General features: G+C 48.0%; 1 pseudogene; it reads left to right on the forward strand.

Moving 5' to 3' along the window:
- Window positions 1-44802: 44802 nt before the first annotated feature.
- Window positions 44803-45803, forward strand: LOC144773756 (xaa-Pro dipeptidase pseudogene; annotated as a pseudogene).
- Window positions 45804-72089: the final 26286 nt, after the last annotated feature.

Consider the following 72089-nt stretch of genomic DNA (forward strand, 5'->3'; position numbering starts at 1 on the left):
CAGGAGGTGAGACACCCGGCCCCGAAGGAGAACCAGGGCGGAGCGCTCACTCTCAGAAGGGGTACACAAACGGAAAGAAAAAGGGTCGCTTCAGTTTGCCACTGAGATAGGGAATAAAGGCGCGGGCTCGCAAGATGCCCGCAAAATGCGTGGGATAAGGTAGGGGGAGCGGCCAGTTCTGCCCGAGAGCTTCGTAAGACAAAATGCCGACACCCGGCAAGTACCTCGCCAAGAGGAACACGATGATGGCTGGGAAAAGAGGCTACCGGCCACAGAATGCAGGCAGAGAACGTGGAACACCAAGAGGGAGCTGCGAGACGCTGCTGCTACCGCGTTCGGGAATTAGGAAGTAGAACGGGGCGTGGTACTGGAACAGTAAGCCAAGCAACGGCTACGTTCCGACGCGCCTCTTTACGCGTGCTAGGGAGCATCTGAAAATTACTATCATCACTAGAGGTTAGGGATAGGGACAAAATAACGGGACGGGGATTCCGGCACAAAACACACATGTCAAGATCTTCTTCAGCCTCACCTATTCCTAACAGTTGGCTGCCCTGTTGTATCAGAGCCTCATGGACGGAAAAGGCTCCAAGAATCTTGAATCCACAACTGGACCCAGCCTGAGTGAGTACTGACACTCCAATTGGTGCCCCTCTGAGCCTGAACCCATGGATGTAGTGCTAAAGGTGCCCCGATAGACAAAACCAAAATCTTGGGACTTTTAATGTTTTCAACCAAAAAGGAGACTGGGACTTATCTGCTCGCCAATCCATCCAAGGTGCATTAGTGGTTTGCCTGACTTTGCAGTAGCTCTAATCTACGTTCTTCTCCACAGCAGCAAATCCTGTTCCACGGGTCCTTGAAGAAGGGGTATCTGAATTTGTCTGCTACAGCCTGCAGCTTTGTCCCACTGGACAATTTAGACTTTAAAAAAATACACTAAGACTGAACGTAGAAATCTTCACCACAACTTCATCCAGCAGCTCCCCAACAATGATGCCTCCTCCTTGGGCACCGCCCACTGCCTTGCCCCACTGAACTTTACCATCTCAAAAAAAATAATCTGGAAAATTCTCCTAAATCTGAAGCTAAGTCCGGAGGTATGTGGAGACTGGACCCAATCTACTTTCTCTATCCTAACTGTGCTCCATAGATGTCAGCCTTATCTTTCAACTTTGCCCCGGTCTCATTCAACTAGATGTTCATGGTTGACACTTTGAATTTTAGCCACTATTTTTTCACTTTTATCTTTAAAAATTCATAACTCTGGTTCTACTGATTAGATTTTTCTCATTTATGTGGCAAATAATGTATTTAAATTTACTTTATTTTTCTAAATTGTGATGAGATTTTTCTTGTGCCGTGTTTTCACTTACTTACTGTTTAGGTGCTACATAAATGCATTACACATTGTCTCTAAATTAAGACTGACTGCTTGTGTGCAAAGTTGCCAGAGAATTGATCACATGTGAATTTAATGACTTTTTGTGGTTCACCCTGAAAAGGACTGTGGCTGTTACTTGAGAAGGGGTCATTCAATAACCCAATTTCTTACAGAAGCATACAAAATAGCAGTTGAGGATGGCCACCTATTGCCACTGGCTTTCCAAGCCCTTATGCTACAATTCTACAAACATTTGGAAAGTCAATATCTCCAGCGTAGAGGTCGAATAGAGACACTCCGGCAAACAGGGCTGAGGATGTTGCCATCTTCCTAGTGGAATGGGCAGTCACTTTAGATGTAAGTGGGCGCCCGCTCTTTCATGGCAGTAAAGAATAGTAGAAGAAACCCAACATGCAATTGAAGCTCTAGTCAAAGTCTGACCCTTCCTAGGGGAGGAGAAGGCGATGAGGAGTTGGGGAGATTTACCAAAAGGTCTTGTCCGTTAAAGGTAAAACTTCAAACATCGTTTGATGTCCATGGAATGGAGAGCTCTCTCCTCTGGTGTTGACGGAGCAGGAAAAAATGAAGGCAGGACTGCAGGATCATTCAGGTGGAAGGTGTTAGGTACCTTGGGGATGAATGAAGGATTAGTGTGAAGCACCACCCTGTCCTGTTGGAATTGCAGGTAAGGTTCCATTGCTGTGAAAGCCTTCCAAGAGAGGTATTTCAAATTGCACCTGTGAATTGGTTCAAATGGTGATTTCATGAGATGAGACAACACAATGTTCTATTGCCAGAGCACTGGAGGAGGTTAAACTGGCGGGTAGGCTCTGAAAAGACGTTTAATAAATTCCTTCACGAGTCTGCAGGACCATAGGGATGACTGATTTGAATATCTCCTATACCTGGAAATTGCAGCCAAACGAATTAACTGAAGAATGAGAAAGGCCAGTTTTGGCTAGAGATCAGAGATATGGCAAAACATCCTCCAGAGGAGAAGAGAGTGGATGGCAGGAGTGTTGTGCACACCAGGAGCAGAGTTTTTTCCATTTGGCTGAGTAACACCTGACAGTGGAGGGAGCACAGGCCTTGTTGAGTATGGAACAGCACTCCCCTGAGATAGTTAAGTCACCAAATTCTGTGTGGTGAGGAGCCAGCCTGACAAGTGAAGTGAGTGAATCTGTGGATGAACCAGTTGGCCTTGGTTCATGCAAAGTAGACGCTTCGAAGGATGAAGACGTATTGGAGAAGCCTCTGATAGGCAAAACAGCTCTGTGAACCATTATTGCCTTGCCCATGATGGAGCAATGAGAATGATGCGGTTAGGCTCCTGTTTCATCTTCTGTAGAACTTTTGCTATTAGTGGGAATGGAGGAAAAGTGTAAGCAAATGCCCCTTCCCAGGAAAAATGGAAGGCATTCCCCAGAGAACCTGGCTGAGGAAATCTGCTGTCGTAGAATTCAAATTTTTTTGTTGAATAAGGTGGAGAACAGATCCAGGGTTGGCGATCCCCAACATTGAATATTTTTTCCCAGATGAACGGCATCTATCTGCCATTCGTGACACTGCTTGGTATGTCTGCTGAGTGAATCGGCCCACTCGTTTAGCACCCCTGTAACGTGCTGAAACTTGTAAAGAAATATTCTGGTGAATCAGCCAATTCCCAATTCGCTGCGTCAGACTTGAGAGAGCCAGAGATCTCGTCCCTCCTTGTTTCTGCAGATAGAACATGGTGGTTGTGTTGTCAGTGCTGACGAGAATGGACAACCTCTTTATCCCTGGTAGGAATGCACGGAGCCTTAGAAAAACTGCCTTCAGCTCCAACAGGTTGATGTGGCATAAAAACTCCTGGTCCAACCACCTCCCTTGGACCTGAAGTTCCTGGAGGTGAGCTCCCCATCCCTCCATGGAAGCGTTCGTTATCATTATCATCAAAGGCTTCGGTGGAAGGAAGGCTAGGCCTTGTGACAGATTGCTTCTTTATGTCTACCAAGACATTGCCCTGATCATCTGAGGCATGACTGACATGGTGTCATTGAAGAAACCTCGAGCTTGGATCAATTGGGCGTTGAGCTGCTCCTGAAGAGGTCTAATCCGTAATCAACAATGAGGAATCAACGGGATTCAAGGTGACATCATCCCCAACATTGATTTGTAAACCCTCAAAGAAACTAACCTTCTTGAGGAAAGGGACTGAACCATCCTTAGAACATGAGAAATGCTTTCATCTGTGGGAAAAGCCATTGAGTGGTTGGTATCTAACATCACTCCCAGAAACACCACAGATTTGGAGGGAAGGAGTGAAGTATTTTCTCTGTTGAGATTGAGACCCAGAAAGTGAAAAAGGCGAAGAAAGGTGTTCGTGGACTCCTTTGCACCTTGAAATGTTGGGACCTTCACCAACCAGTCGTCCAGGTAGGGAAACACTTGGTGACCGGAACGCCGAAGATAGGCTGCTAAACATTTGGTGAAAACCCTGGGCGCAGACTTTAGCCCAAAAGGTAGCACCTTAAACTTGTAGTAGCACCCTGCCACCTGAAACCTGAGAAAACAACAGTGCTTTGGATGAATGGGAATATGAACATATGCATCTAGAAGATCCATGGAGGTCATGTAATCTCCTGCATCCAAGAGAAGGAGAATCTCCTGGAGCGACAACATCCTGAATGGCTGACTTTTGATAAACTTGTTGAACAACCTGAGGTCCATAACCTGCCTCCATTTTCCAGTCTTTTTCTTTATCAGAAAAAAGTGAGAGTAGAAGCCCAGGTTGCGCTGACTGCATGGCACTACCTCGATTGCCTTTATGTCAAGAAGTATCTTTATCTCCCTTTCAAGAAGCACCAGATGGCGGTGAGCAGGCATTCTTGGGGGGAAATCCAGAGGTTGTTGAAGAAATTCCAGGGTGTGACCACGATTGAAAATGTCTAATACCATTTGTCGGATGAAATGGAGATCCATTGAACAAAGAATTTGGAGCAGTTTTGAGCCAAATGTAGTGGGACTGGGGTGACGGGTGCCTGATGAATCTCATTGCCTTCTGATTGCTTCATGGGATTTCCTTCGAGTTGCTGGATGTCTTCGTGCTGGAGCCCTTGTGTAAGTCGATGCAGGCATCTGCCGAAAGGACTGAGCAGAATATTGAGGTCAGAAACCTTGTTGGTTGTAGGGCTGAAAATGCTACTGGAGCTGGGGCCAAGATGTAAATTGGACCCTTCTCCTTCCTCGAAACGGAGGAGAACCTCTTCTGTTGCAGATTGGCAAAAGATTTGATAGCCTGAATTGCCTCATCCACATGTTTACCAAACAGCTTCTCTCCGTTGAATGGCATGTCAAGCACCTTAGCTTGGACTTCTGGGTAAAATGTTGTCGCTTCCAGCCAACCTTGTCTATGCAACACTGTATGTCTGCCATCTGTCTAAAGGCAGTAGAAGAAATGTCAATCACCACATCAATGGCTTCCAATGAGGCTCTCTCTCCCTCGGAAAGTATATCTTTTGCTTCCTTGTTCTTGTCATCAGGCAGAAATTCTAGAACAGGAGCAATGTCCGACCACATCTGCGTATTGTACCTCCCAAGAATGGCCATGGCATTAGAAGCTCTGATGGCTGTATCTGCCAGCGTGGAAAATCTCTTACCGATATTGTCCAACCAACGCCCTACTTGTCTGGCAGGATGGTACATGGTGAAGCAGGGCTCTTAGATCGTCTTTGAGCAGCCGGCAATATTACAGAATCAGGCTTCGGATGGCCAGTGAGACATGCAGGAGGGTCCTCCGGTGCCTAGTATTTTTTGTCTAATTTAGGAATGATTGCTGGCACAGAAGCTGGATTTTTCATTGACTTATGCCTTCTTGCCACAAGTAGTCGACAATAGAGATTGCCCCAACAGAAAGCTGCATAGGGGCCTTAAAATCGTACAAGAAGCCTTCCACTTGCATGACTGGCATGGGGAGGTCAAAGCGGTCAACGCCCTCTCGAGAAGGTCATGGAAGCGGCCGATATCTGCTGGAGGAGAATCAGCCACTGCAGCGTGGAAGAAGGTGGTGTGTGTGCCACGTAATCCATTCATGCATCATGGACAACAGAATCCTCTTGTATCGCCCCTTATTCCAATTGTTGGTCACCACTGTCTGATGCTCGAGCAGGAATCTGCAGTGGAGGTAAGGACTTTTGTTTTGGTGGAGCAGCTGAAGTTTCTTGATCTGGAATAATGACAGGCTCCTCTTGTCGAGAAACTGGCTTCTGTGCTACATTAGCCTCAGGGAAACATTTATAGTAGTCACTGAGCATCATACGTAAGTCCGTGACCAGTGACATTGAAACGTGAATGGAGGATTACTGTGACGGTCCTCCTCTTCCTGCTCGTAATAGGGGTAATGTTCTTGAAAGGGTTCCAAGCGCTGCATACCTAAGCGTCTGTCCGAAAATAAATTTTCATCTTCCAAGTATGCAGAAGGGTCATCTGGTTGGTCTTCCTTCCTCTAATTCTTGTCACTTTTCCCCTCAGTTGAGAGGGGCTGTAAGCGGGGCGATAAGGACCTTCATCCTCCGACTCCTGAAAATCCAGGAGGCAAGAAGGAGCCAGAGCTGACATTTTGGGAAAGTCCTGCAACAATGAAGGGATTGTTTTGGGGACTGGATTGTCCATTTTCTTCATCAACAGGATCATCGACAGGGTCGTTAACAGTATCGTCGATGGGATTGTCACCAGAGATTGTGCCGATGGTGTGGAAGTACCCGTCGACGAATCAGAGACGCTCATTGACGCCGCAGCACCCAACCGAACTGTTGATGGTGAAGCTCTCAACAACGTAAAACTCTTTACAGAAGCAGTTGCCGAAATCACCACTTCAGTCTTCGTCGACGCGACAGCCGTCATCGTCTTGACCGTCGACATCGACGATGTGGCTCAAGAAACCGGTGACAGTCATAGGCGGATAATGCCTCGTCGACAAGCCCGTTGACCAGCGGATTTTCTGTGAGGGAGTATGTGGCGCAGAAAGAGGAGCAGAACCAGATCTTTTTTGGGCATGAGACGTGCTAGTTTGCTCCTCTTTGCCCCCTTTTTCTACAGAAGAATACTTGACTCTTTTGGATCTCTCTGGACAGAAGAAGGATCCTTTTCCTTCCTTTTCTTCGAGGAGGTATGAGACCTCTCCTCCCTCTTGGAGGCAGAATCCCTCACATATTTTCTCTTTTGGAGCCAAATGAAAAGTCTTCACTCACGATCTTTGAGGATTTTTGAGGAAAAAGTCTGGCAGTGCTTACAAATATTTAGGTTTGTGATCTGGATAAAGGCAGTATAAGCACTCTTCATGAGTATCTTCAGGGAAAAGCCTGGACTTACCTCAAGTCTTGCAGGGCCTAAACAGCCCTTTTTTAGATTCTGACATTCTGCAGCAAATACAGAAATAAAAGGGTAAACTCACTGTCTAGCAGAACCTCAGTTGAAGAGAAGGTTGAGGAAAAGCAACTGCTAGCTCAAAGTTGAAAAGTTCAAGGTAGAAACAATGTGACTGAGCAAAGCTCAGGGAGACTCCCTAACACAAGACGTGCAGTAAGAAATCTGAGGTATATTGGCCCTGCAAGGGATGCATACTCAAGGGTCTGTGATGTGATTGACTGGAGTTTGGATGTTCTTTAATGAGACTAACTGGTTACTAAATGCTATCGATTTTCAAGGGCGTTTGTCCTTTTAGCTTCTTTATTACTGCTGTTTTACTGTTATAGTGGGACCCCCACCATGACGATGAGGAAGATTCAAGCTGTGAATCTATTAAAGATACAATACTGGAGAAGTCATCCGTAATGTCTAACCTAGGGGCCACAGTGTAGGGTGCCATGTACTAATAAGCAATGAAATTTTAAAAGATGTTTAATATGCCCTGGTCAGGAAAAAACTATCAATTTCATTTTGCCCCATTATAGTATTTTATCTATATTTCCTAACATGGGGATACAGCAATAAAGTATAACTATTAAAAGAAGTGGGCTAAAATAATATTTCAAGGACTTAAAAGATTAGTCATGATAAATCCAAGGACTTGCCCCTGTGGAATTTATTGAACTTATACAGGAAAAAAGTTATAGAACTTTATTTTCTATGAGCCAAAATCCAGCCTCCTAGCAGCCTTTCCTGATTAGCCAGCCTTGACAGGCTTAGCCAAATTGCTCTCCTGAGGTGATAAATGACCTGCAGAGGGACAAAGGATATCTGGTGGGGGAGAGCTGCAGCTGCAGAGAACAGGCAAGGAAGGGGGCAGGGTATGGATGCAAGTCAGGCCTACCCCTTCTTCATACAATTGCTGGTACTTGCTTTGGCCTCATGTGTATGGCCAAAACATTCTTACGATTCCTCTCGCTACATGTCGGGACTACTGTGCTTCTGGCCCTGGTAATGTCCATATTTGATTATGCCAGTGCGCTGCGGGCAGGCCTTCCTCAATTCTACTGCAGAAATGACAGAAGTTCCAGAATGCAGTGGCCCGTCTGGTACTCCATCTTCCCAGATCCGTGTCGATGATGACACATCTGATAAATCTACACTGGTTACCTGTCAGGAAAAGGTGTTTGATACCTTGACATTTATGCACAGATCTCTCCATCAATCTGGGCTAGAGTACTTGTCCAATCGGGTTATTTTTTATTCTGCCTTTAGAACTCTACAGTCATCTTGCCAAGGTCCCTAGGGTTAGGAAAACAAAAACAGGAGGTATATCCTTTTCCCGTTTGGGCCCCCAAGCTTGGAATAGCTTACTGGGGAAGGTATGGTTAGTTTCGAGTGAAAGAGTTTTTTTAAAATAGCTGAAAACTTGGCTTTTTACTCTTTGATTGTTCCCTCTTTCTCCTGCTCTTGCTTGTTCATTAGCACTGGGACATTCCTGTACAAGTACTGCAATTCATGCATTCATTCAATCCCTAAGGACTTTGTCTTGATGAAAAAAAGGAGTGAACTTCCTGAAAGCAATAGGTTTATAGAGCTCCACCTCCATCACCCTTCGCAAGAAGAACCCAGCTGACCACCTTCAGCTGGACGTTAAAGGATTTGGCCATGTGCATTGTGGGAACTGTAGTTCCAACTTCCAAGGAGCAACTCAGAGACTCTGGGACCTTGGATTTCGTTTGTGGACACTTTGAATCTCCAAAAGGAACTTCAGAAAGCACCTCCTGAAGTTTGGAGAACTTTTAAGAACTTTTGTGGTACAAGCTCCATAAGTGGACCGACTCATCGACACAAGTCAAACAGCCGACGTCGAATAGCGACTTGACCTAGATTTCTGATTTGTTCTGCGGAAAGCTCCAGCGCTCAAGACTTTTAGGATTTCATCGGGGTCTCGCACAAATCCAAGCCGCTATCGTCGAGCCGAATTCCAGCCTGACTAAGTGCCCTCTTCGACTATAGAAAAAGCTCCAGAAAAACAACTAACTGTGAAGGTATAAACTTGACCGGGCCTTATCGATCAGTGTATCCGACCCATGCTCCATCACGATCAATCTTAAACTTTGACCTTGTCCCAGTCGGGCACGACCATATGTCTCAAGTTAGCGCTTTTAATTTTTAGGCACAATAAAGCATGTATTCTTTAAAAATACATATCTCTGCTTCCATACATTGGATTTTGTTGTCATTTTAATCATAAAAACATTTCATATTTTTATAAATTGGTTGTGGATTTCTATTGCATTATGTGTCCTACTTATTTAATGTATTGGTGTTTTTAAATGCTTTACACACCTGTCTCCTAAGTTAAACCTGCCTGCTCGTTGCCAGCTACCAAGATTTGAGCAAGGGAATAAATTATTGAGACCTTGTCTGGGCCTTATATTGTGTTGGTGGCCTTATTTCTAGTGGTAGGGTCATACTTATCCCTGCTAATAATCTATTTTCCAACAGCCATGTAGAATTTGCTGAGACCTTCTTAGAAGTGGCGCTTTGGAAGCTAAAAATTATGCTATTTTATTAAATAAAGGCAAAAAGCAAAGGATCAACTTTGCACAAGAACACCTGCCACCCTTTTAAGATGGCCACCGTGCTTTCAATTCAAATTGCATTAATGTTATCGTTCTTTCTTGTAGCAGGGCCAAGGAGGTGGCAAGCAGTGCCAAGACATTAGCAACACTTTCCTGCTAAGCATAAGCAGTGCAGCATTCATTACCACACAAGGAAAAAACTCCTGTTTTTTTGTATTGGGCCCTCCTTATGTCGTGAAAATCTAACCCCTTCTGGGACAGGGAAATGCAGGAGAAGCAGAGGAGTTTGCTCCACTGCTTTTCTCCAGTTCCAGTGGCATCCCAGAATAACCTTTTATAGGATGATGCCTCAGGGACAGGAGATCATGGCAGATGCCCTTGGAGAAGGGGTCATGGAATGAGCAAAATATTTAGTGGCTGATAATCTTACGACTGCCCAATTATGACTTGGGTGGTCGGCTTGCCCTGGAATCACCGCAATTGCCAGGGATCAGGAATCCCTGGGAGTGGAATGGTGGTCTTGAGGCCGCGAATTGTATGCCCCCTGTGTACCTGCACCCAAGTACCTGCACGACATGGACTGCAGCAGTCCATGCCGTGCAGATACTGACTCTGGTATTCTCATTGCACTGTCTATTTTATAGGTACTGCCTTGGGAACGTCAAAGAAGGGCCCGCAAGACACAAGTAAACTCGTAATCTGGCGGGCGGTTTTTCACACAGGTTTGGTGGGAGCAGGGCAGTCTCGCTCCAGCACCGCCAAAGTCGTAATCAGGCTCATAGCACCTTCCCTTTCCTATGAGCTCTTGACAGTTCACAACAGCAAAGTACATGGTGACAGAATCATGCACACAAAAAAGTGTCCCTCCTAAATCAGGAGAATTTCCTTGCTTGCATCTACATGCCAACACTCCTAATTTAGGCAAGAGACACTCCATATTTTATTTCTTTCCTGGGCTCTCCTGCTGTGGAGAGAATTTGGGAATTTAGGGATAGATTTACTAAAAACTCATGCAACCAAAGTAGCTGTGCTGCATTTCATGACAGGTAGAGGGCAGGACAGTGTCATATCTACTAAAATAGGGTGCTTTCATGCTCTCTACCTAGCACTGGTGCACAATCAGGCTGCCTAGAGCCATGCACATAACTTTGCATCATAGTGCAAAGATTTCCGCTTTATGTCTAGTACAGGTTTTGTACTGGAAGTGTCTCCTTCATGTAAAAAACTGAATTCCCAGACAAACTTGAAAATATTTTCCGCTTTGACTGTGTGCTGTACAGTGCAGCACACATGCAAAGTCATAAACGTTTGAAGAACTAAAAAAAATCCTTTTAATGCTTGTCTCGAAGAAGCATTATTTTGTATGCAAAGACTTGTCTATCATTGTTAGTAGATAGTGCTTGGTATCAAAAAAAATTGGGGGTTGCCTAGGAATGCCCATGTACCAGGCACAGAAAGCCCCCTTCATGCAAAGTAATGTAAGCCAGGTAGTTTTCTAGCAAGTAAATCCAAACTAAATATTTTGCTCCATTTTTTGCCATTTTTGTTATGGAAACCTGGCACAAAATGTCAGTAAAGCGGCCCTTAAAAATAGAGGGCAGACACCACATGTGCATTCTGGTAAAGGTTGATTAAAACAGCTACTCTTTACTGAGGTCTGTGGACGTAAGACTTTCTCCTGGAAATTCACATTTGGAGCTTGAAGCTCAGCTATGCAAATGCTGTGTATCCTGCCCTGACCATCCAAGAGCTCCATTCAGGGAAGTCCGAGAACCACTGAATGTTTAATTTTGACAGAAGCAAAGAGAGTTCGCAGTAGACTTACCAAAACCTCACACAAAGCAGCGCAGCAAAAAAAGTTGCTGTGCTGAGTTTCACGAGGGGAGAGAACAGGACAGCACATGCTAAGATATGGTGCTGTTCTGCTCTCTCCCTAGAGCTAAAACACATTCAGGATGCCTTGAACAATAGTGCAAAGGTGTCACAGGCATGTAGGAGACATATCTAGCATAGATTTTGAGCTGGAAGGGTACCACTCTAGTACAATGTACATCCCAACCTATATTTGTAAACTTTCCCCATTTGAATATATGCTGTACAGTGTTGTCCACATGCAAAGTTGGATATGTACAGAGAAATAAACGCATTTCTGCTTTTACAGAGTATTGCTCATAGGGTAAAGTACTCTCAGGCTCCACATGTCCTTCAATATACTACCTCCAGAGATATATGATCAAACAATCTTTCTCTGTTGACTGTTCCCAGAGTCAGGAGAGCAAGGGGGGGGTCCTTTAGTTACCTTGTCTCAAAACTCTGGAACACCCTTACCATTCATTAAAGATCAGACCAGAATTTACTCAGCTTCAGGAAACAGCTAAAAAAGTATCTCTTTACCAAAGCAGAGTAAACATTTTCCACATGCTCTGATTTTGTGCTGGCAGCATCGGGTAGCCCTTCATATAGGTAGCTGTGCGCTCCATAAATATTTTATACTAATTATAATAATAATAATTATAATAATAACATCTGTGCCTCAAAGAGGCATTATGTTTTGGTGCTAAACCTCTCTACTATTGTTATAACATAGGGATTTGCTTTAAAAGCCATAGGTGATTGCAAGGGAATGCCTAAGTACCATCCATGGAACACCTCCTTGAAGCAAAGTAATGCAAAGCAGTGCAAAACGCTGCTAGAAAGTACATTTTAAATTATAATTTTTTACTGGTCTGCATCTCTTTTCTGACACAAACCTGCTTCAAAATGTTAGTACATTTGCCTACTAATCTCTTCCCTGCTCATGTCACGGCACTGGCTTTTGGAGTGCGAGGGCAGCTACTCCTCTAAGGCAGAGGAGCATCGTCCCACTGCTCACAGAGCAGCAAAAAAAAAAGAAAAAGAAAATGATGATATCCTCTCTCTTTCTTTATTTACTTATTCTTTGGGAAGGGGCTGGGTTAGGGCGAGGGGTTGTGGTCACAGGGGGAGGAGTGGTTTGCGCACTCCAAGTGCGCATGACTGCTTGGCCGGCCATCTTAAACGGGCCAAACAGTCATGCACACTTTGCAGCTTCCCCACCAGGCTGTAATGCACAGCCTGGTGAGGAACATGAATAGGCTCCCTGTCCCCCGTCTGAGTTCCAAACCACGGTGCTCAGGCCAATCACAATGCTGCATTGCAGCATTGATATGAAATATGATATTTATAGAGCACACAGCTACTCAACAAGAGTGTCCCGATGCTTGAGAACCTCAGAGATAAAACTGTTTAGGAGTCACCGGTAAGATGATTCAAACAGAGGCCACCTGCACTTGGAAAGAATGACCTCCAGTTCGGGTGCGGGAAAATTTAGGGACAACCACCTGGTTCCGGAAGGATGACCTCAGAGTTCTGCAGGGTATCATAATGTTTAACTCTCCTTCTAAGATAGTGTGCACACCTGTTTTCTTGTAAATGCTTGAAGGCTAAAACCAGGGCTTTAAAACATATTCTTTTTCAGATGGGAAGCCAATGCAGACCCTTCAGGTGGGGTGATATCCGAGCTCTTGGTCCAAGTATGAGGACTGCCCTGGCGTCCGCGTTCTGAACCACCTGAAGTCTGTTCAGAAGGTACTTCGGAAGGCCAAGGTATAAGACATTGGCATTGTCCAGCCTAGAGATAATAAGGGCTTGGACCACAGTCTTCCTATGGGAAAAAGGCAGTAGGGGGAAAAATGTATTAAGCAGCTGCAGGAGGCCAAAACAGGATCCTGCGAATGACTGGATTTGGGCCTTAATGGACAGGCTAGCATCCAACTTAACACCCAGGTTCCTCACAGTGTTAACCGAGGCAGGGGAGGTGACATGTCTGATGGCCACCATTTTTCCACTCGTCCCAGGATGGAGAGCCGATGAAGATTATCTCCGATTTCTCTGGGTTGTATTTAAGTTGATTCTCTCCGAGCCATGTGAAAATCCTAGTCAGGCATTTGTTGATCTTTTCCCCTGCAAAGTCCTCGCCCTTTTCACATGAAAATCGAAGCTGCGTGTCTTCCGCATAGGATATTATTGTCGCGCCACAAGCTCCAGCAAAGGAGCAAGGGGGGACATGTAAATATTAAAAAGTGTCGGGCTCAAAATAGAACTCCGGGTGACAAACACCTTCAGAGGAGGGATGGGGTGGCGAAAGGCCTCTTGGTATCTATCCTCCAAAAAGGAGGTGAACCACTTAAGTACTGTGCCACCCAGGTCACACTCCTTAAATATGTGCAGTAGTCGGTCGTGTGGCATGGTATCAAAAGCCACGGAGAGATCCAGCAAGATCAACACTGCTTTCCCTCCTTTATGCAGCTTCTCCTTAATGGACTCAGAAATTTCAAGCAGTGCTGTCTCTGTGCTTAAATTAGATCTAAAGCTGGACTGGCTATGGTGGAAAAGATTGTGAGTCTCCACATAGTCTATGATAACTGAGTTCACATAGTTTTCTAGTACTTTGGAGAAGAATGGGAGGAGCGAGATCGGTCTATAGTAGGATGTCACAGAGGGATCTCCAAAGGGCTTTTTTAGTTGTGGTAAAATTTTAGCTTTTTTCCACCTGCCTGGCACTTGGCCAATCTTCAGCGAGGAGTTGAGGACCAAATTTCCAGCTGGTTTCATAACCTCGGCCACCGCTGATAATCTCCGAGGATGTTTCCATAGGAAGAGGGGGGGGAACTGTGTCCGAGATAAAACCCTCAATGGGAGTGCAAAGTGTTGGATATTTTGTGCTCCTTTCCTCCACCAGGAGGGTCTCTGCAACTATTGTGATTGGCTATGGAGGGCCAGGGTGCTTCCTGGTTTGGACTTCTCCAAGAGGAGCGGCAATGTGACAGAGAGATGGCGGCCATTTAAAAGGTAAGTGTTATTGTTAGACCTGGCATCATTGGCATGAGTCTCTCCTCCATTTTTTCTGTTTTGCCTCCTCTGTTTACGATGTTTTTGCTGGTAAATGCTTTGGGCACTGTGCCACTGCTGATCAGTGCCACAGTGCAAGTGCTCCCTATGTGAAATTGCTGTATTGATTGAATTCCATGTTTGTCTTATTTGGTTTACTGTCAGTCCCTAGTAGAGTGCACCAGGAGTGCCAGGGCTTGTAAATACAAATGCTGCTAGTGGGCTTGCAGCACGTGTTGTGCCACCCACAAGAGCGGCCTAGTAAAAGTATGTCTGAAGGTCTGCCATTGCGAGACCACGTGCAGTCTGGTACTGTCACGCAGACTGCGCAAGTACACCTACTTGCCAGTCCCTAAACCTTCCCTTAACTTCATGTTAGTCACCCCTATGGTAGGCCCAAGGGCCTGGTGCATTGTAAGCATAAGGTAGGACAAGCCTGACAAGGTTGGCATGTCCTAATAGTGAATTACAGCCATATTCGTTTTTCACTATTGTAAGGTTACCTGCTCTCCATCAGTTAGAATGGGCTGCCAGGATTATTAATGCTATAATCCTAGCAGGCTCGGGGAGCATGGTGCAATGTCGAGTTTGGTATCCCTGAACTCAGGGTTTAATAACGCATCCGTTTGGGTGGATGGTTTTTGGACTCTGTGTTTGAAAATAGCACTTTTAGAAAGTAGCTATTTTCTTGTCTAACTGTCTACCGGTCTCTGCTGGTTCTGGTGTGCGTGTGACAGGAGCTGGGTGGCTCCAGAGGTCTGAATGAGTCAGTGTGGGATGAGTGGGGCATTTGCTTTGAGAGTAGGGGAAGAGTAGCTCCTGATAGCCTGCCCTGCCCGATACAATGCTGGCTCTGCCCCCCTGCCAGGCGACTGATGACTCTGTGCCTGCCTGGGACTTTCCTGGTCCACCTCCTGCCGGGCAACTGATGGCCCCGCCCCTGCCAGTGACAATGCTGGCTCCGCTCCTGCTGGGCGGCTGAAGACTCTGCCCTGCACAGTGAATAGGCCAGGTGCTTCAGCCTGGCAACACCCACAACAAACCCAAGATGGGGGGAAATTCCCCTGCATGGACAAAGGGATCAAAGCCAAAAAGGGGTATAAGAGAAGGACCCCTGAACCAAGAATTTAGATCACTTCTGACAAGGAAACCTGAACCAAGGACAAGAAGCCTGCTGATCTAAGGACTGCCTACCCCTTCTGCCAGAGTGCTGTTTGTTGGGGGAATCCTGCATTGCTTCTTTATTTTTGCCAAGGAACCAGGAGAGAGGAACTGTGTGTGTACTCTCAATCTTTGCTAAGAAAATCTCCAAGGGCTGGAAGAGTGCCAGTCTCCTGTTGAAGTCACAGGGCTAAAGGACTTCATCTGCTTAAAGTGCTGTTTGCTGGAAATTGTGAATCCAGCACCTCTGAAAGAATCCAGCAATCTCGACGCCGACGGACGCCGCCGAATCCAGCTCGACATCGTGAGTAACGGCTCCAGTGTCCCGCTTCCTCGACGCCGGCCACCGGGCCCGATCGACGCCAGCAACAACGCCAGTGAATAGTGAGTTCGGCTCCAGCTCCAAGTGACCTCGTGTCTGCACCGCTGCTGATCGCATCGACTTCGAGCCCTCTCGACGCCGTGAGCGCTGCTCACTCTTGCAACATCGACATCGACGACGCCGTATCCTGCTTCATCTCGTGAGCGCTGCTCCTGCCTGACTTCGGTCGACGGCGCTGCAGATCACCCCGACTCCGAGGCCCGATCGACGCCGAAGACGCGACGCCGGACATCTCGACGCCGAAGACGCGACGCCGGACATCTCGACGCCGCTGACCATCGAGTGCTTCACTTTTCCAAGGTACTGTGTTGTGGGGGTCTGTGCGACTCCGGGCTCGACGTAGCGCTCCTCGCGGTCGACGCCGAACCTTTGGATTAACTTTGCCTCGACGTCGTGTGACTCCCGTGTGGGTTACATTGTTGCCAAGAACTGTGTTTTAAAGAAGAAGAGTTGCTTTTGATACTAAAGACTTTGTGCTAAGAAGAAACCGTGCTTGAACTATTATTTTTCCTTCCAAGAGTATTTATTAAGATTGTGGTATATTTTGTCGTTATTTGGTATTTGTGCTAAGCCTTATATAAAAATCCTTCTTTTTATAATACTACTGTGTCGTGTCCATTTGTAGTGTATTCACTTTATTACTGTATGTGGTCATAAATGCTTAACGCACTGCCTCTGAGATAAGCCTGTCTGCTTTGCCAAGCTACCAAGGGGGTGAGCAGGGGTTATCTAAGTGTGTGACCCCCTTGCCCTGACTAGAAAATGTGTGTCCCTATTTGTCAGAAGTGTATACCTCTGCCAACTAGAGACAGCCGCTTCTAACATTGGTGGGTCAGCGGTGAGGATTTGAACTTTGCATTTACGACCCATGTGCAGTGATTAGTGTGCGCTACATAGTGAAAGCAGACCATAGCGCAGCCACAATCTACTTGGTTGGATATTCTATTTTTGTTCTCCGCTTTCCTGGAACTTGATTTTTGAAACTGCCAGTTTTGACTATGAGTGATGCCGGAGTCACTGCCCCTGTTGTTGTGGAGGAGTTTGATAGGAGCAAGATAAAGGATTACAAGTCACAGCAGCTGAAATCCTTTTGCAAGCAGTTGAAAGTTCCTACAACAGGCCTCAAAATTAAGGAAGATTATCTTAAAGCATTGCAGGCCTGGTTAGAGGCCAGAGATTCCTCTGATCCGGTGGTGGTACCGACAGGGGAAGGGGAGGAGGAAGTGCCAGTGAATGGACCCCCATCCCCTCCTGGCAGCAGTGTTTCCTCCAAAGGTCTTTCTCCTGAAGAAAGAGAAGAAAGGGCGAAGGAGCGAGCATACAACATGGAAATGGCAAAACTTAAGATAGATGGGCAGTTGGAGATAGAGAATGCAAGAGGCAGGAGAGAAGCTGATATGGAGATCAAAAGGTTAGAGTTTGAAAGAGAGAAGTTAGCTTTTGAGCGTGATACCAGGATGGGGGAGTTGGAGCTCAAAGCTAAAGAGTTAGAATTGAATCCCTCTGGTGGCAGCATCCCATCTGTGCCTGCAGAAAGTAGGTTTTATTTTCCCAAAGATGTGATCAAAGATTTTCATAAGAATGAGGATATTGGTCAATGGTTTAAAGCATATGAGTTAGCATTGTTGGCCCACCGGGTCCCTGAGAAGGATTGGGGAGCGGGGTTGTGGGGTCGCTTTGTGAATGAGGGAAGAGATACCCTGTTAGACATGCCTGTTGAGGATAGGATGTCTTATACTCATATGAAAGATGCTTTAATGTTAAGGTATGGCCTAACCCCAGAAAAGTACAGACAAGCCTTTAGAGAATGTAAGAAGTTGCCTGGTACTACGTGGGTGGAATATGTGTCATATTTTTGCAGAGCCATGGATGGTTGGGTAAAGGGCAGCAAAGTGGAAAGTTATGATGCTCTTTATGATTTGTTTGCTTGGGAGCACTTGTCTAATAACTGTTTTCCAGAGCTGCGCCAGCACCTTATTGATAGCAAGATATCTAACCCTAGAAAACTTGCTGAGGAGGCGGACCGCTGGGTCAGTACCAGGGTCCACAAGGGTCCAGTGGGAGACTCAGCCAAAGGTGGGCAGGGTCCCCAGCAGAAGAGTGGGGGGGACAAGGGTAAACAGAGGGAATTCCAGAAAGGGCCCCAAAGTAATCCCCAAGGGAACCAAGGGAAGGGTTCCCAGCCTCCTCCAGAGAAGAAGTCAGAGGCCCCGACAGGTAAACCTGTTCATAGGGGACTGAAGGACTGGACTTTTTAACAGTACCAGCGGTGCCAGGGAACAACACCTATAACCTTCATGGGATACCTGTTTCGGCGCACAAACTACAGAGACACGGGACACTTCCTTCGGCGTCAAAGATTCAAGGTTTATTTACTGCAGGGAACACAGAAGTCACAACAAGTACAACACGTGCAACTTGGGGAGACTGCTTCAAATTGGTTCTGTGGAGCGCTCCTTTTATACAGAATTTACTCATAGGACAACATGGTACACAAAAGTTTACAACCTGGTTCCCATAATTATCCCCCAGAGGGGTCGCTTTGGTCACTTTGGTACACATAAGGTCCGGAACATAAGTGCGGAAACATTTGGCGGTTCCCAACTGTAAAAACCCATCTTCCCAACATTAGTGAATTCCGATCGGCAGTAAAACAGATCGAAATAGGGACAAAGACAGGTGCAGAGGAAGATGGAGACAGTGGGGAGATCGAAAAGGGTGTAAAAGGGGAGGTATCGGGAAACACGAGATACAGGCATCAAAGGGACGTGCCTAATGAGATGCACGGCTGAGACAATAAACCGGCACGGCCAAAGCGGGGCCATCTGCCTTACAGTATCATCCCCCTCATCGTAAAAGATACTTTCAAAGAACATGTGTCTTCCAAAAATATCTTGAGAGTCCCAAGGTAATGAAGCGGACAGTGTCCGTTCGCTGGCTACTTGAGGGCAAGAGACAAAATGGATGCCGTATCTAAGATGGAACCCGTGGGTACAGATGAAAAACCCACATATCAAACGAACGGTTTAAGTTAGCACAGCGAAACTGCGTATACTTACTAAACTCGTCATTTGCGGTTCTTAGATACCAGACTCGACCATATTCGTGCGAGTCGAAAACATCACTTACAATTGTCACGGAACCTCAGACGCTCCTTTTGCCCTCATGTAGGCAAGCACTAGTCGGAATCATATTCGATATTCATCAGACCCTCGAGATGTTGCTGTAGCATAGCTCTGTCCAACCGAGACCCTTTGGTAACAGGTGGCTGTCTCATACACGTTGTAGCACAGAGGCCACATAAGGCAGGACCGCACTGCACGCAAAGGCAACACGTGAACAGGAACGCTACAACGACTCCAATGATCATCAGAATCTTCCAACCCCAAGTCGACATCAGGCCCCAAAACCATCCAAGTAGCGTCCAATCCCCTACATCCACGTGTATGGATTCGGAGATCTTATGCAACTTTGAGATGGCTTGATAGACAGTCGGAGCGTTATCAGGAATGAAAATACAGCAGCTCGAATGGATCACCTTACATACCCCACCTCGATCTGCTAAGATCACGTCTAAAACCATACGGTTTTGTAACGTCATAAGTCTATCCGCCTGTAGTTCTGTGGTGATATTACCAAGGGCACTGGCAGTAATATTAGCTGTCGATTCTACCACTCGAGTCAACTGTCTTAGGTTCCTACTATTAACCATAGGTCCCCAAAATGGGAGGAAACCCTTGAAAAAGTCTCCTGCCTCTTGACCGGCAGTATCCTCTTCGCTAATTACGCCTCTCACAACTCTAGTTTTGTGATAATCTGCATCTACAGTAAACGTCGGAGGCAACAAGTTTGCGATAAAACATGAGCCCATGAAGTCAGAGGGCAACCATGCATACGCACGATCATGACAAATAAAGTATGTACCCTTGGCAGCCAGAAACACAGGGGACGAGACCATTGGCAAAATATAATTTTCAGTGCAAGCACTCTCTCCAAGTCGGGCTTTCGATCTACGGCCGCGACCTATTAAACAAAAATTACCAATGTGGGGTACGACCCATATCGGAGGCGAGCTTTTAAGCTGTTTTTCACCAGTAAACACACTATATTCGCCTCTACTTAGGACCCTATAGGCTTGTACCTCTTCCTCAGGGATAAGCGAGGGATCATAGATATCGCTATCTAAATCCTCTATTGCTATAGACAAAGGTTTTTGGTACGAGGTAGGACCAGAGTAGGGGGAACGTGGTTCTCGAATGGGGTGGAAACCCAGTGCGCTCTGAAACATTGTTTGAAATGCTCGAGCAGACCCTTGGGAGCTATACGGTAACACCAGATATGGAATTCCCTTATCCGTAGTATGCGGCATCAACCCACACACCCAACAATTAGTAGTGTTAACCACTAACTGATGCTGATGAAGGAGCTGAATATAGGAATTGTTGCGGAATTCTGCACGTCTAGCCTGCTCTTGTTCAGGTAAGATGTGAAAAGAATGAGGAGAATCAGTGGAGATGAGTTTAAGGTCAGGGGTAGGAGTAGGTATGATAGAAGGCAAGAAGTAAGACATCGTGTAATATACTCCACCCGCCAATAACGCAGAAACAGTCATAAACAGTACGAATATTTGGAACACAAAACATTTGGTACGACTGAGTTGCTGCAGCTTGAATCTTTGTGCTTGAGCTCTTTCCAAGTCCATCAGCTTTGAAAATGCCATTCCCTATGACCGTCCGCAACGTTTCTTGACGCACTTCGTTCTGTGTAGCAATAGTCAATTCCTAGGAGTTCCCGGGAACCGACGGTCTTTAACCTAGCGTCAAGACTACTAACCAGAAGGAAGTACGCGCGCGGCCCTACGGCCTTCATTTCACAAATATATATATATATGCGAAAACAATGTCTCTCAGCTGTGGAAACAAAAAGTGTAAGGAACGAAGCTCAATGAATATGTACAAAATAATTACAATAGTATGAGTGTTCAAACTGATCATGGAAAACGGGATAATGCACTTGTCAAGGGACAGAACGGGGTTTTTTATTAGTCTTTAGTGCTGGATCGCAAAAAATATCGGGTTTTCCCAGGACGTGTCTGTTCGTTAAACAAAAGATCCGTCGAAGGGACAACGCCCTGTTGATCAGCTGAATGTTCTGGTCTTGAGTCTTCTGATGACAAGTGTTCAACAATGCCTTTTTGCTGCACTGAGGATTCTCCGACAGGTTGTGCGTCGCTGAAAGGTACAAACGCTGACAATCCTTCGGTTTCAGTTGATGCAATGCCTTTCCTCACCCACGAGTCTGCTGGCAACGGGATGGGGACTTTCTTGGTATGGGTGGCATGCACCCAATTCTTCCGCCCCTCAAGACGAACTGCAGTTCTCGTGGCAAGGAGGACCTGATAGGGTCCAGTGAATCTGGGATCCAAATTGTTCTTGCGCGAAAAATTTCGCGTTACCACCCAATCTCCGGGCTGGAGCTGGTGGCCTGGACCCTCCGTCTGCGTCGGCAATGCTTCGTGAACCTGTTGGTGAATTAACCTCAGTTTAACAGTCAAGTCATGAAGATAATCGATTAACATTGGATACTCAAGATCACAAAAGGCACCCGGTCTAGGGACCCCCCAAACATTGGCAGGGCGACCGAACACTATTTCATAGGGACTGAGCCCTACTCGGGAGTGTACAGTTGCCCTTGTTGACAGTAATGCTAAGGGTAAAGCGTCAGGCCATGAAAGACCTGTCGTAGCCTGAATCTTTGCTAGTTTTAGTTTAAGGGTGCCATTGTACCCTTCAACCAAACCAGCTGACTGAGGATGATTGGCACTATGGAATTTCTGATTAATTCCAAGGCCCTTGCACACACTCTTCATCACACTCCCCACAAACTCACTTCCGTTGTCTGACCACACAATTCTAGGCATTCCATACCGAGGAAAGTATTCCTTCAGTAGGATTTTCGCAGTGGACAAAGCAGTATTGTCTTTGAGAGGATAGGCCTCAATCCATGGGGAGAATGCGCAAACAACAACTAAAACGTATTTCAAGTTATTGCATCGCTCCATATGGATGAAGTCCAATTGGATCACCTCAAAGGGACATGAAGGGGGAGCAAAACTACCAGGAGGAGTTGGGGTTCCCTTACCAGGATTGTACAACATACATACCATACAATTCTTAACCAAGCGTTCAGCACATTTCGTAATACCATCATTCTTCCACACAGGAAACAGCAATTTACAGATACCTTTCGCGCTAATATGTGCTAACCCATGTGCCATAGTCACAACAGCCAGCACATATGCATCAGGCAACATCCATCTTTTCTGTTCCGATAAGTCAATCCAACAACCATTCGCATCCAACTTTCCCTTACTTTCTTTCCACTTCGTCTTTTCAGTCTCGGTGGCCTCATTCTGAATTGCTTTCACACTCTCGATAGTGTTTTCACACATACTTGATTCTGCAGGCCACCTAACCGAACTCGTCACATACATTCGAGTGCTAAGGTTCCGGGCAGTCTCCTTAGCAGTCTCATCCGCAAACGCATTACCACGACCAACATCATCCGTCACCTTACGATGCGCACTACATTTAACAATCGCCACTTGCTTAGGCAACGTAAGTGCATCCAAAAGATCATTTACAAGCTGGCCATGCTGAATCTTCGTACCATGTGACGTAAGGAATCCTCTCTCTCTCCACAGTCGTCCAAAACTATGTGCCACACCAAACGCATATTGACTATCTGTAAACACATTCACCCGTTTATCTTTAGACAACACACACGCTCTCGTCAAAGCAATTAACTCAGCAGCCTGAGCCGAATTCTGACTTAACCTTGCGTTTTCCACAATCGTTCTCAATGTAACTACAGCATACGCAGTTGTCACATCACCGTTCGGCAACTTGAAACAAGAACCATCCACATATAAAGTACCATCGGGATCTGTCAATGGAGTATCTTTTAGGTCAATGCGACCCTTGGTTTCCTCTTCAGTTCTGAGATAGCAGTCATGTACTGCTTCACCACTTGATTCTGTGTCGATCGGCAGCAATGTTGCTGGATTCAACACATTACATCGTTTTATCCGTATGTGACTGGCCAGCAACGTCAACTCATATCCAGACAATCTTGCACTTGTCAGATGTTGAGTTTTTGTTCGGTTCAATAGAGTGTCGAATGCATGCGGAACCATTACCGTGAGCATATTATCCATGACTAGACCTGCGGACTGTCGAATGGACGCCGCAGCTGCCGCTGTTGCCCTTAAGCAACTTGGCAAAGCTCTTGCTACTGGGTCTAAAGTCGAAGAAAAGTAGGCACATGGGCGTTGCTTACCACCAAAAGGTTGTGTCAAAACACTCAACGCGCAACCATCCCTCTCGTGAACGTATAGTGTAAACGGCTTACTGTAGTCAGGAGTGCTCAACACAGGAGCCGAACACAACGCATCACGCAATTCAGAAAAACTTTTCTGACATTCTTCAGACCAAGGTACTGGGGATGAAACATCTTTGCACGTAAGGGCAATCAATGGTTTCGCCAACAATGAAAAATTTGGAATCCATTGTCTGCAGTAGGACGTAATACCTAAAAAGGCGCGAACATCTCTCTGGGTTTTTGGCACAGTCATTCGGGAAATCGCTGCAATTCTCTCTGGGGTCAACCTTCTCCCTTCTTTTGACAATAAGTGACCTAGATAGGTAACTTCTTGACAACAATACTGTAGCTTTGAAGGCGATACCTTGTGGTGTAAGTTATGTAGATAGTGCAATAATGATACTGTAGCCGTTTTGCAAATAGCTTCTGTATCAGCTGCCACTAAAAGATCGTCAACGTATTGAATCAAAGCTGCACCTTTAGGTAATACAAAGTCATCAAGTTGACCTTTAAGTGCTTGGCTGTAGATTGACGGACTCTCACAGTAGCCCTGTGGAGCGCGTTTTAGCCTAAAACTGCGACCTCCTAATGAAAATCCGAATAGATCTCTGCTTTCCTCTGCAATTGGGATGCTAAAGAAAGCATTCTTTAGATCGATCACTGTGAACCAGGAGGCAGTTGCCGGAATCATTGTTAGTAAAGCCGTAATGTCAGGGACCACGGGAAATTGTGGAACCACTATTTTATTTACCTCTCTCAAATCTATAACGAAACGATACACAGGAGGTTTAGTTGGGTCAGTTCGTTTCAGAATTGGCAATACAGGGCTATTACATACATTTCCACGAGTTTCTTCAACAACACCCTTTCCAATGAGATCATAAACAATTGCTAACAGCGCTCGTTCGCCCTCGAGAGAAATACGATATTGAGGTAAACGCGGTAATCGCGCATTTGGTTTCAATTGAATCACATAGGGTGGAATGTCTAACAGGCCCACGTCATTGGGACCTGTGGCCCATAAGGACGCAGGGAGGGAACTCAACTCCGGTGGGAATTTATCGACTGACAAATACATGGGAGAGATCACTCTCCGTCCCAATGTAAGCTTCACTCCTTCGGGGGAACAATACAATGTTGCATATAATCGTTTCAACAAATCCAGACCCAAAAGATTTTCACCACAACCTGTAGATAGAATCAGTGGAGCGGTTAGCTCACGGGGTCCAATCATAAGAGACAAAGGATTAGAGACTGGGTTACTAACAGGGGCGCCAGAGAATCCAACGGAAACGTTCGTTAAGCCAGACAAAGGTGCGCCAGGGAGTTTTGAATGCATGATGGAACTTTTTGTCGCACCAGTGTCTAACAGAAAAGGCTCAACTACACCCGATGTAGCCACTGCAACGTAAGGCCCACTCTGATCGACCGGAACTGACACTACTCCCTCTCTTTGTCGTTGGCTGTCCTAGTAATGGTCATTTACAACAGTTTCATACTCTGCATAATAATCATCAACATTATACTGTGCAGATCGAACTGACCTCGCATTTCGCTGATCAAAGTAATTATTTACATCCGATTGATTTTGATAACGATCACTCTGATTGTGGGATGAACCACGACCTCTACCACGAAGTGCCTGTTGAGGACCACCACCACGGTTTCCACGTGTCGACACACCATTCAGACGGTCCCGTAAGGCAAGACAATCATATTTTAGGTGTCCCTCTTTCCTACAATATGCGCACTGATTATACCCAAGTGAAGATCTGGAATCAAAGTTGTCAGAGCGCGGCTGTGTTCTATCGAGCTGTGCTCGTGGCCGATACTGCTGTTGTGCATCATTTTGGTTTGATCGTGGAGGGTATGCTTGCTGCAACAAAACCTTCGTTTTGAGCTCCTTCGTTTTCTTTTCTACACGATCACTTTCTTCCTTTTCCCTATTCTCATAATACTGAGCCGTTGCTAGTATTTGCGCAGGGGTTGAAACTGCCCATGCACTTTCTGAATTCTTTAGTTTGTTGCTTAGTTCAGGCAACAAATTCGACACGAATTTGTCAACGAATAACCGCTGGCCTCCCTCAGCGCCCATGTCCTGGCCGCTGTGGTCGACAAACGCTTCCTCAAACCTTGTAAAGAAATCCGAAACACTCTCGTCTTTCTTTTGCTTACAAGCTGATAACTTATCCCAGTTCACCTTCATCGCTGGCATGAGAGTTTTCATGAGCGTAATGATTTTCTGAGGCAAATCCAAGATCAACTGTTCAGGTTTGGCCCCACCGACTTGTAATGCATCAGCTGCTAGCAGTGCAGCCCAATCACCCCCTAATTCAGCTGCGTGATTGGCTTGACGAATTTTAGCCCAAACTGGTTGCGGTACAACGTTGCCAAACAACATGTCGATGTCGGCAAGGTTCATAATAGAAGCTTCTACCAGTTGTGATAACTCCTTATAATAACCAGCCGGATTTTTACGCGGATCGGGTAAGGATTGCTTCACTTGCAAAACTTCCGATCGTTTCCATGGAAGATGTATCCACACCCTTCGAAAATGCGGTAGCACCACAGGGTTTGCATTAGGATCACCAGGCACCCACAGTGGCGGGACTTCTCTCATAGGATACTGACCAGGAACCGCTTTCCAGTTTTCAGTGGTATCATCTAATGATACCCGAGAATGTGCTGTGGGTCTGAATGCTAATAAGCGTTCCACGGCACGTCGTACATCGTCTCCTATAATCATACCGTTTGAAAAGTGACTCTGAAGTTCAATTATGTCGGACGGTACATTATCTACATCATCATTATACCATTCTTCTCTCAAAAAGTTACACATCTCCTCAAATACGAATCTCTGCGTAGGCTCATTAAACTGAGAAAACGTATCAAAGACTACACGTGGAGTGTAATTAGCAGGATGTCTTATCCACCTATGTGCCATTGTTACTAACGTCTCTTTCTCCCTACCACTAGGGATCTGACTCCGTCTCTGAGGAGTTTCAGATAAATTAGACGAAAATAACGGACCAGAAAGAGGTGAATAAAGGGTAGCAACAGAGTTAGGAACACGCTTACGAACAGAAGGAGAAAGAAAAACAGGGGCAACAACACTGGAGGTGAAGGAAGGCATAGTAGGAACGGACAAGATAGTTGGAGTGGCAGAAACAACAGTCTGCGAAGGTACAGGTACAGGAGCAGTAGGAACGAGGACAGGTGGTGAGACAAACGTAGGGTTAACAGCGGGCTGACCCGCAGCCGCTGGAGCAACAAGAGGTACAACAGGAGGTACTACAGGAGCAACTACAGGAGCAGTAGCACCCTGTACATAAGGAGGTGGTGATTTCATCAAGTATGACAGCAAGGAATCCTCCTTCAAATCTTCTTCTTTCTTTTCTGATTTATTCGGTAAAACTGGGTAACATTTATCTATTTTCATGTGATGCAATCTAGTAGCGATTTCCATGTCTTTTTCTTCTTTGTCTTGTCTACATTCTTTTATAGCTTGCATTACAGGAACGAACTCTTGCTTTTGATCCTTTTTAAGTTGTTTGATTTCTTTCTGCTTGGCCTCTTTACGCCATATCCGAAAAGAATCAAACATAGCTGGCCTAGCTTTCTTTGAAAATAATTTAGCCTCAAGATTATCTAAAATCGAAAGTTCAAAAGTTCCATGTGGTGGCCATCTAAGATCACCGTCTTTCTTTGTATAGCGGACCCAGTATTCATTATATATTATAGGACCCACCCCATGTCGACTATAAAGATCATGTATCGGAGTTCCAACTGGAGGTATCGGACACGAGTCCTCCAACCGGGAATCCATTGCGCAACATTTGAAAATACGAAACAAATCACTATGGCTAGGCATCGTGCACACTAACCTAGTATCAAACTTCAAGGATTACCGAAGCAATAAAACCTCGTGTAAGTCAAAACCCTCGGTTTTTGGCAATTGCAACTGTCAAATAATACTAAAAACCAATACTAAGAACCACAAATGCAATGGAACCATGCAATACAACAAAGCCTTAAGGCTATTACAAAGCTCGGAGAGCTAACCACAAAGCCTGAGGAGGCTATTACAAAGCTCAGTGAGCTATTACCACAAAGCCTTAAAGGCTAACCACAAAGCTTTCAAAAGCTAGAACAACCACTAAGGACTGGGAGCGACCCACAAATACTTAACTCAAAACTTCAATGGCGTCACCAGGAAGGCCCGTCTGTCGTCTCGCTTGTACATAAGGTCTACGCCGGGCGTCGAAGACAGGTCGACAGTCAGGGCATCGGTCCGTCGCAGCCGTCAGGAGGCGGGAATCTTCGCAGGGAAAAACTTCGGGCCACTTATTTCGACAACAGGATCGATGAAGCGGGGTGCACCTTCCCTCGGAGATTTCACACGAAGTTCCTCACGATCATCAGGCTTTGGACCGGTACCGCTGAAGTCGCCCCACGTTGGGCGCCAACTGAAGGACTGGACTTTTTAACAGTACCAGCGGTGCCAGGGAACAACACCTATAACCTTCATGGGATACCTGTTTCGGCGCACAAACTACAGAGACACGGGACACTTCCTTCGGCGTCAAAGATTCAAGGTTTATTTACTGCAGGGAACACAGAAGTCACAACAAGTACAACACGTGCAACTTGGGGAGACTGCTTCAAATTGGTTCTGTGGAGCGCTCCTTTTATACAGAATTTACTCATAGGACAACATGGTACACAAAAGTTTACAACCTGGTTCCCATAATTATCCCCCAGAGGGGTCGCTTTGGTCACTTTGGTACACATAAGGTCCGGAACATAAGTGCGGAAACATTTGGCGGTTCCCAACTGTAAAAACCCATCTTCCCAACATTAGTGAATTCCGATCGGCAGTAAAACAGATCGAAATAGGGACAAAGACAGGTGCAGAGGAAGATGGAGACAGTGGGGAGATCGAAAAGGGTGTAAAAGGGGAGGTATCGGGAAACACGAGATACAGGCATCAAAGGGACGTGCCTAATGAGATGCACGGCTGAGACAATAAACCGGCACGGCCAAAGCGGGGCCATCTGCCTTACAGTATCATCCCCCTCATCGTAAAAGATACTTTCAAAGAACATGTGTCTTCCAAAAATATCTTGAGAGTCCCAAGGTAATGAAGCGGACAGTGTCCGTTCGCTGGCTACTTGAGGGCAAGAGACAAAATGGATGCCGTATCTAAGATGGAACCCGTGGGTACAGATGAAAAACCCACATATCAAACGAACGGTTTAAGTTAGCACAGCGAAACTGCGTATACTTACTAAACTCGTCATTTGCGGTTCTTAGATACCAGACTCGACCATATTCGTGCGAGTCGAAAACATCACTTACAATTGTCACGGAACCTCAGGACCACTGACCTGCTTCGCCTGTAAGCAGGTGGGACACCGTTTTTATGATCCCCAGTGTCCCTTGAAAAATTCTAGTGCACCACCACGTGCAGCTCCCCGTCAGTTGGCGAGTGTAGCCCTGGGAGGGGAGGAGATGGTTGCCCATGGTGGGGAGGGTCCCGCAGAGATGTCCCTGGTCTCTTTAGGAGACATGGAAATGGTCCCTCCACCCCCTCTGCCTAGTAACACTAAGAAATATAGGCAGTGGGTGACCATTAATGGCCATAGAGTGGAAGCTCTCAGAGACACCGGAGCGAGTGTGACAGCTGTCAAGTGTCACTTGGTGTCCAGAGAGCAGGTGGTTCCCCACGCATTCTACCCTGTGATAGCTGCTGACAACTCCCAGAGAGCTTGTGAGGTAGCTCAGGTTCCCTTTGAATGGGGGGGAGTTTCAGGTACTCTTCAGGTTGCTGTGAGGCCCGCCATGCCTGTTGATTGTCTCCTGGGCAATGATTTAGAAGACTCCCCTTGGGCTAAGGTGGAGAGGGAGACACATTTGAAAATGTTGGGTGTGCCAGAGTGGGTGTGTGCAACCACTCGATCGATGACAGCAAGTAAGGGTGTTGATGGGGTTCTGGAGCCTGAAAGTATGGCCCAGGACCCAGCTGTGAAGAGAAGAGGCAGGGGGCGCAGGAAACCGTCCCCCGTAGTTCCCGTGGTCCAGGAGGAGGCAGACCTTAAGAGGTATGCCCTGGAACCCACAGGGGAACAAATTGCTGAACTGGGAGACCTGCCCGAGCTGACCCATTGGCAGCAGGATGGTGGTCCCTCCAGGGAAGAATTTTGTGCAGAACAGAACAGTGCCCTTCTCTTGTGGGTATGAGGCAGCAGGCCTCAGCCCAGACAACAGGTGATCAGTCAGGATCACATTTGGTCTACTGGGAGAACGATCTCCTGTATAGCGAGCCTAAGGCTGCTGAGCCTGGGTCAGCCCGTGTGCTGGTGGTACCCCAGCACTTCAGAGCCTTCCTACTGGGTTTGGCTCATGACGTTCCGTTAGCTGGACATCTGGGGCAGGACAAGACCTATGACAGGCTTGTCACCCATTTTTATTGGCCTCAGATGAGAAGGGATACAGATATCCATTGCAAGACCTGTCAAACTTGCCAGGCAAGTGGGAAAAGCGGACGGAAGCAGAAGGCTCCCCTCCAACCTTTTCCCGTGGTCAGTACCCCCTTTGACCGGGTGGGGATTGACATTGTTGGGCCCCTGGACCCCAAGACAGCCCTGGGCAACAGGTTCATCCTGGTCTTGGTGGACCATGCCACACGGTACCCAGAAGCCATCCCTCTCAGAACAGTGACTGCCCCTGTGGTGGGACGGGCACTGATGGGTGTTTTCTCCCGCATGGGGTTCCCCAGAGAGGTGGTGTCAGACCGGGGCACCAACTTCATTTCCAACTATATGAAGTCTCTGTGGAAGGAGTGTGGGGTAACCTACAAATTCACCACTCCTTACCACCCTCAAGGTAATGGGTTGGTTGAGAGATTCAACCGTACCCTTAAAGGCATGATTATGGGTCTTGAAGAACCAATGAGGCGTAAATGGGACGTCCTCTTGCCATGCCTGCTGTTTGCTTACCGTGAGGTGCCACAGAAGTCTCTAGGGTTCAGCCCCTTTGAGCTTTTGTATGGACACCTGATAAGAGGACCTTTGAGTCTGGTCAAAGAAGGCTGGGAGCAATCTCCCAGGAATCCTCCCCAGGATGTATACAGTTACATGCTGGCCTTTAGGAACCAGACTAGGCGCTTCAGAGATCTTGCTCAGGCAAATCTGGAGGCCAGCCAGGAGGAGATGAAGCGGTGGTACGACCAGAAGGCCACTCTGGTAGAGCTTCAGCCTGGACAAAAAGTTTGGGTCATGTCCCCTGTGGAACCTTGTGCGCTCAAGGACAGATGGACTGGACCATTTAAGGTTGTGGAGAAAAAGAGCGATGTCACCTACATGGTGGACTTGGAATCTCCCAGGAACCCCTTGCGGGTCCTGCATGTTAACCGTTTAAAGCCCCACTTAGAAAGTTCCGAAGTGGGCATGCTCCTAGCTACAGATGCTGGAATGGAGGAGGAGAGTGAGCCTCTTCCTGACCTCCTGTCTGCAAAAGAGCAAGATGGGTCAGTGGATGGTGTTGTCCTCTCTGACACACTGACCCCTGAACAGCAGCAGGATTGCCGCCAACTGTTGGGACAATTCCCTGATCTGTTTTCCTTGATTCCTGGTGTCACTCAGTGGTGTGTCCATGATGTGGACACCGGGGACAGCACTCCTGTGAAGCACAAGGCTTACAGAGTGACTGACAAGGTCAGAGCATACATCAAGGAGGAGGTCTCCAAAATGTTTGCCTTAGGGGTGGTTGAGTCCTCTAGCAGTCCTTGGGCCAGCCCAGTGGTCTTGGTCCCAAAGGCTGCAGCGCCTGGTGCTTCACCGGAACTTCGGTTCTGTGTGGATTACCGAGGACTCAATTCAGTGACCAAGACTGATGCGCACCCCATCCCCAGAGCTGATGAGCTCATAGATCGGTTGGGGGCTGCCCGGTACCTTAGTACGTTTGATCTAACGTCTGGGTACTGGCAGATCGCTTTGACTGATGGGGCGAAAGAGAGGTCAGCATTCTCCACACCAGATGGGCACTACCAGTTCCGGGTTATGCCCTTTGGGATGAAGAATGCCCCTGCCACCTTCCAGAGGTTGGTCAACCAGGTCTTGGCTGGACTGGAGGATTTCAGTGCCGCCTACCTGGACGACATCGCAGTGTTCAGCGCCAGCTGGGAGGAGCACTTGCGCCACCTCCAGGAAGTGTTGTTGGCCCTGCGCAGAGCAGGCCTCACAATCAAAGCCAGTAAGTGCCAGATTGGGCAGGGTTCAGTGGTGTACTTGGGGCACCAAGTAGGGAGTGGCAAGGTGGCCCCCCTGCAACCCAAGATTGATACCATCCTGGCATGGGCACCGCCCAAAACCCAGACTCAGGTGAGAGCCTTCTTGGGTCTCACGGGTTATTACAGGAGGTTCGTCAAGGATTATGGTAACATTGTGCACCCCTTGACTTCGCTGACTTCCAGGAAGCAGCCACGACTTGTGATCTGGACTGACGCCTGTTAGACGGCCTTTGACACCCTGAAAACTGCAATGTGCACAGCACCTATACTCCAGGCACCCAACTTTTCTAAAGAATTTGTTGTCCAGACGGACGCTTCAGAGCATGGCGTGGGGGCTGTTCTAGCTCAGGTGAATGAAGAGGGCCGAGACTTACCTGTAGCCTTCATCAGCAGGAGGTTACTTCCCAGGGAACAGAGGTGGAGTGCGATAGAGAGAGAAGCATTTGCTGTGGTCTGGGCGCTGAAGAAGCTAAGACCCTACCTGTTTGGGACTCACTTCCGGGTTCAGACAGACCACAGGCCCCTCAGATGGTTGATGCAGATGAGGGGTGAGAATCCAAAGCTGTTGAGGTGGTCCATTTCCCTACAGGGGATGGACTTCACGGTGGAACACCGCCCTGGCACAGATCACGCCAATGCTGATGGTCTGTCCAGATTTTTCCGCCTTAGTGATGAGGACTCCCTAGGGTAAGGGTAGTTCTCCCCACATTTCAGCTGGAGAGGACACATGTTAGACCTGGCATCATTGGCATGAGTCTCTCCTCCATTTTTTTTTTGCCTCCTCTGTTTACGATGTTTTTGCTGGTAAATGCTTTGGGCACTGTGCCACTGCTGATCAGTGCCACAGTGCAAGTGCTCCCTATGTGAAATTGCTGTATTGATTGAATTCCATGTTTGGCTTATTTGGTTTACTGTCAGTCCCTAGTAGAGTGCACCAGGAGTGCCAGGGATTGTAAATACAAATGCTGCTAGTGGGCTTGCAGCACGTGTTGTGCCACCCACAAGAGCGGCCTAGTAAAAGTATGTCTGAAGGTCTGCCATTGCGAGACCACGTGCAGTCTGGTACTGTCACGCAGACTGCGCAAGTACACCTATTTGCCAGTCCCTAAACCTTCCCTTAACTTCATGTTAGTCACCCCTATGGTAGGCCCAAGGGCAGGGTGCATTGTAAGCATAAGGTAGGACAAGCCTGACAAGGTTGGCATGTCCTAATAGTGAATTACAGCCATATTCGTTTTTCACTATTGTAAGGTTACCTGCTCTCCATCAGTTAGAATGGGCTGCCAGGATTATTAATGCTATAATCCTAGCAGGCTCGGGGAGCATGGTGCAATGTCGAGTTTGGTATCCCTGAACTCAGGGTTTAATAACGCATCCGTTTGGGTGGATGGTTTTTGGACTCTGTGTTTGAAAATAGCACTTTTAGAAAGTAGCTATTTTCTTGTCTAACTGTCTACCGGTCTCTGCTGGTTCTGGTGTGCGTGTGACAGGAGCTGGGTGGCTCCAGAGGTCTGAATGAGTCAGTGTGGGATGAGTGGGGCATTTGCTTTGAGAGTAGGGGAAGAGTAGCTCCTGATAGCCTGCCCTGCCCGATACAATGCTGGCTCCGCCCCCCTGCCAGGCGACTGATGACTCTGTGCCTGCCTGGGACTTTCCTGGTCCACCTCCTGCCGGGCAACTGATGGCCCTGCCCCTGCCAGTGACAATGCTGGCTCCGCTCCTGCTGGGCGGCTGAAGACTCTGCCCTGCACAGTGAATAGGCCAGGTGCTTCGGCCTGGCAACACCCACAACAAACCCAAGATGGGGGGAAATTCCCCTGCATGGACAAAGGGATCAATGCCAAAAAGGGGTATAAGAGAAGGACCCCTGAACCAAGAATTTAGATCACTTCTGACAAGGAAACCTGAACCAAGGACAAGAAGCCTGCTGATCTAAGGACTGCCTACCCCTTCTGCCAGAGTGCTGTTTGTTGGGGGAATCCTGAATTGCTTCTTTATTTTTGCCAAGGAACCAGGAGAGAGGAACTGTGTGTGTACTCTCAATCTTTGCTAAGAAAATCTCCAAGGGCTGGAAGAGTGCCAGTCTCCTGTTGAAGTCACAGGGCTAAAGGACTTCATCTGCTTAAAGTGCTGTTTGCTGGAACTTGTGAATCCAGCACCTCTGAAAGAATCCAGCAATCTCGACGCCGACGGACGCCGCCGAATCCAGCTCGACATCGTGAGTAACGGCTCCAGTGTCCCGCTTCCTCGACGCCGGCCGCCGGGCCCGATCGACGCCAGCAACAACGCCAGTGAGTAGTGAGTTCGGCTCCAGCTCCAAGTGACCTCGTGTCTGCACCGCTGCTGATCGCATCGACTTCGAGCCCTCTCGACGCCGTGAGCGCTGCTCACTCTTGCAACATCGACATCGACAACGCCGTATCCTGCTTCATCTCGTGAGCGCTGCTCCTGCCTGACTTCGGTCGACGCCGCTGCAGATCGCCCCGACTCCGAGGCCCGATTGACGCCGAAGACGCGACGCCGGACATCTCGACGCCGCTGATCATCGAGTGCTTCACTTTTCCAAGGTACTGTGTTGTGGGGGTCTGTGCGACTCCGGGCTCGACGTAGCGCTCCTCGCGGTCGACGCCGAACCTTTGGATTAACTTTGCCTCGACGTCGTGTGACTCCCGTGTGGGTTACATTGTTGCCAAGAACTGTGTTTTAAAGAAGAAGAGTTGCTTTTGATACTAAAGACTTTGTGCTAAGAAGAAACCATGCTTGAACTATTATTTTTCCTTCCAAGAGTATTTATTAAGATTGTGGTATATTTTGTCGTTATTTGGTCTTGTGCTAAGCCTTATATAAAAATCCTTCTTTTTATAATACTACTGTGTCGTGTCCATTTGTAGTGTATTCCCTTTATTACTGTATGTGGTCATAAATGCTTAACGCACTGCCTCTGAGATAAGCCTGTCTGCTTTGCCAAGCTACCAAGGGGGTGAGCAGGTGTTATCTAAGTGTGTGATCCCCTTGCCCTGACTAGAAAAGGTGTGTCCCTATTTGTCAGAAGTGTATACCTCTGCCAACTAGAGACAGCCGCTTCTAACAGTTATTTATTTAAAAAAAATCTGAAAACTCTTCCCCGCCCGCTACCCCCATTCTGTGCCAGCTGCCACTGCTGGAATAGAAGCTGCTTAAATTGCCTGTTACTAAACATTAAAGGGCCAGGTTTACTAACAAGTGGCTCGCAGCCGTGCAGCAAGTAAAGTTATTGTGCTGAGTTGTGTTGCAACATCTGGATAGAGCAGAACAGTGCCATATTTTCAAATAAATACTGTCTAGCACCAATGTAGGCAATCTTAAGCCATAGTGCAAAAATGTCTGCCTCGTAGTCAGGTTCGTTTTTGTGCAGGATGGGGTGCTTTCCTGCTCAAAAACTATGCTTTGAGGTCATTTCCTCTTTGTACATAAGCAGCATGCAGAGAGGAAATGACAAGGAGAAATAAAATATTTTTCCTCATTTTGCCGACCTCAGGGAGGCACACAATTGTCATGCAAATTCATGCCTTTAAGTATCCATGGGTGGATTCACAGGAACACCCATGCACCACCCATGGAATGCTTCCCTGATGCATAGAAACACAAAGTAGCCCAATGTGCTGTGTTGCATTACTTTTCTTTTTACAAAGCAACGCAAATAAACTTGTGTATTGCTTTCTAAATACCCAAACTGATTTTGTGTCCGACTGTATTAAAAAAGAAAGGTCATGCACACCTGACACAAAACCTTTGCAAATCTAGGCCTTGGTGTCTGGAAAATACTCCTTGTTAGAACTGGGATTCCCTTGTTGGCTGAGGTAGGTACCTTAGGCTAAGTAGGGACCCTCGCTTCCACTTCAGGGCAAGGAAGGACACCTTCTCAGATAACCCCTGCTCACCCCCTTGGTAGCTTGGCACGAGCAGCCAGGCTTATCTTCAAGGCAAATGTGTAAAGTATTTGCAACCATGCTCCCAGTGACCCAATGGTGACACCACAAAAGGACTCCACACGAGTTTCATTTAAAAACAAGTATAAGTTTCTATAAAAAGATATACGATGAGACCACACGATAAAAATCCAACATATGTGTATTTGTAATATAGCTCCTGGCCAGTTATTAGGTCAGCCAGCTCTTGTAAGTTCTGGCGGTGTTAATGAGCACTTCTAGGTGATCCTATGCAGTCCTCATGGAAGGCTATGCAGTTCGTAATTCTAGAATCAGGCACTTAGCAATGTAAACATAATGCAGTTTGTGATGCAACTAATGCAATGCATAATACAACCATAAGGAAATTCATTATGCAGAAATAATGCAATGAGTAATGCAACAATCAGGTAGTTCGTTCTGCAAACTAATGCAATGCATAATAAAACAATCAGATAGTTCGTCCTGCAGAAATAATGCAATGCGTAATGCAACAATCAGGTAGTTTGTTCTGCAGAAATAATGCAATGCGTAATACAACAATCAGGTAGTTCGTAATGCGGAATAAATGCAATGCGCAATACACTCCAGCACCGATCACGGTGCTCCAGACGATCTCTCCGCCCCTCTTACTGACTCGCGGTCAGTTTCCGACATCATAAGCCCCCAACACAGATCTGGTGTGAACCACGGTGCAGCTCCACGCTCCGGCCCCGGTACTGCCAGTCCTAGGCACGTACAGGCCACGACACGAGCTGGGACAGAGGTTCACGCTACCAGAAGGGTAGAGGCCGAGAGCGTCTCTCTCCGAGCCCACACTCCGCCCCAGGTGCCGACACACGTTACCTGGGGGGTGCTACCTCCCTCTCCTCTCCGCCTCTCGCGACTTGGACCTCCACTGCGACTGGGTTGATTCCTGCGACTGGGTTGATTTGACGATAATGAAGAACTCAGGTTGCAACAGGGCACACGTACACAGCTTCACTGAGACTCCCTTGAGCCTCGGGTGTGCACGGTCACAGGGCAATCCTCACGAGGGTCTCAGGCTGCATGAAGCACAAACACACAGCGTTGCTGAGCCTCCCTTGAGCCTCGGGTGTGCACTGTCACAGGGCAATCCTCACGAGAGTCTCAGGCTACAAGAAGCACACGCACCCAGCGTCGCTGAGTCTCACTTGAACTCCGGGCACCCCCGATCACAGGGCAATTCTTCCGAGGGTCTCAGACTGCAAAAAGCCCACGCACACAGCGTCGCTGAGACACGCTTGAACTTCTGGTGTGCACGATCACAGGGCAATTCTTCCGAGGGTCTCAGGCAGCACGAAGCACACAGTGTTGCTGAGACTCACTTGGACGCTAGGTGCTCATTATCACAGGGCACCGCTTATGAAGGTCTCAGGCTGCAAAAAGCACATGCACACTGCGTCGCTGAGACACTTCTGGAAACTTTTGTGTTCCTGAGTTTCCATGACACTAAGCCAGCTCACCTCGGGACCTTGGGGGTAAGTTACTTCGGGGCACAGCACAGCAAAGTCCTTTCAAGCAGGGGGACACATCACACATCAAAGTTCCTGTAGCCTCTTCCTTGGTTAAAACAACACACTGCAGGCCAGCCCCAGAACACACAGCAAGGGTCAGTCCTTTTCTTCACTATAGAATATATTCAGCTGTTTCCTCCTGGGCAGAGGTTCCTCTTGACCACAACGTCGTTTTCAATCCTTTTCAGTCTTGATCAATCCAAATCCAAAGTCCAGGGGTTTCAGCTCTCATAGTTATACTCCTAATTGTGTTTGAAGTCTTTGTGTTCAGGGGGCACTGACCCCCGTCCAAACCAGTTCTGGGTGTCTCCCTGCCAGTGACACCTTCTTTCTTTGATAGTGGGGGTCTGGATCCTTAATCACTCAACAGGGGATGGAGCCATTGTTTTATGGCTGCAACCCAGGCCTCTTCACCTCTAGGGGCTACTCCTCCCCCGTACACTCCAGATACAGGTCTGCCTGTTGCTGTCTCACTTCCTCCCCTGGGTCAAGACATTCCCCGGATCCTATTACTCTCAGATCCTGACAGTCAAGCCATAACCAGGCAGAGAAACACAGAAATGTTAGAGCACAACAACCCAGCCACTTCTAAAAGAGTGGTTTCTAAACACACATGCAAAAAACACCTTCATAAAAAGATATGTGATTACATTGTGAGTTCAGGCATTCTAAACTTCAACTCTCCATCTTAAGCCTTTTGGAAGATAGGTTGGAAAACATATTACACAGCCCCCCCATTCTGTCCTATGGGCAAGATGGCCTTTCAACAGAGAAAAACGAAATGGAGGTTATTTCACTGTTAGGACATGGTACACACCTCAGTACATGTCCTACCACACATGCACTGTACCCTGCCTAAGGGGTACCTTGGACTTACCGTAGGGATGTCTGATGTGCATAGAAAGGGAAGTTTAAGGTCTGGCAAGTGGGTGCAGTTGTCAGAACAATATGGCAGTTTACCAAACTGCCGTGGCAGGCCTGAGTTTCTCTCTTTAAGGCTACTTGTGTGGGTGACACAATTAGTGCTGGAGGCCCACTAGTAGCATTTGCATTACTAGCCCTGGCACACATAGTGCACTTTACTAGGGACTTTACTAGTAGAGCAAACATACCAATCATGGACAACCAATTACCATTATACTTTACACAGGGAGCACTTGCACTTTGACACTGATCAGCAGTGGCAAAGTACCCAAAGCATCTAAGCCAGCAAAACGAAATCCATCACAGCATCAAAAATAAAGGAGGTAGAGGCAAAATGTCAGGGATAATCACACCAAGAAATGCCAGGTCTAACACTCCTCCTATCTATGATTATGCCACCATTGTATTCAGCAGGCTTGGAAGTTTGAGATGTTCAAAGTTCCTGGGAACTAGTAGTTTCTGACTTGTTTTGTCTATCCTCTAAGCTCCTGCCGGAAATGAAGGTTTCCTCTTTCATTCAGTTTAAAAAAGTGTTGATCAACTACGTTCTTTTGCCGTGCACTGCATATCTTTAAGTTCTTTTGAGCTAAGAGGCAACTTATTTTGCTCTAATGCACTATAGATATTTACATAAATAAATAATTCTTTCTGCCAGCTCACAGTATGATAATTTTGCAGTTTGAAGTTTTTATGTGTGCACTGAATATCTTGTCAGGTGCTTGGGTTCCTTGATGGCACGGACAGTGGCACACTAGTGCTTCCTTCTGGATAAATATTGAGAACAAAGAAAGCTCGGGTCCTAAAACCTCCTATACTGGACTACTGGACCACTGTAAATTCAAGAGAAAAGAGTGTGTCCGGAAGGACTAGTTTGCACACTTTAAAGAGAATACCCTAGACCATCAATTCTAGGTTCTTATTGCTTTATTTAGCTTATTTTAAATTATTTAGATTAGCAAAGCAAATAAATATGTTCTCATGTCTTAGAAAAGAAACCTACCATTTACAGAACACCACATTTACAAAAACACATTTATACACAATGCTATATTCCACTTAAAAACGAAAAAATTCAAAAACAAAAATGACAAGTGAAACAAACTTAGACAATCGTGTGAAATAACATTAACATTGCAAGTGCAACACCAGTCCTAGTTTTTACATAAGGCACTAAGCGGGCGTTAGATTCTTAACTTTTTTTCTTCTTCAGTTTTTTTTCTTTTTATTAATGAACAGGTATTTATAAGTCATATCACTTTTTTAACAGTTCCAGGAGACAAATTTATTGTGACAATTTCCTCCCCACCTATACCCTATATATTTTCTCAAAAGAGCAACAATATCCATTTTAATATATTTCTACCTGTTTAATTCGTTTCTCATATCTCAGTTACATCATCTGCAATTATAACCCAGAAAACTCCCCTCCCATCCCTAACTCCTTCCGTGTCTTTGTCAGTGTTGATCCTGTCCTATTTTATCCTATAGTAAATTGTCTCTTGCATATCAATCGTCACCTTCTGCGTTGACTCAAAAGTGTCATACATCACTGCAAGTCACATCTTTCCAATTGTCTCAGGCATCTGGGTGGCTTGCAAATTTTGGATCATAGCCATCCCTGCCCTAATATCATCTTTGAGTTTGTCATCTTTCTGGATCTGCTTCATTCGGACCTTTTCCGCTGTTGCCCATTTGCACATATGTCTCAGTTCCCATGGGAGTAGGCCAACTATGCTATAGCAATCTGTCTTTTTGCTAATATTAAAACCAAGAGAACAAACTTTCTACTTATGTTTTTATTTTTTGGCGTGGGTAACAATCCCAACAATACTGTACAGATTTCCCTGGCCACCTCCCAGCCTGTGTCATCTTTTAGTTTCTTTAAAATTTCAATCCAATTTGGAGTTAAAACGGGGCATGTCCACACCATATGCAGAAACTCCATCTCCGCTTCTTTATGCCGGGGGCACTCACTGGAGCGGTCTGGATATATTTTGCTTAGTGTTTTGGGGGTGAGATAGGCCTGATGAACAAAATATTATGGGATCAGCTTAAATCGTGTATTTGAACTCACTGTTCTGACACCCTCATGAATTCTTACCCATTCCTGTTCCATCAGGGGATCTCCCACACCCCGTCATCCCATCTTGCCTGAGAACACAGAGAACTCACCAGCTTTCATAAGTGTTAATCAAGTACCTGTGCATGTAGAGACATGAAATAGTAGCTCATGGAGATCAATTCAGATTAGGGATCAGAAAATCGTAGAGTACATACCCCTGCAATATTTCAAGGGATATGATTCCGTTATAAAAGGATTAAAAGAAAGAGACCCTCCCTATTGTGTGTCCCCATTACTAAACAGATTCCATGAAAGTCAATTATTTTCATTGGCGCTCTGAACCTCATGCCAACAATTTTATGTACTACAGATTGATGGATAAAGGAGCTCTGCCTACACCAGTATGTGGAGAGCGGGTTGCATGGGAGCCCGTACACAGGGCATTGTCTGGTGACTACATGGCTCATGCTTAGTGCAAGTGTGCCCCGGCATGGTTATAGTAGTTACAGAAGCATTATGCATTGGCATCTAGGATGTGTTTATCGGTTCCTCGAGGTCCTCCTTGGAATGACGAGTGAATGCACAAGCCCCTCCCAATTGCTAGTGTTTTAAGTGTTGGTAGTGTTTTAAGGCTGCGGCGTTGACGTGCCCTAGGTCCGTAGGGAAACTGTTCCTGTGAAGGTGTTTGCTGGAACAGAAATTACACAAATTTTCAGCCACTATAAAAAATTGAGCCTGCGGACAAGAAAATAAATACATAAACACGTTCAAAAAGCATTACATGTGCAAATCTTTAAATAATGGTACTGCTCTGTCAAAAAGTGTTAAACATTTAAGTTTTAGCTGCACCTTTATGGAAAGCAACACTGATGCTGAAATTCATCTGTGCACCAATGCGAGCAACGGTGATGACTTTTTGGTGCGAGCAGTGCGTCCATTGGGGCGTAGGGGAGTAGCCCCACCAGCCACCATGGACGCATCGCGGCTGCCGGCCGTATCTAAATAAAATACACGCTGAACAATCAGCCGCCGGGAATTGCCAGGGGAGGGTGGCCTGCTGCAGCTTGAGTGACAGTCCACGCACTCAGGCTGCAGCAGACGTAGTGCGCAGTCTGGGTAACTTACAGTGCGCATGCTTGGGAAAGTTGGCAACTTTCTCAAGCATGCGCACTGTAAGTTTCCCAGCGGGACCCAGGGGTGCTTGTTCGCCTACCACAGTGCCACAGCCCGGGTTTCCAAAGGGCGACAGGGCGAGGGCAAATGTGCCCCCCTAGCCAGGATTGGCTGGTCCACCGGCGCAGCATCCCATTGGATGCCGCGCGTGGGGATGGCCCGGCATTCGTTGCTGAGTGGATGCAAGGTTTCTTTCATCATATCGGCGGGAAGTCCAAGGAAGGGGGAAGCCAGAGGTGTTCGGGGTCGAGAAAGGAAGGCAGTCCTCAGACAGCGCAGACACCGGCAGCGGACAGCGGTATGGCTGACACGGTAACACCGACCCCAGGAGTTTGGTTTGGGGACTTGAACGCCATCTCATCTGCATGGAATCTTCTCACTGGCTGATGCCCCTGATTGAATCAGAGTGCGCCCTCTAGCAAGGCCGCCCCAGGTGCCCGTTTGTCCTCTGTACAGTGTGGGCCACTGGTAGTGAGAGAGTTTTCTCCGTCTCTGGCAGGGATGATGGTAGGCCGCGCATGCTCCTGTGTTGGAATGTTTTAGCTGCAGGAGTGTTCGTGCACCTGTTGGACATGCCTCGGCAGTGGTGAAGGTCGGGCGTGCTTCTTTCATTCACACATGGTGTGTTCACCGGGGCAACACTTCCCCTTTCAGAGAGACCATCGTCCGGATGCAGTAGGAGAACACGATGCTTTGTGTGCAGGAAGCGACTTACCGGGACCGCCGGACGGAGTTGCAGGGCCTGCTGGAGGAGTCGAACCGGGCCAAGAACCGCCTGGTTTAGTATGGATTCTGTTTCTTAAAGCCTTAAATCCGCGAACGTCTATGTTTTTGGGTAGGAAGTCTCTTATAGGGCAGTGGAGATTTTTTTGATCAATGCACGTTTCACTTATTTTAGAGTCTAATTTCTAATTAGCAGATTATCCTGTCCTGCTCCACCAATCGCTACTGATACTATAGGGATATGGAATTATTAGAGCCCTTTATTACTGCTTGAGATAGAAGAGAAATACATAGGATGACCCACCAGGACCCTGTCGGAACCCCAGAACGTACACAGCACAGGGAAAGTAGTGCTTGTGGGTGTGTTTTACATAAGGGGTTTCCACATTCTCAGCTCTGTGTTACTAGGTTTCTAGCATTTGTTACTAGTTGCTCTGTCTGCAACATACATGACTAAACGTTAATGTCTTGTGTTATTGGTGTGCCAGGTTCATATTCCCTGGTTTCTACGGTCTACCTTCCTACATTTCTGGAGTCTGCTCTTAGGCTGAGGGGCACATGTTCAGAGTTTTTGGCATCTTCAGTCATAGATTTCTAAAGTATACGTTTAGAAGCTCTACACTTCTAGTACTTGTGTTAACATGCTTACACTAGTAATTAATACTTGCCCTGGTTTGAACCTCTAAGTGCTTTGCATTTTCTACAGCTTATTTGTGGCTTCCACCAAGAAGGTGCATGATTTACGATTGTAAAGTCGCATTTCTAATTGATAAAAGTTTACTTTCCATTCCGTCTGTATATCCGGCTGCATCTGATCATGGAACAAGGAGCCGGTGCTTTGTGCAGTACAGCCAGGTCTGGGGTTCACAGAGTTCAGTGTATTTCGGGCATTTAGTGTTACATTATTTTATGCAAAATTCTGCGAAATTACATCATTATGCCACATGGCATAATGGGTGGTTGCCCAAGTAAACAATGCTATTGCGGTAGCACTTGTCCAATGCGAACATGAGCAGCTCTAGTTCGCAGGACTTGCGTTTTTTTGCGCTATATTTAAATATTAAAATTGACACAAGGAACTATTTCTCAATAAAATATAGTGCAAGATGCCTGATTTGAACTTAAAAATGTGATGGATTTCAGCAAAAACAAAATTATACTAATTTTGTACGGCCTTATAACTCTGTCCCAGTGACCAACTCTTTCTGACTTTGTGAAAACGTCAACGAAATATTGGTGGCCAACAGCTCTAGCAGGGCCTTGTTATGTATAATGTTTAAGTTGTGTGCTAACTTATGGTTCTCGACCTGTTTTTACATTTCACATACACGCTAAGTCTTGTTCACATATCTTATGTGGTTTTTTTTTTGGGGGGGGGTGTACTCTCCTAGAATTTTCAGGTGGGCTCCAGGATTGGTATGGGAGTCTGGGCGGGGTGTTCATGACATTTTGGGGACATGTTAGTCCAGGCAGGGTGTCGTTTTAGAATGTGCATGTACCCTGGCTGGTAGGAACTCTCTTTCGTTTTTTCCCCCACCCTGTTATCTGTTGAATGAAGCAGGTGCGTCTTTGGAGGTCGTGTTTGTGGCGATGCTGTTGCTGATGGTGCTTGGTGGTTTGGTACACAACTTTAAAAGTTATTGCAGGAAACGTTGGACATGTTCAGACCCAGTTGTAGTTTTGAGGGTGGCGTGGGGAGTTTATAAATGGAATGAGATGGCAACAGTGCTGTATGCACAAGATTTGGATGCCGGGAGTTTGAGTGAGGAGAGTTGTGATCGCACTTTGGTAGGTTGCGTTGTGAAGGAAGGGTTGCTTAGGGGAGGGAGAAGTTTTTTTGGATAGTTATAATAAAGATGTATAGTGACACCACTTTGATTTAGTATGTAAGGCTTAGAGCCAAGGTTTGTTATTAAAGTTAAGCACCTGTTCCATTAAAGCGGGCTTTTCAATACTATTACGTAGTCAGTCGTTCTTGAAAACATCCCCCCCTCCCCCGGATATCACAGATCCCAAGAAAAAGCCGTTTCAGCCTATATTCACCCAAGGATAAGGCCGACGCAGCCAGCATTATGATGTATTTCAATAAAATGGTCAGAATGTCTGCTTCGGTGCCATTTTGCTCCACAGAAACCTCATGGTTAAAGTGTACAGCTCAGAGTCAGACACCACACTGGGAACGCCTCAGAGCTTTGTAAATATGGATGCGTTGTAGCAGAAATAATTACAAATTGCTGTTTTATGTTACGCTTGGAGACATGACAACTGTTAACATACAGACTTGTTGCTCCATAGCGCTGTTAACAGCTGCCATAAAATATACTCCGCTTTCACAATACTTACTTAATCAGCTTTAGAAGGATGACAGGCTGTATTTCCCACCAACATTTCAACCCTGTTGTTTGTATGCAGAGCTTCACAGCAGATGCATTTACCAGCCGAGCTATCGCAAGCACCTGCACATATGTGGAATGCATAATTTGAGAGTATGTTAGCTTTTTTGTTGGGCACTTATAAATGCCACCTGGTTTCTGAGGGGTGTGCATGTATGTCTGCAGCTCTCTGAAAAGGATGGCCCTGCGCGGCCTGTTAGATCTTGGTTTTCCTTTTTCCACTTAGGGAATCCTCAGCGACTGAAATGGCTTTAGGCAAAAGAATGCAGCAGAACCACTTGTGACCTCTTTTGCAGCCCAGCCAAAAAACACAGTGCTAGCTGCAGACTTTTCTGTCAGAGAGCCTTATTGGGTCTTGTCAGTGCTCCTTAAATTCCTTTGTGTTTATGCATTATGTGCGCTGTGTGACTAACTATTCTGGTTTGTATAAAGGTGCCTAAAATTTGATGTCAAAATCACGGATACGACTGCTACGGTGCTATTGATGTCGAAACAGGAAAATCATTACTTTTTGTTCCCAAACTCCCCGAGAGCTATGCAGTCTGGATGGGAAAGATTGAAAGATTCACCCACGGGATTATTTCAAAAAGAAGTATGAAGTGGATGAAGTGCACTATACAGTTGAGATTTCCAGTGTCCTGGCATCAAGGAACCCGTCCGTTCTTCTTACTGTGCGTGGCATTAATACCGATAGTGGAAATGTCTGCAAAGAAGCTTCATTTGAAGGAATTAGCCAATTTCAAGTGAACAACAAAATTCTTCATCCAGAAATAGTGGAGTGCCGTGTAATTAAGACCGACTTGGAGTTGGAAGTCTTGCGCTACAGTAACAGGATCTCCAGCGAGGCCCATAAAGAGGTTATGAAAGCGGCTAAACTGGGGATGAAAGAGTACGAATTGGAAAGCCTGTTCCTGCATTATTGCTATAAACGTGGAGGCATGCGGCACACGTTATACACTTGCATATGTGTCAGTGGAGACAACTCATCCATTTTGCATTATGGGCATGCTGGAGCCCCAAATGACAAGACCGTTGTTGATGGCGATTTGTGCTTGTTTGATATGGGAGGAGAATATCACTGCTATGGGTCAGACATCACCTGCACGTTCCCTGCGAATGGAAAATTCACTCCTGATCAGAAGGCCATCTATGAAGCTGTGCTTCATTCATCACGTGCTATCATGAAGGCAGTAAAACCAGGTGTTGCCTGGCCAGATATGCATCGTCTAGCAGACAGAGTTCATCTGGAAGAACTGACCAAAATTGGCATTTTGAAAGGCAACGTGGATGACATGGTGAAAGTTCATCTGGGTGCAATATTTATGCCACATGGTCTGGGACATTTTCTTGGCATTGACGTGCATGATGTTGGAGGCTACCCAGAGGGAGTTTAACGGAGTACGGAGCCTGGTCTCAAAAGCTTGCGTACTGGACGGATTCTTCCGGAAGGCATGGTGCTAACAATTGAACCAGGAATTTACTTTATTGATCACTTGCTCGACCAAGCACTGGCAGTCCCCGCACAATCCCATTGCCAGTGTAAAGTTCTAAACTTGCTAGATTGATTCAGACATTGGCTCTTAGCAGCCGTCTGTGTCTGGCGTTTCTTGCAGAGCTACAGTATTGTGATGAAAACTTCTCCTATGCACAGTCTTTCAGCAACCTCTGAAATGCAAGAGCGCATGAATTGGTGAAATGCAAATGCTGATTTTTACAATGTGAACATTACTGAATATCTGTTTTTATATGATGATCATCCCTCTAAGGTGATTCAGATATAAACTATGCATTCTGTGTAACTGCTTTCTTTGATTAACTGTCGATAATCACGTTCATCTGGATAGGATCTACTTACTCCTGAGGCACAGCCGGGAGGTTTTAGCTGTCTTATCCTATTTTTTAAAAAGCTTGTGTAATATCGTGTGTGTTTTAAACTGTCTCCTACCTCAAACGCAGCTCGCTAGGGCACTCACTTGATCTGCATCCCCCCCGCGCAGCCGAGGTCAGCGCTGACGCGGGAGAGGGAAATCTCGTGCAGGCGCCACTCCCTGACTGCCTGGTAACCACGCCCCCTTGTATCAAGGCCATGACCCCTTTGCCTTCATAAGCGCGCTGAAAACGAGCCGCTTTAGAATCTACTTACTCCTGAGGCACAGCCGGGAGGTTTTAGCTGTCTTATCCTATTTTTTTAAAAAGCTTGTGTAATATCGTGTGTGTTTTAAACTGTCTCCTACCTCAAACGCAGCTCGCCAGGGCACTCACTTGATCTGCATCCCCCCCGCGCAGCCGAGGTCAGCGCTGACGCGGGAGAGGGAAATCTCGTGCAGGCGCCACTCCCTGACTGCTTGGTAACCACGCCCCCTTGTACCAAGGCCACGCCCCTTTTCCTTCATAAGCGCGCTGAAAACGAGCCGCTTTAGAATCTACTTACTCCTGAGGCACAGCCGGGAGGTTTTAGCTGTCTTATCCTATTTTTTAAAAAGCTTGTGTAATATCGTGTGTGTTTTAAACTGTCTCCTACCTCAAACGCAGCTCGCCAGGGCACTCACTTGATCTGCATCCCCCCGCGCAGCCGAGGTCAGCGCTGACGCGGGAGAGGAAAATCTCGTGCAGGCGCCACTCCCTGACTGCCTGGTAACTACGCCCCCTTGTACCAAGGCCACGCCCCCTTTGCCTTCATAAGCGCGCTGAAAACGAGCCGCTTTAGAATCTACTTACTCCTGAGGCACAGCCGGGAGGTTTTAGCTGTCTTATCCTATTTTTTAAAAAGCTTGTGTAATATCGTGTGTGTTTTAAACTGTCTCCTACCTCAAACGCAGCTCGCCAGGGCACTCACTTGATCTGCATTCCCCCCGCGCAGCCGAGGTCAGTGCTGACGCGGGAGAGGGAAATCTCGTCAGGCGCCACCCCCTGACTGCCTGGTAACCACGCCCCCCTGTACCAAGGCCACGCCCCCTTTGCCTTCATAAGCGCGCTGAAAACGAGCCGCTTTAGAATCTACTTACTCCTGAGGCACAGCCGGGAGGTTTTAGCTGTCTTATCCTATTTTTTAAAAAGCTTGTGTAATATCGTGTGTGTTTTAAACTGTCTCCTACCTCAAACGCAGCTCGCCAGGGCACTCACTTGATCTGCATCCCCCCCGCGCAGCCGAGGTCAGCGCTGACGCGGGAGAGGGAAATCTCGTGCAGGTGCCACTCCCTGACGGCCTGGTAACCACGCCCCCTTGTATCAAGGCCACGCCCCCTTTGCCTTCACAAGCGCGCTGAAAACGAGCCGCTTTAGAATCTACTTACTCCTGAGGCACAGCCGGGAGGTTTTAGCTGTCTTATCCTATTTTTTAAAAAGCTTGTGTAATATCGTGTGTGTTTTAAACTGTCTCCTACCTCAAACGCAGCTCGCCAGGGCACTCACTTGATCTGCATCCCCCCCCCGCGCAGCCGAGGTCAGCGCTGACGCGGGAGAGGGAAATCTCGTGCAGGCGCCACTCCCTGACTGCCTGGTAACCACGCCCCCTTGTACCAAGGCCACGCCCCCTTTGCCTTCATAAGCGCGCTGAAAACGAGCCGCATTAGAATCTACTTACTCCTGAGGCACAGCCGGGAGGTTTTAGCTGTCTTATCCTATTTTTTAAAAAGCTTGTGTAATATCGTGTGTGTTTTAAACTGTCTCCTACCTCAAACGCAGCTCGCCAGGGCACTCACTTGATCTGCATCCCCCCCGCGCAGCCGAGGTCAGCGCTGACGCGGGAGAGGAAAATCTCGTGCAGGCGCCACTCCCTGACTGCCTGGTAACCACGCCACCTTGTACCAAGGCCACGCCCCCTTTGCCTTCATGAGCGCGCTGAAAACGAGCCGCTTTAGAATCTACTTACTCCTGAGGCACAGCCGGTAGGTTTTAGCTGTCTTATCCTATTTTTTAAACAGCTTGTGTAATATCGTGTGTGTTTTAAACTGTCTCCTACCTCAAACGCAGCTCGCCAGGGCACTCACTTGATCTGCATTCCCCCCGCGCAGCCGAGGTCAGTGCTGACGCGGGAGAGGGAAATCTCGTCAGGCGCCACCCCCTGACTGCCTGGTAACCACGCCCCCCTGTACCAAGGCCACGCCCCCTTTGCCTTCATAAGCGCGCTGAAAACGAGCCGCTTTAGAATCTACTTACTCCTGAGGCACAGCCGGGAGGTTTTAGCTGTCTTATCCTATTTTTTAAAAAGCTTGTGTAATATCGTGTGTGTTTTAAACTGTCTCCTACCTCAAACGCAGCTCGCCAGGGCACTCACTTGATCTGCATCCCCCCCGCGCAGCCGAGGTCAGCGCTGACGCGGGAGAGGGAAATCTCGTGCAGGTGCCACTCCCTGACGGCCTGGTAACCACGCCCCCTTGTATCAAGGCCACGCCCCCTTTGCCTTCACAAGCGCGCTGAAAACGAGCCGCTTTAGAATCTACTTACTCCTGAGGCACAGCCGGGAGGTTTTAGCTGTCTTATCCTATTTTTTAAAAAGCTTGTGTAATATCGTGTGTGTTTTAAACTGTCTCCTACCTCAAACGCAGCTCGCCAGGGCACTCACTTGATCTGCATCCCCCCCCCGCGCAGCCGAGGTCAGCGCTGACGCGGGAGAGGGAAATCTCGTGCAGGCGCCACTCCCTGACTGCCTGGTAACCACGCCCCCTTGTACCAAGGCCACGCCCCCTTTGCCTTCATAAGCGCGCTGAAAACGAGCCGCATTAGAATCTACTTACTCCTGAGGCACAGCCGGGAGGTTTTAGCTGTCTTATCCTATTTTTTAAAAAGCTTGTGTAATATCGTGTGTGTTTTAAACTGTCTCCTACCTCAAACGCAGCTCGCCAGGGCACTCACTTGATCTGCATCCCCCCCGCGCAGCCGAGGTCAGCGCTGACGCGGGAGAGGAAAATCTCGTGCAGGCGCCACTCCCTGACTGCCTGGTAACCACGCCACCTTGTACCAAGGCCACGCCCCCTTTGCCTTCATGAGCGCGCTGAAAACGAGCCGCTTTAGAATCTACTTACTCCTGAGGCACAGCCGGTAGGTTTTAGCTGTCTTATCCTATTTTTTAAACAGCTTGTGTAATATCGTGTGTGTTTTAAACTGTCTCCTACCTCAAACGCAGCTCGCCAGGGCACTCACTTGATCTGCATCCCCCCCGCGCATCCGAGGTCAGCGCTGACGCGGGAGAGGGAAATCTCGTGCAGGACACGCCCCGCTGCAGTGGCCACCCCCTATAAAACAATGTGTTTGCACCGGATGCGCAGCGCACGAGCGCAGCGGGCGCGCCGTCTGCCCGCCGAAGGCGCGCCTAAGGCAAGCCCGTCTGGGCCCGTCCGGGCCCAGACGGCCCTAGGCCCAGTCACTATGCCCATTGTTCCAGGGTGTCGACTTACTTACTCGCAAAACAGGCTCTTTGAACTGAACCCGCGTAAACACTCCAATTGCAAATATATCTATACGGGAGACAACCCCTTTACGAGCTGCGACCTCTGTTACCCGGCCGGCGCTGAGGCTGATTGCCATGGCCTTCAGCTCGGCCTCCTTAACTGCAGGCCCCTCGTCAAGCATGCTCACGAGATAAACCTCCTCATCCGAGACCTCGCCATTGACATTCTGTTCCTCACAGAAACGTGGCTCACACCTAACAACGACTCCGATATCGTGAATGCCCTGCCTCCCGGCTACCAAATCTGCTCCTTGAACAGACCCCTCGGCAGAGGAGGTGGTCTAGCCATAATACACAAAGATCACCTTACCTGCAGAATCGATATAGGCAATATTGATGATTGCGAAAGCTGCCATTTCGCTCTGCAGATCTCGCCGGTAACCTCCCTTTCTGGGCTGCTAGTATACCGTCCCCCAGGTGCACTTGCCAAATTCCCCAGCGCTCTCATTGACTAAGTCACCCTCACGGCAACCACAATCGCCAATTTCTTACTTCCAGGAGACCTCAATCTCCACTTCCTGGATCCCACCGACAGTACTGCAGCCGAACTTCTGCTGAACCTTGCTTCGGTTGGTCTATGTCTAATGAATTCACAGTCTACTCACGATAAGGGCCACCTTCTGGACCCTATTTTTACCAATATCCATGATTTCAAAACCCGCTCTCCCCTCCCTCTCACTTGGACTGACCACTTCCTGATCCCTATTGATTGGCGTCGTGAGGCCCCACTACCCCAACTGCCCAAAACCCGGGCCCTCACCAGACGCTGGCATAAACTTGTGCCTGAGGAGTGGGCATCCAAGCTCAGAGATTCTGCCCCCCCCCCAGCCCTTGACCCCGTAACAGCCGATATTGAGTTTAAATTCTGGCTCTCCCAATTATTAGACAGTCTGCTACCCCTTTCTAATACCCTTAAACAAGCCAAGAGGGTAAACCCATCCCCCTGGAACACCCCGAAACTAAATTCCCTCCGGAAGGAATGTAAAAGGACAGAACGCGCATGGAGGAGGGAGAAGCTCGCGGGAAAAAAAGAAGCCTTCCGGGTAGCTATAAGAACGTACAAAATTGCCCTCCGCAACACCAAAAGATCATTCTACGAGGAAAGAATAAAAAATTCCTCTTGCTCCGCGAGGGAAACTTTCACTATTTTAAAAGAACTTCTCAATGTCCCGGGTCCCGCAGCAAAATCCCTTGACACTAACACCGCGGAGGACAAATGTAACAAACTGGCAAAATTCTTCGACGACAAAATTAAAAAAATCCTCGCCTCCCTACCAATAATTGACATTAGTGTGACAGGCGGTTACAATTCTAATCCTTCCCCATCCACATGCCCGCACCCCGAGCCCCCTGTCCCCCACCTTGACTCATTTGCCCGGTAACCACTGAAGAGGTCTCCACGATGCTTGCCACAATTAAGGGTGGCTCTCCCAGTGACCCGGTCCCTATGCGCTTCCTGAAGAAGGTAGCCCAGACCATTGTCCCTCCACTCACTGCCCTCATTAACGCTTCTTTACTTCAAGGAAAGGTCCCTCCCAGCTGGAAAGCGGCTGTTGTTAAAGGTCTCCTCAAAAAACCCACACTGGACCCTCAGGACCTAGCCAACTACAGGCCAATTTCCCTCCTCCCAGGGAATAGCAAAGTCGCTGAGAAATTAGTGAATAAAAAACTTTCGCTATTTTTAGAGTCCAACAACCTACTCAAACGATCTCAGACGGGATTCCGCCCAGGTCAGGGCACTGACACCGCCCTCCTGGCGGCAGTGGAGGAGGCCAGATGCATTTTGGATACAGGAGGTTCAGTGGCAGTGATCCTCCTGGACCTCAGTGCGGCCTTCGACACGGTCAATCACCGGATTTTAATCCAGCGTCTTAGAGATATCGGAGTGAAGGGAAATGCCCTGAAGTGGCTTGTGTCATTTCTCAATCATCGTTTTTTCCAAGTTTGGGAGAGCGACAACCACTCCCCAGCAGTCCCTCTTCGGTGCGTAGTGCCGCAGGGATCGTCATTGAATTGAAAAGAATTTATAATGCGCAAAAACAATAACCCGCAGGTATCAAGGCGCCTAATAATACAATCAGAATTTGAAACACACGTCCTTACATATAGGCTTGTTGAAAAAGGCAAGTTTTTAGGGCCATGCGGAATTTCTGTAGGGATGGAAGAGAACGCAGGTAGGGTAGAGTAGAGGGTAGAGTAGGGTGTCGTCTGCATAAGAGACTACCTCCATCCCGAAAGATCTTATTAGCCTGGCCAGTGGGGTCACATAGATGTTGAAAAGGGTCGGACTAAGCGCCGACCCTTGAGGGACCCCACATAGCACTGGTCGGGATGGAGAAAAGAACTCTCCCAGCTTGACTCTTTGTTCTCTACCAATCAGGAAGGAGGTCAGCAGATCCAAGGCTGCACTTCTCACCCCCACCTCCCTCAGGCGAGATGTAAGCACTGAGGGGGAGAGGGTATCGAAGGCTGCTGTTAGATCTAACAGGATCAGGAGGGTAGTCTGGCCCTCATCTACTGTCGTGCGGATCTTATCAAGCACGATGGTGAGGGCTGACTCGGTGCTGTGTTCCCTCCTGAAACCATGCTGGGAGGAGTCCAGACATCCCGAGCCTTCCACGAAAGTAGCGAGATGCTTGTTAAGATGTGCCTCAAGCATCTTCGCAGGGGCAGGAAGCAGCGAGATGGGGCGAAAGTTTTTTAGGGCCTCCGGGTCAAGGGATGCCTTTTTTAACAGAGGTTTAACTACTGCCTTCTTCCACTCTGTAGGGTAGATGCCATCTCTAATAGCTAGGTTCATTATGTCTAGCAATGGCGTTAGAAGAGTCTCCCTACATAACTTAATGATTTTCAGAGGACAGGAATCCAGGGGAGATCCCGACTTGATCTGGTTGAGCAGGATCTCCAGATCTTGTAGGGCCAAAGGAGGGAAGGAGTCCATGGTGCACAGTGGGGAGATGCCAGTAGTGTTCACATTCATCTCAACCCGAGTGGTAGGCGCACTCACAGAAAGCCTTTGTTCCTCGAGAGCCAGATGGATATCCTGTATCTTGGTGTGGAAGAAGGAGGCAATCCTGTCACATAGATCCTGCGAAGGAATAACTGGGTCAGGGGCTTGCAGGTTGACTAAGGAGTCAACCGTATTAAAAAGCTCCTTTGGGGAGGAAAGCGAGGTAGTCAGGGTAACAAAGTAATCTTGTTTGGCCTGTGTAATCTTGGCTTTATAATTCCTGACAAGAATTTTGTGATCCTCCTTATTCTTAAAATCCCAGCTGGCATGCCAGAGTCTTTCCTTTCGCCTCACTTCTTGCCTCAGAAGTCTGAGGGAGTCGGAGAACCAGGGGGCAGATGGTCTCTTTCTGGCTTGGCGGCGAGACTGTACAGGGGCCAGTTCATTCAAAGCCTCCGTAGTGACCAGTTTGAAGTGGCCAACTGCATTCTGTACGCTGTCCAAGCCGGTGACGGCAAGACTTGTAGCCCAGGGCGCGAAGGAGTCACCGCTAAGATTCCTAAAGTTTCTGGCGGTTTCTATGACATGATTCCCTCTATTACAGGAATCCGACCTATGGTGTTCCAGGGTAAAAGGAACCGCTAGATGGTCCGACCAAGATAGATGTATCGGATCCTTGATGGTTAACCGGGAGTCATTCGAGAAAACACCATCCAAAGTATGGCCTGCCCGGTGAGTGGCTCCGCTAACTCGTTGCGTGAGTCCACATGCCTCCAGAGCCTCAATGAGGCATGATGTATCAGATAAATCATGTCGTTCTAGGTGGTAATTGAAATCACCTAGAATAGACAGATTTTGTTGGCCGAAGTACGGTTCCAAAACTTGGAGAAGATTGTGGGTAAAATGGGTTCTCGATCCGGGTGGTCAATATACTAAGATCCCATTAAAAAAGGGGCATTGCGCTTCCTTTATTGTGAAGTGAAGTGCTTGAAAACTATCCGAAGAATCGGATATAGGTGCAAGATGACATTGCAGATAGTCCTTATAGAGGATCGCTAACCCCCCTCCCACTCGCCCCTGTCTATCAAATCTGACCAAACGATATCCTTCTGGGACCGCTTCAATTAAGTCGGGGTCAGAGGAATCTTTAGCCCATGTTTCAGTGATAAATACTATGGTAGGCGATTTCTCCAATACCAGTTCTTTAAACATTAATTTGTTCTTAACAAGAGAGCGGGCGTTAAGTAAAATGCCCTCTACTCCTCCTTTCTTATGGCTGGAGATAGCGGGACAGGCAGGGAAGGAATATTTAGGTACAGAACTGGAAAACCTAGGCATGGAGGAACAACCGCAACGGAAGGGGAGGAGGAGATCATCCGGCGCATAAGTATGCGAGCATCGCAGTTGAATCGGTTTCAGGCACAGCAATTGCTGATGGGAGTAGCTATAGAGGGCGGGGGAGGTATCACCGGAGTCCAGAGTCCAGCCGTCCAGCGCGTCCTCAGCGCGGACGGGCGCAGACGGGCTGGACTCTGGCGTGACTCCGGCGTCACTATGGCGTCCACGCTGCGCGTATACGCTGCGCGCCATATCCTACTGTCTATATAGGGCTCTAATGGACCCACGTGTCTACTCCAGCCAATGGCTGAATAGCGCCGGTGACCCACCCAAGATGGCGTCCCAGAAGAACAGAGCGCGGGGACCGGGCCGCCCGAATGGCGGTGAGTGCAGGCAAGTTAAATGCAGCAGTGCGAACCGTGTCCAAGGGCACAGGTGGGGGCCTAGTAATATTACACACTAATCTCAACAGTATTCTAACAGTTTTAAAATCCGGGGATAACGGGCGCGAGTCAAAGTAAATACAAAACGGGATATTTTAAAACGCTATTACAGGCTATCAGCGCGTAGCGCTATGTGCAGGACGGGGATCAAGCAGGAGTGCAAGGCTCTCCTACCTGCTTTAAGTAATGTCCTCGGATACTGCCTCTAATGGACCCACGTGTCTACTCCAGCCAATGGCTGAATAGCGCCGGTGACCCACCCAAGATGGCGTCCCAGAAGAACAGAGCGCGGGGACCGGGCCGCCCGAATGACGGTGAGTGCAGGCAAGTTAAATGCAGCAGTGCGAACCGTGTCCAAGGGCACAGGTGGGGGCCTAGTAATATTACACACTAATCTCAACAGTATTCTAACAGTTTTAAAATCCGGGGATAACGGGCGCGAGTCAAAGTAAATACAAAACGGGATATTTTAAAACGCTATTACAGGCTATCAGCGCGTAGCGCTATGTGCAGGACGGGGATCAAGCAGGAGTGCAAGGCTCTCCTACCTGCTTTAAGTAATGTCCTCGGATACTGCCTCTAATGGACCCACGTGTCTACTCCAGCCAATGGCTGAATAGCGCCGGTGACCCACCCAAGATGGCGTCCCAGAAGAACAGAGCGCGGGGACCGGGCCGCCCGAATGGCGGTGAGTGCAGGCAAGTTAAATGCAGCAGTGCGAACCGTGTCCAAGGGCACAGGTGGGGGCCTAGTAATATTACACACTAATCTCAACAGTATTCTAACAGTTTTAAAATCCGGGGATAACGGGCGCGAGTCAAAGTAAATACAAAACGGGATATTTTAAAACGCTATTACAGGCTATCAGCGCGTAGCGCTATGTGCAGGACGGGGATCAAGCCCAACGTTATTTAACGTTTACATGTCCCCGTCGGAGGAGGTGGTCACCCCGTTCGGAGTGACAATCATCAATTATGCTGATGATACCCAGTTGGTGGTAACTCTCTCCCACCCCAACCGTGAACCCTCCAACCTTCATAGTTGCCTCGCTAAAATTCAGGGGTGGATGAACAACTCGGCGTTGAAACTCAACGGGTCCAAGACGGAAATTCTGCTCCTTGGACAAAAAGGGCTCTCCCTCCCCCCGAACATATGGCCTGCCTGTTTAGGTGAACCCCCTGCCCCAAAACTGAGGTCAAGAGCCTGGGAATATGGCTCGAGAAAGACCTGTCCTTCAGAACCCAGGCAAAAAAACTGCGGGTATCTGTTTTGGACTTCTCAGGTCATGCAGGAAAGTCCTTCCCCTGCTCCCTCTCACTATCCCGGAAACTGCTGATCCAAGGCCTTATCTTATCCAGGCTGGACTACAGCAACGCCATCTTTCTGGGAGCGCCCGAAGCCACCTTTAACACCCTACAGAGAATTCAGAACGCCGCGGCCCGACTTCTCACTAATACCCCGGCCAGAACATCAGCGAAGTCTGCCTTGAGGCAACTTCACTGGCTGCCAGTCAGAGAAAGAGTTGTGTTCAAAGCTCTCTGCCTGGCACATAAACTCCTTCACAACAAAGGCCCCCCCATCCTCAGAAACCTCATCACTCCTTACAAAGCCACCAGATCGCTCCGCTCGGACCACGAGAATTTCATTACTGTCCAGAGAGTGAAGAAAGCCCGGTCTGGGGGACGACGATTTTCTGTAAACACGGCTAAACACTGGAATTCTCTGCCCAGGAAATTGAGAATGGAATCGAATCTTCTCCTTTTTAGAAAATCACTGAAAACACTTCTCTTTCCCTGATCCTTCTGTCTTCCTCGGCTGTCACTCCCTCCGGATTTCCTAGGTTCCAGCGCTGGGATGCTCACGGGTTACTACGCGCTCTACAAAACCTTAAATAATAATAATAATAAATAATAGGCTGCTTCTGCTGATAGCACTCATAACGTTGTTGGAGGAGTTATTGCTGTGTGGGTTATGTGACGCGTTTGCAAAAAGGCATGAATTGTTATTTGTTATTATTATCATGTATGTGTTGACTTTGAGAGAAGGCGTCCAGTGTAGTTCACATGAAAGCTGAGTTTGATAGCTGCGCCGATGGTAGCAGAGGGATCAATTTTGCATTTTTTACAGGTTTCTCAAAATGTAGATCACTTGAATATTAGGATCATGGCGGTTCTGCAACTTTTCAACTAACTTATTTCTAGTCCACCTCTGTAGCCAGATCTCCCAGTTTTAAAGAACGTTGCTTGATTTCTGCCACTGCCAAGCCTATGCGTCACTGTCAGAGGCTTAATGCGATGGACGTCTCTGGCAAAGTTCAAGTGACACTGCGAGCTCTGAAGGTTAGAGGTCACTTGCAACATTCAGACAAGGTCTCTGCATCACTAGTTTGTTTCACACCTATAGGCAAGACCACCAGAATTATGCGATTCTGTTGCCGCAGCGTTTTCCGCATAATCGGGGATTAGTAAGGTTAAATATTTGCCTTAACGCCGTTACCATGTGTAAATCTGTCAAAGTTATGAAGTAATACTATCACAGAGTGTGGCACATTACACTGCACAATTTGACTATTCTTGATGCATAATCTAGCCAACCCTGCCACATACTTTGGTCCTTCCCTGCCGCATAATTCCAGTGGCCTTATCTCTAGGTGTTGCAGTATTACTTAGATTTAAGACATGCAAAACTATCCAGTAGTAGGCTGTGGCCATGCCCTCTCTGCCCCTCCCACCAACATATCTCCAAAACAGCGATGGTCTGTGGTCTAAAGCATTTATGTCATAGCTCTCTGTTGGACTCCATGATCACATGTTCCAATCCTAGCTTGCCCACTTAGCCTTTCATTTTTCTACGGTCGATAAAATAAATACCGTTGAGTTGGATAACAATAGCATCCGCTTTTCCGCGTTAAGATAGCCATCGGTGAAAGTATGTTTTACCTAAGCATGCGTTATATACCTTGTTTTATTGACGGGTACATCACAACTTTAGGTACACATGTATGCATGTCATTCAGGAACACTAAGCTTCCCAGCTTATAGGAAGAGTAACGCTGCCTTTATCGCAGGACCTCACAGCTCCATCAAGTTTCTTGCCCATGTTTATGAAGCGACGTGTTTCAGAGTGTTGAAGTTATGCAAAGGGTGATGGGGCAGGAAATATGTTTTAGAACTCCCTCAGGGGGAGCTCTCCCTCTAAGCCTGTCTGGCGCATATTTTCTTTTTATGGCTACTCCCTTGTTTACATCAAATATTTTTACTCTGTAATAATATCCCTGTACGTGCTTAATGTACTTAAAAAGGCAGCCTAGTGCATGACTTGTAACATTTTAGAATGCATCATGTGTGATGTTTCAGAGGATTTTCTATGCCTTTAGAGTGGCAAGCTGCCACGCATAACTATTAGAAGATATCCATGAGCTGAATAATGGTGTTTAATCTCGATCTTGATTGCCGCGAGTACCGGCCACTGCCGAGAGAAGCCTGATAGACGCTGACGAACGCTCTGCTACTAGAACCTGCGTGAGGTATAACCCGTGTTACCGCTGACGTGGACGGTAACTAAAGGAGCAGAATCAGAGGTGCCCTCAGGTCGTTGGCCCCATTAGGGACGCGTCAGTTCGCCGAATCTGAAGCAAGGAATGAATAAATCAATTGTCCCAAGGTGGCTGATCTGACTGTTTATACACAGGCGTTACCAGATTTATTCTTCAGTACCGGTTAATGCCTTAAAGAGATACCATCACCTAAATAATTGGGGAAACTCACAAGCGGTACTAAATAGAATGAGAGATCGAATATGGATTATGTTGGTTCATGTGTTGTGTCCCCCTCTACCTCGACGTGAGAGCCCTGACGAAGGTGCGCCTGCACTTCTAGGCTGAGCACCAAACGCGCGTTGGCTTTACGTGTGTCCTCGATCCTGTGAATAACAGCTTGGCAATTGGCCATAAAGATCTTCCAGGATCCTATTATTGATTTTGCCATTCTAGGGATTCCGTTGAGGAACGTGTTATTGTTTTTTTGGATGATTGTCTGGATGGGAGTGAATGAACGATTTGAGAGGATGTGGTGCGTGTGAGGTGTAGTGGGTTGACCATGTTGAGTATTTACAATTAGAATGTTTTAAACTTTATTTACCCATGTATCAGAATTCTATATTTTGCTTATGAAATTTGTTTGGATAAAGTATATAAAATATATGGAAAAAAGAAAATAAAGATTTTTACACTTTTCTATAAATCCTATTGTGTGCCGTGTGACCGCTCTTTAACCCTCAGGTGAGCTCCGTGTTGTGGGTTATATATTTTGCTGGGACCTATGTTGGGCCATTATTCAAATTAGTAGGGTAGGCTTCTCCCGCTAGTTTAGTACTCTCTCCCCTGACGTCTGCCCGTATTGTTTACAGGGGGCCCCTTTTGTGTATTAGCAGAGCTCTCCCTCTAAGCCTGTCTGGCGCATATTTTCTTTTTCTGGCTACTCCCTTGTTTACATCAAATATTTTTACTCTGTAATACTGTACGTGCTTAATGTACTTAAAAAGGCAGCCTAGTGCATGACTTGTAACATTTTAGAATGCATCATGTGTGATGTTTCAGAGGATTTTCTATGCCTTTAGAGTGGCAAGCTGCCGCGCATAACTATTAGATATCCATGAGCTGAATAATGGTGTTTAAATTACCAACAATGTCCATGAAGTCTTCCTACACACTCCTTTCACATTTCCATTTTATATTTGAAAAACATTACCTTAATCAGTCCAGTTTGCGCCTTAGGCAAGACATCATGGCTCACATTAGAGGCTTTTACAAGTGTGAATGTATGAAGCTCTGTGGTTATACTGAATAAGCAGCTACCTATGTTATGCCATCTATTAATGTAATAACTGCACTTTCACAATTGCTTTATTAACCTTCCTGCTTTCTCAAATTTGCTTGAAAATGCACGATTTTTCTTCTTTTTTTTCAAAATTTTCTTGGGGGGGGGTTATCCCCCCAAACCTCCCTTTGGGGGTTCGGGCTCGCTCGCTGCGCTCGCTCGCTACGGTGCTGGATGCAAATCAATTTGCACCCAACCACTTTCAAATGTCACCCACCGCCCTGCCAGCACATATCATAGTACTGGCTTGAAGTTGTTTCACACATATGACCTAAAGTGCCTTTGGAAGGAATACTTTGGTGTGCTCATTGGATTGACTTAAGGCCTTTTCACTGGCTAGCACCTAGTGGCTGGATATGAAGCAGGCCCCACACGTTCCATTGCAGTCTGCAGCGCCCTTGCTGGCTTCTCCCAACAAACACTAATGATGTTGGTGCAGTTTGTAGAGCAGAGGGTTGCCCAGTTCAATTCTTCATCAAAGTTATAGCTCTTTGAGCAGTCCCAAGTTCTTGAGAAATTTAAGCGAACTAGGGTTATAGAAATTACAGCATTCAACATTTGCAAGTCGTTTACCTTAAAGCAGTGGGGTCCATTATGTTTAGTCACTTTCAATTCTCACAGTCTCCCTGAAACCCAAAATTCATGCCCCTTTCTGAACCATTCCTGCTGATTGGAAATTCTTGATTGGCAGCTGGCTTTTTGCATTAGAGTAGAAGGTGCAGAAATAATGCCAATTAAATTCTGTTAGATAGGAAAAGTAGCCTGTGAAGTACTGGGTGAAAGGAAAGAATTCTTCAAGCTACAAATATGTTTTGCCCGTTGTTCAGTGGAAGTTACTGATTACGTTTTTTAATTTTTTTTGTAGGTTTTAGAACACAAAGTCATAAAAAAAAGGAGAAAAATTAGGGCATACATGTGTACACAACAACACAGCCAGGAGGCCGCAAACAGAACTCTTCGTACCCATTAAAAAATACACAGCCTTAGTGCCAACAACCCAGCAGGGGGCAGGCGGCGTATCCCACTCTGTACACATTACCCCATATCAATAGGCAGAGTCTTCCAGGACAGCTCTGAGTCCCCAAGGTGGATTCCAAATCCCTCCCTGTATCAGGGTGTACCACAACTATGCGTTTCAGCCTCACCTGGACCCTCTTCCCTCGCAGGCTCAGTCTCCTCTTGTATCTGTACAGCAAATAGGCCCCAGAAGTTTTTGGGCCGGATACGCAGCGGTAGTAGTTCATTATAGGTTTCCGACTGCGTACAGCAGTACAGTACATCCCGCGACCAACGCTTAATTGTAGGCGACGGTCCCCTCATCCACCACTGTGCCACCACCCTCTTCGCTATGAGCGTGCCCATGTCAACCAGTCTACGCACCGCCCTAGGCAGATTCTTGGAGTATTCCAGGAGTGCCACCGCGGGGTCCGGGACTAGCTCCACCTCCACTATTCTACTCAGATCTCTGAATACCGCCTCCCAACATACCTGTACTCCCGGGCATAGCCACGCCAAGTGTAGGAAGTCTGCTGTCGGAGCACGGCATCTCTCACATGTCGCTTCCTCCAATAATCCGTTCTTACATAGCCGCTCCGGGGTGTAGTATACCCTATTAATATACTTGAAATGTATGAGCCGGTGCCTACCATGAAGCGAGATTCTTCTAGTGTTCGTGCAACAGTATCGCCACATGTCATCATCTATCTGGACTTGCAGATCTCTTTGTCATGCAAGTCTCGCTGCTGTGTATCGGTTTTCCCTATGGGACATTGCAATTTTGTAAATATTGGTCACCATCTTACGCAGCGAGTCTGCCTTATTCACGTATGTGAGTTCCGGCACCTCAGAAGGCTCATCTAGGTCCTCCCATAACTGCTCTGTCAGGGCCCTGGGCACTCTGTAGAACTGAAATTGCTGTCATGCGGTACCCGTTCCAGCAGTCCCCCTTCACCTGTTCCCACGTCCTCACAGTCCCGTCATGAAACATGTCCCCTGCCGTCCGAATGTTCAATTCGTGAAGTGCCTTCATCACTCCCTTATCACTCCCTTATCTCTGCAGGGGGTCAACCAAAGGGCCCACTCCACCGGCATGGATGGAGAATAAAGTAGTGCTCCTCCCTGCTGCTGCAACAGGCAGTGCCATGCATGATTAGTGGTAGTTATGGAATCTAGTATCCCAGTTCTACGGTCAACCGATTGGAATATTGTCGCTGCCAAGGGGAGAGGGTCCACAAATAATCTTTCCATTCGAACATGCGGGATATTCAAGTCTCCATGAATCCATGTGTGCATATGCACCCCTTGTGCGACTCTGTAATACAGCTCAAAGTCCGGGGCACCCAGACCTCCCATACTGTACGGTAGCGTGAGTACCTGCCACTTGACCCGCGCCTGTTTTCCCGCCCAGGCAAGCTTAAGCATGGTTTGTTTCAGTCTCTGAAAAAAGACTCGCCATAGCACCATTGGGATATTTATGAACAAGAACAGCAGCCTAGGTAACACCACCATCTTCATAATTGAGATGCGCCCCATCAGTGACAGCGGAAGTCGACACCAGCGCTCAACATCATCTTCCAATCTGCTAATGGCCAACCATAGTTCTCCTGGCACACCGTCTCAGAATCTGTATGCAATTGGATTCCCAGATATCTAACTGGATCCGTAGACCACTGCAGGAGGAACTCCATCTCAAATTCCCTTGTGATCGGCCTGAGAGGGAAAGCAATGGATTTCGCCCAGTTAACTCTCAGACCTGAGAGTGCACTAAAGTGTACTACTTCTCTAAGTACTGCCGACAATTTATTCTCTGAGTCACGGACATAGAGCAGCATATCATCGGCGTAAGTGGACACTACAATTTTATATGTAGGGAAGCCAATACCCTCGTTCCCATGATATTCTCAGGGCGCACAAGCCAACGGCTCCGCCACCAAGGCATAAAGCAAGGGCGACAGTGAGAAGCTCTGTCTAGTCCCTCTGGTTATGGCAAAGGGTTCCGTAACTAAATCGCCCACTCTAACCCTCTCTCCGGGGTTGTTGTACAGTGTGTCAACCATTTGCAAGAATACCGGCCCTATTCCCATTCTCGTTAGGACCTGCCTCATAAACGGCCACTCCACGGAATCAAAAGCCGCCTAAAAATACCGCAATTGCCTTAGTGTCCTGCTTTACATGCTGCATTGTCCCGAAAACCGTACGGATGTTATATGTAAGGTTCCTACTCGGGATAAATCCCGCCTGTTCCGGGGCCACAAGCCGTGGAACCAGGAGAGCTAGTCGATTAGCCAATATTTTGGCGTAGATCTTCGTGTCCATATTCAGGAGAGAAAGGGGGCGGTACGAGCCACACTCCTCCGTTGGCTTGCCCTACTTTGGGATAGCCACCAAGATTGCCTCCCGCGTTGGAGGAGCTTAGCGCGCATCCAAGATGGTCGCGTGAGCACAGGGCTCCCGAGACCCTCGCCGCCTCCCGCATATATCCTGCCACTAATCCTGCCACAGATGACAGGTTATTGAAGAATTAACCCTGCTTATCTGAATGCTCTTTTCTGAATTTGATTTGGATGCCGGGAACCGGACTTACTCCGTTTGCAAGTTGACGGCCTACAACGGGGAGCAGCCTGGGACTCAGGTCCCCGAAGTATCCGGGTGGTAATTGAACAACAACGGCCAGTGGAGGTTGTCTAGTGCCCCCGTGGTACTTTCGTTTTCGTTTTCGGACTCTCTGGGCTGAACCCACTTTCCATCTTACTTCAGTCTCCCGAGGTCCGCACTTGGTTTGTGCACTGGCCCGCCACTCTTTGTGCTTTAGACTTTTCGGAGATTGACCTGAAGAGGAGCCATTCATACCAGGTCTGAAAGGGCCCTCAGGGGCACGTTGCACACTATGGCGGGCAAGCCTGAAAGCCATAAGCGGACGACCAAGAACACGCACCGAGGGGGTGCCTCTCAATCGAACATCATGGATTGCTACACCTGTCCTAAAGGTTCCCCCAGTGGTGCGTGCAACACACCGGACGAGACCAGAGATGGTTCTGCATCAACGGCGGAGCTGACCTTGCGGGACGTCATGGGCGCCATTGCGGAGATTAAGACTTCCGTGGGCCAACAGTATGAGACACTGGCCTTGAAGTTAGACATGGTGGCGATCGACATTAACTTGATCAGGACAGATCTGGCGAAGACCAATGAACGGGTCAAGTCTTTGGACATCAAGACCGCCAGTCTTACAACCGACGTGTCTGATCTTCAAACTGAGGTCCGAAACCTACGCTCCACTAACGACTTGTTCGCCCGCCGGCTGGAAGACTCCGAGAGTCATGCAAGGCGCAACAATGTCCGCATTATTGGGGTCCTGGAGAAGTCCCCTGAGATGACTACAGATCTCCTCGTGGAGGACCTGATACTGAACCATCTGGCCCCCAAAGGCCTCAGTAACTTTTTTGCAGTTGAGCGCGCCCACCGTGTTCCGGGTGGAGCCCATAAGCCAGGCGCTCCGCCGCGACCCATAATAGCTAGAATTTTCAACTTCAGGGACAGGGACGCTATTCTACAGGCATCGCGAACTGGAGGTCCCACGAAATTCGAGAATGCAAACATCAGCTTTTACCCGGACTTTACCCAAGCAGTTCAGAAGCAGAGAATGGAATTTATGGGGGTCAAGCGGAGGATGCGGGACATGGAAGTGAAGTACTCTATGCTCTTTCCTGCCCGGCTTTGAGTTGACCACAACAAGCGAACACTTGACTTTGATCGGCCTGAGGTCGTCAGTGACTGGCTAGACACTTTACCGGCGCGTCGAGATCGCCCGGATCTATCGGAGGGCGCAGAAGGTGGCCTGCAGGAACAGGAGTGAGAGGTGACTACAGGCACGCCAAGTGAATGGACTTTGCAGCAGTGGTTTGATGACTTTCTATGTGAATACACTTGTTTGCTGAGCCCTGAGGTGGCGGGGGGTACGGAACTCTTTCTCCTCCTGGGGTTTCTTTCTTTTTGTAGACTAGCTTCTTGTGAGGGCGACAGGCACACTGCAAGTTGGGGTGGTTCTTTGGACTAGCGCAGGGGTGCAGGGTGGGGGGATATGTTCTAGGAGTTTTCTTGGGGGTGGGCTGGGGAATTCTGTTAGGCTTTGTTGGGTTTAGAGGCAATGTTTTACGATTTATTTTGATTTTGCTGTCTGCTTCGCTGGAAGGGGGAGTCGATCCTTACTGTTGGGATGGGGGGTAGGGGGCTGAGGGTCATCAGTTGGAACGTCAATGGCCTGGGGGATGGCATCAAACGGGGTATAGTGTCGCAATTCCTGAAACGTTTCTCCCCTGATGTGGTGTTGTTACAAGAAACGCATCTGATTGGGAACACATGTCGTGCAATGAATCGCCGAGGGTATCGTCTGGTCGCCCACTCCGGATTCACCACTGGGTCGAGAGGGGCGGGGATTCTAGTCAGAAGCTCCCTCCCCCTTGCAATAGATGTGACCACTCTAGATGATAGAGGTAGATATGCTGTCGTTACCGGCAGATGGGAAGGGAAGACGATCTCCATACTTTCTGTCTATGTCCCGCCTGGCTTACAAACTACGACATTTGCGGACCTGGGGGAGATAATACTGGGACTCCCAGAGGGTATTTTAATTGTGGGCGGAGATTTTAACTCGGTGGTCTGTGGCAAAGAGGATCGTAGCCCCCCTAGAGACCTTGCGAGATCGCAGTCTTGGTTGAGTAACTTTTTGGAGACGCTGGGTCTAGTGGATTGCTGGAGGTTGATGCACCCTGGACAGGCACAGTACACCTTTCACTCTGGAGCGCACGGGAGCCTCTCTCGACTTAATTACATACTTATGCCGGCGGCGCAGGCCGTCTCGATTAGGGAGGTCAGACACCTGGCCCGGGGTATATCCGATCACTCCCCAGTGTGGCTCTCCATTGATGCTCAGTTTGGGGCGGAGGGTAGAGTGGCCCCGATTAATCCCTGGCACTTTCGTAATCCCAAAACCAGGGCGGGTATGGTCAAGTCCATCGATCAGTACTTTGCTGAGAATGTGGGGTCGGTGTCCTCTTCCGTTTCCTTGTGGGAGGCTTTCAAGACTATGATCCGGGGTCAAGCCCTCTCTCTGATTCCCGATGCTAAGAAAAGAAAGACTGAGGAGGTAGAAAGATTGGAGGCTGAACTCAGTAGCTTGGAGAGAGAGTTGGAGTCTGGTGCGACACAAGAAAAACGGCATGCGCTGCACCTTAAACAGTCGGATTATCGTGCTCTGTTGACAGACGCTGCCAAGGCTATGAGCCGGGAGCAGCGGGGACGATTGTATGATGTGGGGGATAAAGCGGGAAAGTTGATTGCCTGGTTGGATAAGAAAGAACGGGCGAGTCGTGTTGTGCCTGTGGTAGAACGTGCTGATGGAGTGCGAGTGATTGACCCAGTGGACATAGTGGAGAGTTTTGCGTGTTATTTCCAGAAGGTGTATGCACCAGTCTCAGACAGACCGGAGGAAGACTCGCATCTGTTGCTTAGGGATATCGCCTTGCCCTGTCTGTCTGATTCGGACAAAGAGCTCATGGAGTTGGAATTCTCCAATGATGAAGTGGCGCTCGCTATCCGCTCCATCCGCTCGGGTAAGGCCACGGGCCCGAATGGTATCCCCATCGAGTTGTACAAGTTACGTCCAGATAAAATGGCGCCTTATCTCCGCGAGATGTTCCTGGAGTCGCGTGATACTGGGTCACTCCCACGAGACCAGCGACTTGCGTCCATCATTGTGATTCACAAAGAGGGTAAACCCCGGGATTTATGTGCCTCATATAGACCGATATCACTTTTAAATGCAGAACCCAAAATCTTGGCAACACTGTTGACTAATCGCCTCATAAAGGTGATTGGCGACTTGATACACCCGGATCAGTCCGGATTTATTCCGCACCGCAACACAGCGCTCAACTTGCGTCGTCTTCATGGCGTCCTGGCGAGGGCAGGGTCCTTACGTGAGTCGGCCATCTTGGTGTCCTTGGATGCCACGATGGCCTTTGACACCGTAGAATGGTCGTATTTGTGGGCCGCCCTCGTGAAGTTTGGGTTCGGCCCCGGATTTATCGGTTGGGTTAGACTCCTGTATGCGGAGCCGCTTGCCCAGGTTGTGGTTAATGGTAGGGTCTCGAGGTCCTTTGTGCTCGGGAGGGGTACACGACAGGGATGCCCGTTATCTCCTTTGCTGTTCGCGCTCGCCCTGGAACCCCTAGCTGCTTGGCTGCGGTGGGAACCGTCACTTAAGGGAATCAGATGGACCCCTGACTTTGAAGACCGCCTCTCGTTATACGCAGATGATATTTTGCTATACCTCACCTCCCCACGGAAATCGCTGGGAGTACTGTTTGATGTCCTCAGTTCCTTTGGCAAAAACTCCGGCCTGGTGATTAATTGGGCTAAATCCTGCATCTATGCACTCACTGGTGATGTGCCCCCGCTACCGCGCAAATGCCCGATACAGATAACGCAGATTGGATTCAAATATTTAGGGATCTTTATATCATTAGACCCCGCGGTACGTTATGAGCGCAACCTGCTCCCCCCGCTGCTCCGGCTTAAATCTGATGTAGCGGCTTGGAGTGGCCTGCCGTGGTCCCCGCTCGGAAGGGCTGCCCTTTTTAAGATGATGTCCCTGCCCCGGTTCTTATACGCCCTTCAGAATACACTTGATCTCGTACCAGCACGATACTTCCGCGAGGTTGAGGGTCTGCAGAGGCAATTAGTTTGGGGCGGGCGTTCTCGTATCGCTCTTGCAAAATTGACACTGCCTTGGTACGACGGGGGCATTGCATTGCCGGACATCAGGCGCTACTATTGGGCATCTCAATTGAGTGCAATTAACCATGCCATGTATGGCCCAACGCCGAACCCCGCGTTTGAAATGGACAAATGGCAGTTGCCGGGAGGAAATTATAACAGGGCACTATATTCTAAATCGAATTGCAAAGTACTGTCAGGGCCCACCGCAGTGGCCGTGCGGGTGTGGAGAAGTGTGAACGCAGCCATGGGATGGTCTGACAAATTAACCAGGGCAACCCCGCTTTATGCGGCGGAGTAACTGGGTAGCCTGTGGACGACAAAGGGCTTTGAGAAGTGGGACCTTATCGGTATCAGTACGATTGGGGATCTGTGGGTCAAAGATAGGATCAAGACCTTTGAGGAGCTGCAGTCGGAATACGCTCTTAGTAATAGAGAGCATTTTTGCTATATACAGATCCGACATGCGCTCCACTCGGTCTTCCCGACCAGAACTGTCATTCCGGAATCCTCCCCCCTTGAGGATAGGGTGCTTGACGGCCATATTCCTGACAGTACCATATCTCTCATATATAAAAAACTGATTAACGACCAAACGGATCTGCTTCTGCAGCTCCGTGAGGCGTGGACCGGCGATGGACTGGAATTGGACGATGAAGATTGGCAGGCGGCGGTATCCTCCCCGAAAGAGGTCGCGATCCCGGCTCGTCTCCGGCTGGTGCAACTAAAAATCTTACACCGTATCTTTGTAACTGGTCCCCGTCTGGTTCGTATGGGTCTCGCTGCGGATGGAGTGTGTAGGCGTGGCTGTGGTGCGCTGGGTACCTTCCTACATATTATATGGGAATGCCCGGCTGTGGCTCTGTTCTGGAACTGTGTGCATGTGATTATGGAAGAGGTCACGGGAGTTTCTCTGCTGCCTGAGGCCCGCCGTTGTTTGCTGAATATATGGGAGCCGAATGACTACACTGTGGCACAAACGCAATGGGCTACGCTTGGCAACATGGTGGCTAAAAGAGACATAGCACAGTTATGGGGGTCCCAGAGGGCACCTACGACTTCTGCGTGGGAAGAAAATATGGACTGGTGCATGTTCAGGGAAAAAACGGTATATGTTGCACGTGGTAGACCCAAGAAGTGGGGTAGAGTCTGGAACCAATGGAATTTGTATCGTGGGGAGATTTGTGCCCCCCCCGCTCGCGGGGGCCCCGGTACTGCCACAGTCCCCGTGACCTGACGTTCCTCCAAACATTTAGATTATTGTATTACGTGCCCGATTACCCAGGGGCCCCCCTCCCACTTTTCATTTCATCCTTATTACTATATGTTTGTTAGATATGACTCTCCCCCATGAGAAGCATGTTTGCCGCACTGCCTTTGTTTCGTGTGTTATTGTTGTTTCTTCTTGTTTATATAAATAATTAAAATAGTAAGACCTTCACTATTTCCTACACCACTATTCTGCTCCTGTCGAAATGATACGTTGAATTGCTGCTGGGCCCCCGGGCTGTCGGCTGAAAGCTGTGTAAATTGGCAATACCAACTGTTTTCTATTGTTTTAGCGACTGCCGGCCCCTGTGGTTGTAGGCTCGCAAATGTAACGCTGCAATTGAAATAAAGGTTTTAAAAAAAAAAAAATTGCCTCCCGCATCGTCTGTGGCATGCAGCCCGTTGTACACTGGTCGTCAAAGAGGGTTGCCAGGTGAGGTAGCAGAAGATCTATAAACGCCTTGTAGAAGCCCACCGTGAGGCCGTCTGCGCCCGGGTGCTCCCAAAACTCATGCCTGCTAGGGCCTCCACTATCTCGTCCCTCTCTATGGGAAGCATTAGGAATTCCCTGTGCATGTTTGTGAGGGACAGGAGATCAATATGTTCTAAGTAGTCTAGTCTCTCCTCATCCAGGTCCCCAGCATTTAAGGTCTCTTCCTCTTCTCACTTTAACGCTATGATTTGTGTCCTTCTCCGTTTTTCACTTATCACCCTCGCAAGTACCGACCCCAGTCTGTCGCCCTCTCCATACGTGCACACTGACACGTACTTCCCCAAGTGTTTAACTTCCCTATCCTCCTCCTCATTATATTCTTCTTGCAATACCTTAATCTCTTCCTCCAGTTCCCTTCCATTAGCCGTCACCTGGCGCTTTTCCAGTTGCCCCAGCTTATGTTCCAATTCCCCTAATATTTTTCTTATAGCTTTAAGGACCCCTGAAAGTTTGCTCTTTGCTATGCCCAGAACATAAACCTTAAATTTATTATTTATTTTAATTATTTATATAGCGCAGCTGATACCTTGCAGGCTTCCTGGCGCTGGAGAATACTTTACTGAAAACGAGACCGAAGTATGTAAAGGCGGGGAGGTCTAGGGGAAAAGCCAGGTCTTAATGCACTTCCTAAATGGAAGCAGGTGAGGGATCTGGCGTATGTCAATGGGCAGGCTGTTCCACAATTTGGCAGCTGCGACCCTAAAAGATCTACCCCCAGTTCTAGCTTTGTTGTATCTGGGCACCCTTACCAGATAGGCCGAGGATGATCGCAGATCTCTGGTGGGAGTATACCACAGAAACAGGGCTTGCAGGGGCCTGGGCCCGAGTCCATGCAGAGCCTTGAATACAATGCAGAGGGACTTGAAAGCCACCCGCTGCTTTAGGGGTAGCCAGTGCAGTTCGGCCAGTGCCGCTGTGGCCGAGGACCTTCTCGACCAGCCCAGAGCCAGCTTGGCCGCGGCTGATTGAATTCGTTGCAGCCGGTCCAGTAACGTAGCAGGGGACTCAAGGAGCAGGGCGTTGCAGTAGTCAAGGCGACTCAAAATCGTACACCTGACTACCAACGCCCGGGCTTGTGCAGGGAGAAGTGGCATAATTTTTCGCAGGGAGCGTAGCAAAACCGTGCAGATCCCCACTGTTTTTGCCACCTGGGTTTCCATGCTCAGTTTGTTGTCCCATATTATTTGAAAGCTGTCCACGGAGCCTATGTTTGCCTCAAAATACATTTCTATCGCCTCTGTGAGCTCCCCCATGAAGAGTGGGTCCAGTGGCTAGTAGGGTGGGAAACGCCATGTAAACGGTCTTATCATTTTCTTAAGGGTAGTTAGGGTCAGCCGTACCGGGGAATGATCCGAGAGCGTACGTGGCAGAACTCTGCAGTCTCGGATGTGGCCCAGCAATGACGTAGAGGCTAACCAATAGACTATGCGAGTGTGTATATTGTGGTAGGCCGAGTAATGTGTGTATCCACCCTGTTCTGGAATGCGCAATCGCCATGCGTCCTCCAGGTCCATACTAGTCATCACAGTGTCTAACATTTTAGCAGCCGCCGCCAGCCTCCTAGTGGGGCCCGCTGATCTGTCCTGGTCTGGGTCCCGTACCAAATTAAAATCCCCACCCCATAAAAACTGTGCTGTATGGAATCTACGAGTGGTCGCTGCTATCATTGTGTAAAACTCTGGACAATCATAGTTCGGGCCATATACGTTCACTAACACCAAGTCCAAACCCTGCCCCTTACATCGAGAAACCACAAAACGCCCTTCCGGGTCTGCTTCCAGCAGTTCCAATGAGTACGCTGACCTGGGGTTCACCCATGTCAGTACGCCCCTGGCATGTGTGGTGAAGCTTGCCGAGGTGATATTGCCAGCGAGGACCCTGCTATGCAACATCGCGCTCTCCTGCGAGAGGTGGGTCTCTTGTAACATAGCCAAGTCGATATTCTGCCTCTGTTGATAACTCAGAACCTTGCGCAGCTTGCGGTGATCGATTAGCCCCCTGACATTCCACGTCAGCGCTGTTATACTATCTGCCCTGCGGGCACTATCCGCCCCCGCCTGTCCTGCTATCTGTACCATCACTGAACATAGTACTCTCTGGTGTGTTGTGCATAATCGAATCATGCCCTGTATGCATAAACCAAAACAATCTCCCCAAACATTCCCCGATCCCCTCGCACAACTCGTCTCTCCCCACCCCCCTCCCACAGTTGACCTCCCCTAACATGGTCACAGAGTGCCCCAAAAACCGCCCAACCCACCCCGTAACACTCCCCCCAAACACTCCCTGCAACAAAGACGTGTGGTGCTTAGCACGCGTGGGCAGAGGTTGCTCCGTCTGCAAAGAATGTAGTGTATCTTCCTTTGCCTAGTTCCCTTACACCCCGCCATCGTGCTACAACATCTGCATCATTTGAAACTCAAAAGACACGTACCCGCCTGGCTCACACCCCTTCACCTGTATCACTTCTAGAGGGTCTGCGCATTCTCTGATCCAGGCCAGGACAATCCCTCTGTCTGCTAGAGGCAGATCCCCGCCCCCCTCAATCATTGTAACAGGCGCAACGGCTCTGCGTCGATCGCCACTCTGCATTGTATCGTCCATCTTACCCTCCCACTATCAGCCGGGCACGAGACAAGTCTCGTCAGTGGCATCAGAACCCCCTCCTCCCGACACCCCCCTTATCACAAATAATCGGTTTAGTCAATCCTGCTCTTCCAGTGAGCCGCCATTTGCCTCCTCCACAGCCTGCTGCTCCGGAACTTTGCGCTGTTCTTTCGACCACCCCTTCAGCACCTGCTGCAGGGCTTTCGGATCCATGAAGATGTGGGATCGTCCCTGCCGGTTTACTCGTAGGTTCCGGAGACCTTTAACTTGCTGCCAGTAGTTTGTCTGAACTTTGATGGGGGAGAGCAATAAACAACAGGACTTGGCTCCTCGGATGTTATGTGATTATCCACCCGCCTGAAGAAAAGTGCGAGTGCCGTTGGTTTCTGCATGCCTATTCGTCTATAGCGCGGAAGGTAAGCGCTATTAGACTCTTTTGGAGAAAGGAGGTTCTTTTACTTTCAAGTTTAGCTGGATCAGTATTTAACTGACATTAATTTCACGGAAAGCTCTTGATTCCGGAACAAACTTTGAATTTATTATTTTTGTGTTCTGAACTCTGCATTTCTCTGGTGTAAGGGAGGTTGTGGACTATTACAGCCAGCAGTTCCTGTTTCTATATTCAAAAGGGGGAAGAAGCACATGTTGA

Source organism: Lissotriton helveticus, chromosome 8 (assembly GCF_964261635.1).
Source record: "Lissotriton helveticus chromosome 8, aLisHel1.1, whole genome shotgun sequence".
Taxonomy (NCBI): Eukaryota; Metazoa; Chordata; class Amphibia; order Caudata; family Salamandridae; genus Lissotriton; species Lissotriton helveticus.